The sequence below is a fragment of the Salvia splendens genome, chromosome 3 (assembly GCF_004379255.2).
Source record: "Salvia splendens isolate huo1 chromosome 3, SspV2, whole genome shotgun sequence".
Classification (NCBI taxonomy): domain Eukaryota; kingdom Viridiplantae; phylum Streptophyta; class Magnoliopsida; order Lamiales; family Lamiaceae; genus Salvia; species Salvia splendens.
The window spans coordinates 37432324-37504412 of record NC_056034.1 but is presented as its reverse complement, the minus strand read 5'-3'; the positions used below and the strand labels follow the sequence as shown (position 1 = coordinate 37504412).

The 72089-nt window shown below is 41.3% G+C and overlaps 6 protein-coding genes across 8 annotated transcripts; 4 read left to right on the top strand and 2 right to left on the bottom strand.

Moving 5' to 3' along the window:
- Positions 1 to 31685: 31685 nt before the first annotated feature.
- On the top strand, positions 31686 to 33218 carry LOC121793903 (probable aspartic proteinase GIP2). Its single transcript, XM_042191925.1, has one exon. The coding sequence runs from the start codon at positions 31896 to 31898 to the stop codon at positions 33105 to 33107; it is 1212 nt and encodes a 403-aa protein (XP_042047859.1). The 5' UTR covers positions 31686 to 31895; the 3' UTR covers positions 33108 to 33218.
- An 8033-nt stretch (positions 33219 to 41251) lies between these two features.
- On the bottom strand, positions 41252 to 42660 carry LOC121793961 (probable aspartic proteinase GIP2). Its single transcript, XM_042191982.1, has one exon. The coding sequence runs from the start codon at positions 42644 to 42646 to the stop codon at positions 41411 to 41413; it is 1236 nt and encodes a 411-aa protein (XP_042047916.1). The 5' UTR covers positions 42647 to 42660; the 3' UTR covers positions 41252 to 41410.
- A 5580-nt stretch (positions 42661 to 48240) lies between these two features.
- On the top strand, positions 48241 to 48906 carry LOC121796963 (zinc finger MYM-type protein 1-like). The gene has a single exon (XM_042195716.1). The coding sequence runs from the start codon at positions 48241 to 48243 to the stop codon at positions 48904 to 48906; it is 666 nt and encodes a 221-aa protein (XP_042051650.1).
- A 4700-nt stretch (positions 48907 to 53606) lies between these two features.
- On the top strand, positions 53607 to 55122 carry LOC121797419 (probable aspartic proteinase GIP2). Its single transcript, XM_042196176.1, has one exon. It carries the CDS (start codon positions 53723 to 53725, stop codon positions 54926 to 54928), a length of 1206 nt encoding a protein of 401 aa, XP_042052110.1. The 5' UTR covers positions 53607 to 53722; the 3' UTR covers positions 54929 to 55122.
- Positions 55123 to 55565: 443 nt separating this feature from the next.
- On the top strand, positions 55566 to 57591 carry LOC121795882 (chitinase CLP-like). Its single transcript, XM_042194538.1, has one exon. The coding sequence runs from the start codon at positions 56439 to 56441 to the stop codon at positions 57561 to 57563; it is 1125 nt and encodes a 374-aa protein (XP_042050472.1). The 5' UTR covers positions 55566 to 56438; the 3' UTR covers positions 57564 to 57591.
- Positions 57592 to 57658: 67 nt separating this feature from the next.
- LOC121795883 (ATP-dependent (S)-NAD(P)H-hydrate dehydratase-like) lies at positions 57659 to 62864 on the bottom strand. Of its 3 annotated transcripts, none has more exons than XM_042194541.1 (11): positions 62725 to 62864; positions 62334 to 62563; positions 60590 to 60666; positions 60341 to 60450; positions 60124 to 60238; positions 59658 to 59720; positions 59416 to 59579; positions 59068 to 59129; positions 58417 to 58483; positions 57978 to 58151; positions 57659 to 57885 (listed from the first exon to the last, which is right to left on the bottom strand). In XM_042194541.1, exons 2-11 carry the CDS (start codon positions 62545 to 62547, stop codon positions 57849 to 57851), a joined length of 1083 nt encoding a protein of 360 aa, XP_042050475.1. In that variant the 5' UTR covers positions 62548 to 62563; positions 62725 to 62864; the 3' UTR covers positions 57659 to 57848. The 3 variants fall into 3 exon arrangements, with proteins under 3 accessions (XP_042050475.1, XP_042050473.1, XP_042050474.1); XM_042194539.1 differs by having other exon boundaries at positions 62334 to 62525; positions 62725 to 62863; XM_042194540.1 differs by lacking the exon at positions 62725 to 62864 and having other exon boundaries at positions 62334 to 62717.
- Positions 62865 to 72089: the final 9225 nt, after the last annotated feature.

Genomic DNA, 72089 nt, shown 5'->3' with positions numbered 1-72089 from the left:
ATACAAACTATGTCACCGGAGTGTACAAATTCTGTCACCGGAGTGTACAAATTATGTCAACGGACTGTACAAATTCTGTCACCGGGGGTCGATGTCAACGGAATGTACAAATTATGTCACCGGGGGGATGTACGGAGTGTACAAATTTTGTCGACGGGGGTGTCCAAAATCTGATTTTTCAATGTCAAAATGTTGACATTAGAAAAATCTCTTATATTAACCGTTGATTAATTGTATTAAGTGAGTATGATTAAAGTTTATATAGTTTGTATTTTAGAGAGTTTGTATTTTATCACACCCCTATATATATATATATAAACATGATTTTATCAGCCAAATAGCCAGAAAGAAGGTCGAAGCCGAGTCTAGGTGAATACAATGTCAATATAGTTAAGTAAGTGAGGAGGCAAAATAGGAAATTGGGAAGATGGGGGACGTAACGGCAAGAATTGTTGTTCTTAAAACATTTAATTTGGATTAATTGGTGATTTTTAGTTAAATTTTATAATTTTATAAATAAGGATAATAACATTTAAATCATAAAGTTTGAACAAATTTTGCCAAGGCTCATAACGTATTAAATTATGAAGTTTCAATTGTCTCATTCGTATACAAAATGATATATTTGATAGTGTTCAAAACGGCAATGGGTAATTGAATAGGAAAACACCGGAAAAAATACATGTTTTTATAAAACAACGTCGTTCCGAGCATTATCAAAAGTCAACGTTATATATGTACAAGTGAAGCAATTGAAAAAAAATGTGATGTAATCTTCCGGTTTTCGAACGTTATGGACTAATCAGAATATAGCCAAATTTTTTATTTAATGGACGATTATCCTTTATAAATATAGTGTAGATCTGTCTTAATTGTTCAAGTAATAGTTCAAATCAACTTTTGATTTGTTCTCTCTAATAAATATTGTTGGAAAAGATAATTTGTTACACAAATTGACAGTGTTAATAATTTTTTATTTGTGTTAATTGACCAAAATTATAATTTATGCTACGAAAGGAATAATATGTTTAAGCTATATTTATAATCATTATAAATTAGGACTTAAAAATTAACCCTAAGAGCCTAATATTTAAAATTGTGAGACTATTAAAATATATCGTGGCTTAATATATCAAATAAAGAAAAGAAAAACCGGAAACTCATTAATTAATTATTTTTTTCCTCGACAAAGAGGCACTGATAAATCCGCCTTCTAACTTCCAAGTTAGGTCTCTCTCACTCTCTAAACAAACAAATAAACATACACTACCTTTTCAATTGGTCCGAATTGTGACTCGTAAATTTGGGCCCAAAAATCTTTTAGAGCAGTAAATGAGATCTCCTTTTCCTATGTTGTGTAATTTTGGTGGAGCACAATCACACATTCTTTCTCAAATTTGCTGTGTCATATTTTAAATAGTTTAAGTGTGAAATTAATGCGCACAAATAAATGCATCTACTGACTCTGTAAATATCCTGTAATTATAAAATAATACTCCTTCCGTAAATAAAAAATAGTCTCATTTGTGAACAACACGAGTTTTAATAACAAATTTGTAAAATAAGAAAGAAAATGAGAAAAAGTTGGTAAAGTAAGAAAGATGTGAAGAAAAAGTGTGTAAAGTATGAGAGAGGAGAAATATAGGAAAAGTAAGAGAGAAACTTTACATTTTTAGAAATAATATTATTTTTTATGGACATCCCGAAATAGCAAAATGAGACTATTTTTACGGAGGGAGTATTAAATTTGATAGGAACTTATTTTCTTAAGTATGATTACATTTAAAAAAAACTCTAGTAATGAAATAAATGAGCACTGGAAATGAAAGATAAAGTTTACCAAGTATAAATTTTTCATGGCACTTCACTGCTTATAAAATTATGAATATTAAGCAGAGTGAAGAATAGATAGTAACAGAGATTTTCCTATGTCAGTTGCTAGTTATTCTTTTTTCTTTATAGCGAAAATGGGTAATAAGATTAGGCTTTGACAAAGACATTCACCAAATTAATCATTCACATACGTACCATAACTTAGATGGATGCGTGCTTGACAAAATAATAAAGCCATATGCCGTGTCTAAATCCATTTATTGTGTCAATTAATTATAACGACATTATATGCTCGTCATTTTCTGCCAATATCATTCTCCTGTAAACACATTAATAAGTTGTCCAGCTTGTATTCAAGCACAAATTGATAGTATAATGAATGATATATAGCATCTAGTATTATTAGTTACTTTGTCGATTCTTTCCCGAATCGTACGTCGAATCAACCCTAGCACTAGGACTAACCAAAAACACCCCATGCCACGTCACTAGGACTAACCACATCCTGCCACATCACTAGGACTAACCACAACACAATAATAGGACTAGCCGATGCCCTAGCCAATACAATAAATTGAAAAATACGATTAATTCATTTTTTATTTTGATGTTTATCATACATTAAAAAAAATGAAGTGCAATGAGTTGTAAATATTGAGTATAAATAGAAAAATAAAAAAAATCGGTTAATCCTTCCTTTGTCCGCGCAATAGCGGACTAAAGGTAGGACTAACGGTTGGGGCGTGGATGAGCGCTCGTCCTACTTCGGGACGTCCGTCGCGTTAGTCCACTATTGTGGACGGACATCCCCACACCCTAACCGCTAGTCCTACCTTTAGTTCGCTATTGTGGACGCTCTTGAGAAACTTATATGAGTCATGGTCTATGGTTATAACACTTAAAAGGAGAAACATTAATTCAGATTTTGATCGACTGTGGAAATAAGTGAAAATTATTGTATACTGCTCCATAAAAATTGTTTTGTCCGAGTTGTTTAGATACGCAATTTTCTCAAATTATAAATTCAAACAGCATGTTACGTACATCACTTAAGCTCATTGCCTCTTATTTCGAATTATTTTCGAAGAAAATGTTTCGCGAGTGCATATGTTTTTTAAACAAGGGCATATCACATGCACTGTATTATTAAACTATGATCACAATTTTTTTTTATTATATTAGTACTCAATATATCTATTAAATAATTATTTTTTGTTTGATGAAGTATTTGAGAAATAGTAACGGAGGTCATTCACGCCTTATCCATACCTAGACACAATTATTTCACTCATAAAAATATGAGCAAAAATCAATTTTAATATGTTTGAAAATTATTAAGGGGGTTTTTAATTGTTTCATCACTTTGCCAGTTACTGTGAAATATCGTGTATATATATATATATATATATATATATATATATATGTGTGTGTGTGTGTGTGTGTGTGTGTGTGTATTTGCTGTCTTTTTTAGACTTAAGTTCATTGCTTGAATTGGGAAATCAAACAGCTTCTTTCTTTTTTTCTATTCAGATCTATTTTATTAGTTCTTCTTTTTTCAAATAATAGATTTATCAAAATTAAGAGAAAGAGAGAAAAAGATAAGTTGTCAATTTTATATACTGCAGTCCAATTGTTTAAATTTAATCCCAACGATTGTTTATAAATCTGAATTTATAAGAAATGTCAGACTGCCTCAAAAAGGCCTGTCTTTACTTCTCTAGATCAAGACCACAAATTCTTTTTCTCTTAAAAAAGAATCTTGACTTAACGGGCCGTGAAAAAGGCCAATTAAGACATAGTATTGGTTTTGAGGCCCAAATTCAAACAATTAGAATAAAATAATTAAATCGAGTTATAGTTAAGTCCTGCTATTTTAGAATGATAGCTTAGGTCTTATTGTGCCTGAAGTTATATTTTCAAACTAGGCTTTATCCTAGTAAGACAATGTTTATCAGTAACCATTCAACCCAACTCAACCATCCACTTTTTCAATATTTAATTCATTTCTATCTTCTCCACATCATCTTCCACATCATTAATATTCATTCAACCCAACCACACTCATTTTCATGGTTTATCAATGACCACCCAACCACACTATTATATATTTTGTTTTCTATTATTTTTTTAATAATAATATTATTAAATAAATAGTATTTATTATTGCATAATAAAATTTATTAAAAAACACAATAAATGACAAACTCAAAATTATAAAGACAAACTTAAAAAACATAAATTACAATAATTGAAATACGAAATTGAAAATACATATGGTTCTCATACATAAGATGAAAACTAGACATTCAATTGCAATTGCCGAATTTTGCTCATATATGCTCAATCAAATCGTTTAGCAGAGCTTTGTGAGCTTCTCTGTTTAGAAGTTGAGCTTTATTTTTCATGTAAGAAGCTAGACTCGCAATCCTATTCGTAGAATATATGAAATCATTATTCTCATCTCCATCTTCATTCTCACAACTACTTTGTCCAAGTCGATCTTGAATAAATTCTGTTGGATCACAATAGTTCGAATACGTGCTTCTTTCGTCCTCCACTATCATATTGTGCAAGATTATGCAAGCAATCATTATTTTTCCCATAATATCACGATCCCAAATAAGGCACGGACATTTGATAAAAGCAAAACGAGCTTGCAAAACACCAAAAGCCGGCTCAACATCTTTTCGCGCGGACTCTTGATGTTGAGCAAACAACTTGTGCTTCATCGTTTATGGACCTGGAATAGATTTGACAAATGCCGCCCATTGAGGATATATGCTATTAGTAAGATAATACCTCATATTTTTTTCGTGGCCATTTACTATGTAATTGACCTTCGGTGCTCGATCTTCCAAAATATCATCAAAAACAGGAGATTGATCAAGCACATTAATATCATTTCTCGAACCTGGAGTTCCAAAAAAAGCATGCCAGATCCACAGATCTTGAGATGCTACTGCTTCCAAGATGATTGTCGGACTCCCACTTCTTCCGCCATATTGTCCAGCCCATGAAGTGGGACAATTTTTCCATTCCCAATGCATGCAATCAATACTACCCAACATGCCTGGAAACCCACGTTGTTCTCCAATATGCATAAGTCTTGCCAAGTCTTCTTCGGTGGGCTTTCGCAAGTACTCATCGCCAAAGTTAGAAATTACATCTTCAACGAACTTGATGAGAGATTTGCTAATGAGTTGTGCGCTCATTCTCAAATATTCATCGTGCAAGTCGGCCGTCGTCCCGTAGGCCAACATCCTCATCGCTGTTGTACATTTCTAAATTGCAGACATACCAAGCCGACCAGTAGCATCACGCTTTTGCACAAAAAAGTTGGCGGTCTCGACGAGCTTGTTCATTATTTTTTTGAACAAAGGTTTTCGCATACGATACCTTGTTCGGAAAAAAATGTGGAGGATAGATTGGATCTTCAGCAAAGTACTGCTCGAAAATAGTATCATGACCCTCCTCGCGTTTCCTTTCAATGTATCTATCTCCTTCTAGCTCTAACCGTCTGGGTTGTAGGTTGTGAAGACAGGGTTGTTGGCCAAATATCTATATCCTCGATTAGTTGATCGAGTTGCTGATTTTGTTCAACATTTTTTTCTTCCCATTTATTGTCTTCAAGAAGATTGGAAGCTTCAAAATTAGAACTTGATGACATTTTTTAGGGAGAGTTGGCTCAATAATTGTGAGAGGATCTGTGTGTAATTTCCGTGAGGCATATAGGTAAATATATAGAAGTTATTTGTTGAGCTTATGATTCCACCACTATCACATGAGATGTCATTGGATTACACCACCACTTGTGATAGAGAGTGATTTGTAATCTACTCAAACTTTGGTTTTTGTGATCACATGGGATGTCAATGGAATCCACCACCACTTGTGATAGAGAGTGACTTGTAATCTAGTCAAACTTTAGTTTTTGTGATCACATGGGATGTCATTGGATTCCACCACATCTTGTGATAGAGGGTGTGGAAGGACCACGAGAGGGGCCCGAATTCGGACCAAGTTATATTAAAGATAACCAAACCGATTGGATCAGTTAGCAAATGTCGTTACCACTTGATCGATGCAAACTCGCTCTCGCTCGTTTCCTACCAAAGTAATTTGTAAACTCCCAATTTTGTACTACTTTAACAGTAAAGCAGCAAGTTCGGGGTCGATCTCACAGAGAAGTTGGTGCGTTGAGTGTGTGAGTAGTGAACAGGGGGTTGGCTGCTGTCACGCTTTAACTTGGAAGTTTTTAACTACTGATTTTACTCTAGGCAGAATTAAACTTGCTGACTTGATCAAGGTAAATTTAACTACTGGGTCAAGTGAATTGCAGGCGAAAACGTAACAGTAAATGCGAGGATGAAAACGAAATAACTTTGATTAAACTAAAACTGAGAACAGTACAACGAGAAGTTTAACTAAGCTAACACTTTGGGAAACTACGAAAGCAAGTAAAACCGAGAAGAATCTCGGTGGGAAACTTCAGAATATGCTGACAGATAACAAGTATTCTGTAGCGCTTCTTCAATCGCCCTTTCTAACTAAGCAACACTTTATCTAAGCTAGGCTAAGCTATCTAGAGAACTGAACTAAGCTAAACTAGACGAAAAGTAAAGGATCGGATTCCCTTTTCTTGTGATGGCACATCCTCTATTTATAAGCTCTACTCGCCCTCCAGCTGGATAACGATCTTGACAGGGAATATTCACTCACGCTGAGGATGAGCGACTCATTGATTGCTACGTGCTTTTCCTTCTAGAATGTCGACGCTTTTGAATAACAGATTCATGACTCAGCTCCGTCCTTGCGTCTCATATGCCAGCATGTGTCCCCTTCTAGAACGTTGTCCTTGATAACAGAATGGTGCGCCACATCCAACTCATTTCCTCACATGCCCTTCTTCTGGAAGCCAGTGGTCCCTACCTAACTGCTTGATTACTCCCCTAGATCAACTCCCCTGATTTATTGGCCTTTTCCGTCGATTGTACTTGCTTGATCAGTTTGGATTCGTTGCCTTGGTCAAGCGGCATTTCTGCACAATTAACACTTGTTTTGGGCGATAAACCGATCAAGTAGTACACATTTTACCCATAAACCGATGCATGAAATAGGCCTTATCAAACTGCTCACACTTAAAACATACTTGTCCTCAAGTATAAAGAAAAAGAAAAGAAAAGATAAGGCAAATTTCAGGCATGGTTTGCTCATTTCAAAAAAAGAAAGAAGACGAAAAAGAAAAACAAGACTCAAAACCAAAAACATATATTTACATGTATGCATTAGACCGAATAAATTTCCAAAAATCACACCCGAGGTCGAGGTCAATCCATTTGCCAGTAGCTTATGTTTCTTCTCTTTCGCATTTGCTTGATCAAGGTGTCAGCTTGTCAAGATTGCTCAATTTAAACCACTGTTGGATTCACTTAGTCGCTCATTTCCCACCAGAGATGTTAGGACTGTTCACTCGGTATTGCCACAAATTTTATACCTTCAATCGGACTGCACAAGATAGTTCCTTAAGGTCTTTGTTTTGGGTCGTAACGGGGTTCAAGGGTAGTAACGTATTAGGGTAGGGTTCTAGGGGTTCTAAGTTTAAGATAAAAATTTAAACTGTAAAAAAGAAAACCACATGAGTTATAAGACCAAAGATTTGACTAAACTTGCTGGATCAGAGTGGGATATTAATTCTTTTCTACTGGATACTTGGTCAAATTTCGACCTTCAGCCTTTAACTTTCGGCTTATTTCATAACTTTTGTTTTTCTGGGTCAGGTTACAACTTTTTCCTGCCCTTTCTTTTTCTCAACATTTTTTTTAACTTGATCAACCCGATTGTCTAACTTGATCAACCCGGCTACCTTTTATTCCGACTACTCTAGTGTTATCCCTTTTTGTCCTTTTTGAAAAATTTCATCTCTTTGACGCCTTTCCTCATGTGATATGAAACTTGAATTTTGGTTTAAAGGTTTCAAAGAACGGGTAAGAGTGTATAGGCTCAAAGTGGTTAACTAAGGGGTGCCTTGATTAACGAGGCGGGTTCGTGGAACGAAGGAAGAGAAACGGCTCAAATGGCTAAGACCTAGTGCCTTTAGTCCTTACTACTTGTGCAATTTTTATCTCAATATTAAAAGTCGGCCTCTCGTAAAATTTTCTTCTGTAAAAATAGTAGAAAGTGTTCTACTTTTGGTTTATAACTCACATATAGAGAGGCTTCACAGTTGGTTTAAAATTGAGCGTTTCCAACATACTTGCGTCGTTCAAACTGATCAAGTTTTTGCAACCAAGTTTTTACATGTAAGCATACTGAATCCTTTTTCTAACACTTTCAAAAAGTAGTCAAGTCTTCCACTTATCCAATTTCATGTATATTGCCTAATTATTACTACTAACTGTATTCTTTTGAAATTTTTTGAAATTTTTTGTGCATGAATGATCCTACTGTAACTAACCCGTCCCCCCTCCCCACTGCATATGAACTCGTCCTTGAGGGACTGGATGCAGTGGAAAAAAGGGTTAGGCACAGGCAACGACACAATAATAAACAAGGGAAACTTCTCACACTTAGACCAGACACTGGGCTAAGTGTGAGACAGTGCCAACAATCAAAACATGCTGATTAAAACCAGAGAAAAAAAAAACAAACAGATATAGGCAAGCAAACAAAAATAGCAAAACAGCATGCATACTTCTCACACTTAGACCCAACACAGGTCTAAGTGTAAGAGAACAAAAGAAACATCAGTATATACAGACCAACATGAAAATTAAATTGTTTGAAACGAAATGAGCTGAGAATTGGGGGAGGGGGGGTTTACTAGGGTTTCCTGGGGGGTTGACTGGGAGATGCTGAGGGTGGCCAAAAGGATGACGGGCGCCGAGACGGAGGAGAGCCTGTAGAGGGAAGTGGTAGTCGTCTGGCAGGGGTCTGGTCTTGGGTGGTACCCAACAACCTAGCCAGCAGGACCATTTGAGCATTTGAATTCTCCACCAGCTGCATCAATGTCTGCTTCACTCGGAGCTTCCATGAGTTGTTAGTGCTTGCAGCCTTCTCTTGTCCCATCCTCGGAGTGGGCGCCTGGTGTGTATCATCCTCTCCTCCCTCGGCAAGGGTTTCTGAGGTCTCCTCTAGCCTTCTTTTCCTCTGGGGCTGACTTATTTGTTTCTCCCACCGTCCTGCTACGTAAAACTGGAAATTCCCTCCATGCGTCTTCTCTAAAACCTGAATTCTAACAGAGAAGTCAAGGTCAAACAATTCAGGACTAGGGCAAAGGATGGGGCGTCCGACACTCGTCACTGTCCAGTTTCTCCTCAGATAGGCCCCGAGGAGGTGGCAGACGTTTAAATGGCGGGCAGCATGGGTAGCCATTTGGTTTATGGAATAAGCCAGCCAGAACCCAAGGTAGACTTTCTTCTATTCTCTCATGCTCCACATAAAGTAAAGCTCGGCCAGAGTGAGGATCGCCAGTGTATTGCCTTGCCCGATGAGGTTACAGGCAAGGTAGACCTGGGCTAGTCGGAGGGCAGGATCGGCAATAAGACGTCCTCTAGATTCAGAGGCTCTGAAGGTAGGGGAGCGTCCAGCGCATATGGCTTTCCAGACGGCCTGCTGATCGAATTCGGGTTTTCTCTGAGGGAGACCGATATCGTGCCCAACCCAAACCCCATTGGTTACCTGGCTTTCTGTATAGAGGCCCATCCGGATGGAGAAATCATTTAGGCTCATCAGATGGTCCTGGCCAAAAACCCTAAAGGAGACACTTCTGTCGTTCAGGTCTGAGCTTCCGGAGAATTGGAAGGATGCGAAAAACTCCTTGGCCAGGTCCTCCGGCACAGGGGTCTCATCGACCTCTAGCAACCATTCAAAACCGATGCCGGCAATGTAGGCGAAAAACCTCTCCTTCATCTCTATCTTCTCCAGGGACGGCTGGTGCATCATCTTCCCCACCTTTAACATCTTCTGGGAGGTCACCCTTTGGTGCACCTCCTTCTGCATTTTAGGATCATCGAATTCCAACATCTGTTGGCAAAGAGCTGGGGTCAAAACCACATGCTGAGGAGAGTAGGTGGTGGAATGAGAGGTTGTAGGCCATCCTTGTTGCCTCTTGGACGTTCGGGTCCAGCACAACTCCTGTCCCGTCGAATCACTGCCCTCATCTCTTGACCGTGGGGAAACGGGTGCGGAAGCATCTGTAATGACGACCCCTGTGTTGGCGGAGCGGCTTCTCTTGGGAGTAGGAAGTACACTTCCCTTTCCCTTCCTCTTTCTCTCTCTCTCTCTTCTCTTACCAGGCTGCCCTTGACAGACTCTCTCTCCTCCCCAGCTTCTTGGATCTGAGGCTCCTCCGGTTCCTTTTCATCCACCAGCCTCCGTACCGTGCGTGGCCTCTGCACCATCGTTTCCTCCTCTCCTTGAGTTTTTAGGGTCTCAGCTTCCTCCAGGAGCCAGTTCGTTGTCATACGCCGCGTCTGACGGCGTAGCGGCTCCTCTTCCTCCTTTTCCATCTCCCCATAGTTGAACAGTGGGAGAAATTCCTCCACCTCTTCATCATTGATGTCGCCATCCTCAGTTAAATGTGGCTCATAGATTGAAGTGGAGTTGCCACCGCTTGTTGGCGACGGAATAGCGAATGGTTGCCCATAATCCTCCCTCAATCCTTCTCTGTCAGAGGTATATTCGCTGCATTGCATCGGCTGGACGGGGGACGCAGGTGGAGGTGATGTAGGAGGGCTAGGAAGAGAGATTGTAGGTAGAGGTGATATAGGAGAGCTAGGTGGGATCTTTGTTTTAGAGGACGAAGCATGATCTTTAGACCCGGAAATCCCAAGTCTAGCCTTGAGTGCGGCATATGCTGCTGCATCGTCCAACTCGCGGGGTATACTCCGGAGAATTTCATCGAGGCGCTATAGGGTCTCCTTATCCACTTCGGAATGTGGAGAGGCGGTAATGGTTTGTGGTGGAGCGTTGGTTGGCTTAGGAGGGTTAGGATTTTCTTGACGAACTTGGGATAAAGTTTCCTGGTCACCACCGTCGGCGTCGGCACTAGAGGGTGATGAAGGAGTGTGAATTTGCTCGATCAACATCCTTGGTGGCAATTGTGATGAGTGCTGGTGGAGAAGATGTTTTAGGCAGGGGTTTGGAACTTGGATTGGTATGCACTGTAGTCGCTTTTGGTTGAAAGTGAAATACAGCTCTGAGGTCTGCCTATTATACTGATACCACGACTGTTGAGATTTCTGACGGTTGAGATCCCTGCGACTGTTCACGTACTCTGCGACTCCTTACGTACGAGCGTGCCTTTTCAGAGTGCCAGCTGGCTTAGCTTATCTGATACGCTTCCTCCTTCTCCCAGGAACGTCCTTTCATTGCGACAGTTGGCTCCATCTGACACATCTCCAATGATTGTATGCGTCATATTATCACTTGCCTCTGATCAATTAAATCACTGTGGCCATTGGTTAACTCACATTGCACTGATCAAGTGGATAATTAAATCCAGATGAAAGCTCACATAATTCCACTTGATCAGTTTCTTTCCTCCACTTCCGACTTTTAATTTTCTAAGAAATAAACAACACATAAAATATTTACACTACACTATCAAGAGAAATGACCGATGTCCTTAGGATGTCACTTGATCAGACCGACGATTTAGATTTATGTTGCTTGATCAAGCAGACTACCCAAGAATACGCAGTCGCTCCCTATACCTTCTTACTGGATAAGATTGGGCAGGGTTAGTGGAATCTCTTCCACTATTCCCGCTTTGGTCTTGTCTCTATAGGGATCAACCTTATTACCCTTCACCGTGAAAGAGAACGAATTGGAGGGGTCTCCTTTGTGCATGTTTGCCTCCAGTGTGTGTGTTGCCACGGTGGTATGAGGGTCTGCCCATTCCGAATTCTGCTTCCTGGATATCAGTTTGATTTGACACTAGGATGGTGGCTCATTTTGTTCTCCGAAGGGCTCTTCCTTTCTCGAGGAGGGAACAGTCACTCCTTTTTCCTCCGAGGATGGATACCTTGTAGGTGCCAACTTGGTCAGGTAGTTTTTCGACTCCTTGAGTGATCTCTTCTGTCTTGGCAGGTCGTGTTGGCTTACAGAAGTCCATAATTGCTCTTTCAATGGCCTGATCATCCAAGTTACCAGTTATTATTGCTTCGAACCAGTCAGCTGCTTCCTTTTTAAGTTTTTCGTCATCGGTGAAATCGGAGGACTTAATGAAGAGTTCCTTTTCCAGACACTTTCACTCCAGAGGTCTGACAGTATCCACCGATTGTATGCTTTCGCCGTCCTACGGCTTCCTTGCAGTTTCATTAATGTCGACTGTAAGTCGTTTTCCATTACACTCCAGATTTATCGTCCCATGGCGGACATCGATGATTGTGCTGGCGGTGGATAGGAAAGGTCTTCCCAAGAGGATTCCAATGGACTCCTCCAATCCTGGCTTCATCATTTTTATGACAAAGAAGTCGGCTAGGTACCTAAATTTGTTCACCTTGACGGTTTCATTTTCCAGAATTCCTTCGGGGTAAATGCAGGACCCATTTGCCAGTTGTATCACCATATCGGTTTCGACAAGCTTTGTTTTCCCAGCTTTTCATACATAGAATAGGGCATAACATTGATGGAAGCCCCTAGGTCACACATTGCTTGCTCCATTAGAATGTCTCTGATGGAAATTGGGAGCGTAAATACCCCTGGGTCTGTCTTTTTGGGCGGAAGGTCACTAGGTTGGACCAAACCGATCACACTTTCTGCTTCGACCATACTCCCCTTCTTAGTGTCTTGTTCACGGATGCTAGACTCAAAGCTTCCGTTATGACTGAGTCTCAGTGATGGAAAACTCGCAGATGAGCTTTGATAAGCTGTTTCTGATTTCAGAGAGACTGTATTGACATTCTCTCGCCCCGCAGGTGGCTGCACTGTGGCCGGAAGTTTTCCTTCATTCCCTCTCAGCTCGCTCAGTGACATGGCGACCTGAGATATTTGTTTCGTAAGCATATCTAGTGCAGCTCTTTGTTCCTTCTGAGCTTCTTGTATTTCTCGCATTGCATCTTGGGGCTGATGCGGGATCATCACATCTCCTGGACTTTCATTTTGTTGCTTGTTATATCTTTGATTAAAACGACCTCCTCCATGGCCTTGCTGGTAGTAACCGGAATGGCCATACTGCTCTGGTTGGAAGTGATTCTGCTGGTTTCCTCTTTGGTACTGCGGGACATAGTTCATCGTTTGATTATTTGGCTGTCTTCTCGGGTTGCTAGACTGAGGGACTTGGTGCTGGTACCCCCCTCCCCTTCCTGTTGTCGGCTTGACCAGTTAGGTTGTCCTCCACTTGACCAGTTCCCCTGAGGTCCACTTGACCATCCTGCCTGACCTCCCTGCATTTTGTTCCCTCCAGTGTTTTGCCCTCTCCTGGATCCGAGCAGGCCAGTTGGGCTGCCCTTCGGTGAGTTGTAAGGACTGCGTCGGGGGTGGTTGGCTTTGATTCTGATCAGTCCACCTAAAGTTTGGGTGGTCCCTCCATGGAGCATCTCTCTGCTTAACCTGGATCTAGTTGCCATTTGCGTTCCAATGACCTACGGCATTCACTTGGGCTTGCGGCTCTACCTCAGGGGGGAATTCACAGTAATAATAATGATGTTCTTCTGGTGGGGACGGTTGCGGCACATACTGTGTCTCCTTTGGTGCAGGTAGTGGTGGTTGTCTTGCTTTCTCTATTGCCTCCAGCAGCTTCTTCTCCATTTGCTCAAATCGAGCCTCCAACTTTTCATCATTGCGTGTCTCTGCTGCGTGCACTACCCCTCTTCTATACTAGCCTCGAGATGTCTCATACGACCGCTTAGCCTCAATCAGCCTCTCCAGTATATTTTTGGCTTGGCTAAACGGGGTTTTCGAGAAATCCCCTTGAGCTGCGAAGTTGAGGTTGTTCTTGTTGTCCACCATAAGTCCGCCATAGAAGATCGAGTAGATCTCCCGCTCCCCCAGCTTGTGGTTGGGGCATGCTTGAAGCAGCCCTTGGAATCTGTCCCAGTATTGACCTAGGGGCTCATCGTACCCCTGTCTGGCTTCGGTAATCTCCCGTTTAAGGGCACTCGTCTTTGAGGTTGGAAAGAAGCGGTCTAGGAATATCATGCGGAACTCGGCCCATGTTCTGATGGATCCTTCTGGCAGTCTTGACAGCTAGACACCCGCATCGCCCTTCAAAACGAAGGGAATAGCTTTGCGCCTGTAATCTTCGGATGTGGATCCAGCCGGCACGGGCTGAATGTCACAGTATCGGCAGAACTCCTCCAGGAAGGCGTACGGACATTCCTTTAAAGACCGTAGAAGTGGGACAAAACGGCCAGTACTCCTGATTTGATCGCGATGGTCCACATCCCAGGAGTAGAGGTAATGGCATGTGTGGGCTTCTTCTCATCATGAGCGTGCAGAGAGCCGATTCTAGAGTCGTCAGCGACAAGGGCCATCTCTGCTTCTGTTCGTTCTGGTGGTGGTGGTAGTGTGTTCTGTTCAGCGGCCGCTGCTGCTTCTAATGCTGCTCTGAAACGGGTGGTGACAACGCCGGCTTCCTGGACTCTCCAATGAGCGTTAGCACCTCTGTATATAAGAGGGTGATTCCAGTGGCCGCTGCAGTGGTACCTTCTCATCAACAGCAGGAAAAACAAATGAGAAACGAAAAAAAAGAAAACTATTTACTCCTACGAACTACGCACAAACATGAAGTAACACCATGCTTCCCCGACAACGGCGCCATTTTGGAAAGACCACGAGAGGGGCGCGAATTCGGACCAAGTTATATTGAAGATAACTGAACCGATTGGATCAGTTAGCCAATGTCGTTGCCACTTGATCGATGCAAACTCGCTCTCGCTCGTTTCCTACCAAAGTAATTTGTAAACTCCCAATTTTGCACTACTTTAACAGTAAAGCGGCAAGTTTGGGGTCGATCCCACAGAGAAGTTGGTGTGTCGAGTGTGTGAGTAGTGAACAGGGGGTTGGCTGCTACCACGCTTTAACTTGGGAGTTTTTAACTACTGATTTTACTCTAGGCACAATTAAACTTGTTGACTTGATCAAGGTAAATTTAACTACTAGGTCAAGTGAATTGCAGGCGAAAACGTAACAGTAAATGCGATGATGAAAACGAAATAACTTTGATTAAACTAAAACTGCGAAGAATACAGCGAGCAGTTTAAACTAAGCTAACACTTTGGGAAACTACGAAAGCAAGTAAAACCGAGGAGAATCTCGGCGAGAAACTTCAGACTACGCTGACAGATAACAAGTATTTTGTAGCGCTTCTTCAATCGCCCTTTCTAACTAAGCAACACTTTATCTAAGCTAGGCTAAGCTATCTAGAGAACTAAACTAAGCTAGAGAACTGAACTAAGCTAGACGGAAAGTAAAGGATCGGATTCCCTTTTCTTGTGATGGCACATCCTCTATTTATAAGCTCTACTCGCCCTCCAGCTGGATAACGATCTTGACAGGGAATATTCACTCACGCTGAGGATGAGCGACTCATTGATTGCTACGTGTTTTTCCTTCTAGAATGTCGACGCTTTTGAGTAACAGATTCATGACTCAGCTCCGTCCTTGCGTCTCATATGCCAGCACGTGTCCCCTTCTAGAACGTTGTCCTTGATAACAGAATGGTGCGCCACATCCAGCTCATTTCCTCACGTGCCCTTCTTCTGGAAGCCAGTGGTCCCTGCCTAACTGCTTGATTACTCCCCTTGATCAACTCCACTGATTTATTGGCCTTTTCTGCCGATTGTACTTGCTTGATCAGTTTGGCTTAGTTGCCTTGGTCAAGCAGCATTTCTGCACAATTAACACTTGGTTTGCGTGATAAACCGATCAAGTAGTACACATTTCACCCATAAACCGATGCATGAAATAGGCCTTATCAGGGTGAGTTGTCATCTAGTCAAACTTTGATTTTCGTCATCACATGGGATGTCATTGGATTCTACCACCACTTGTGATAGAGTGTGAGTTGTCATCTAGTCAAACTTTGATTTTCGTGTTCACATGGGATGTCATTGGATTTCTCCATGACTTGTGAGCACATTTCATCTATTCATGCTTTGATTGAAGGGCTTGTCACATAAACTGGAAGTTACATAAGCAACAGAAATTAAAGGTTACATACTAAGCAACGAAAATTGAAAATTACATACTAAGCAACGGAAGTTGAAAGTTACATACTAAGAAACATACATTGAAAACAGATAAAGTATGATCACTTCCCAAACAATTATGCTATTAGATCGTGTTTCAGATCTTCTTTTTCTGGAGTTAAGTCCCTCCTAGCCATCAGCAGAGTAAGGATAGATGCCTTGATGTTTTGTTCCTAAATATCACTAGCTGCCTTGATCTTCCGTTCCTGAATATCACATCCCCTTTCACGTGTGACTCTCATTTCACGTAGTGCTGCAGTGAAATCATTAGGAACTTTATATGATGGTGTTGCAACTTCCTTGCCTTTTCTTTTAGCCTTAGCCTTAGCTTTATCTCTTCCAATAGGACGTTGTAATGTTGAAGAAACACTCACAGGTGTGGAGTTGATTTGAGGTCCTCCCTCCTTACTAGTCCTCGACCTTTTTGAGCTTCCACGACTTTCTTCAAGGCTGTCATCATTTGGCTGGAATCGCGATGAACCGGTGATATTCAACTTCAATTCCCACTTGGGATTGTGTCGCATCACGCTCTCAAACACCTTATGGTGAGTAAACTTACTCTTACCATAGATTTGTTGAGCGGATTTCTCAATGTCCTCATTAGATTGGCCACTCGTAGCTCGATCGTGCGCATGCTTGTATGCACCAATCCACTAGGAGACATTTGTGTTGAGTCGTCTGTAGCGCTGTCTCAATTTCACTAGGAGACATTTGTGTTGAGTCGTCTGTAGCGCTGTCTCAATGACTCCAAACTCCTTTGTTCGCCCATTGTTGGATTTTCTTTTCTTATTTTTTCATATTGATCAAGAATATTTTCCCATAGATTCACATTAGTTCGGTTGGTGCCAACAACTGCATTTGTGCTGATGAAACACCAAGCAGACATTAGTACGATGTCTTCTTGCTCACTCCAACCATGTTGAGCGTTGGAAGCATTCATGTTAGTTTGAAATTGGCTAGAATTTGGAAAATCATCAAAGCTAGGGAAATAATCTTGGGAATGATTGAAAGTTTGGGAATGATTGAAAGTTTGTTGGAATAGAAATTTTGAGAATCAGAGAATATGTTATTCTCATCACCATCCATGATGAACAACAAAGAGGACTAAAAAATAAGAAATTATACCAAATAAAGGATTATAGGAGGAGAAAAGATAAGATTTTTTTGTGTGCAAAACTATAGCAAATGTGGTCTCTATTTATAGAGGATGAAAAATTATAAATTTTGGTATAATTTTTTTAATTTTTTAATATAATATATAAAAGATATATCAATTTTTTTATAAAAAAATTTCAACCAATGAAATTGTGTCATGTGGCACAATATCATTGGCTGATTCATGAATTCATTTGGGAGACCATTCAATCGCAGGTTGCCAACCAGCCGACCATGGTTGAGGAGAGAGACACACCATTATTTTAATTCTTTTTTTTAAAAAATTGTAAATGTGATATGGAGGTCGACCAAACTGACCGATAAACGTGGTCTAATGTTAGGCTCTTCAATAAAAACTCTTTCTGCATACTCTATGACACGATTGTGCTCTCCTTTTGTCCTCCCGTTTCAAACTTCAAGCAGGAAAGATCTATCTCATTACAGGACATTTGTCACGACCGCTCTTTTTAGGGTTAATAAATGCAGGAGGTCGCGACTAATGGGACTTTAAGAAAGGAGATTTTGTTTAGGTTTCAATAAAAAGTTTGACTAACATATTTAATATTCAAATAACGGAGGAAAAAATCAGAGAAATGTCTTAAATCCAACGACAAACAGTCTATTTCATAATTAATAATCCAAGAGTAAAAGGGGTTCAAAATATAATTTTGAAAAAAATAGTATCATCTCAGCGGAAGCATTCAAGAGTAAGAGTGACGCCATGTATGAAGACACGACGACCATTGAAGTTCAAAAATAAAATCCAACAACAATTCAGGTTCGACTCAGCACCACCCCAAGCTCGTCGCCGCTCAACCTGCACATAAGGAAAACACATGCAGGGGTTGAGTACTATAAAATACTCAGTGGACTTATGCCGAAAACGCAGTTATAAAATTTTTTTTATATTTATCTTATCATTGTCAGGTAACCAGCGGGGTTTTGCTTTAGAAAGGCTCGATGCACCAAAATATTTCATCGTTAAAAAAATCGAGGTCGGCCAACCAATTTCCCATAGACGTCAACCATATCTGCACATACATGACATGGACTGTGGCCACAATCCAAGTCACTAGACCGGCCAACCCGTACGCTGGCACATCTACCATAGGTGTACACTAATCCAAGTAGGGTTTGGGGCCCTACAAGGACCCGAATTCGATTTATATAATAAATGACAAAGCCATTTCATATAGGCACGTTAAAACCAAAATACGGCATGAAAAACATATTTGTGTTTCATTCCCATCGATAAAAATAGTTAGGACATTGTCCTTATTTAAATGAAAGCCCATCTCGATTGCTTAATTCTCAATTAAATTCTTTCTCTTACGATATCAGCTCGCGAAGATTCACATTTAGAAATTAAAAATAATATATAGATCGACACAAGGAATCCTGTAAATAAATAAGACGCATACATCCTATGACTTGAGTTATTTTTATTGATACGAATTTTCCCCATTTAGAAGCTTAGAGCATCTCCAATGCACGGATGTCCCATTCGGACATCCACTAGGACTTCCCAAAAACACCTGCTGCCACGTCACTAGGACTTCCCATCCCACTGCCACGTCACTAGGACATCCCCTTCACAATCCGCCCTTTCCACTAGGACTTCCCGCAAAAAAAAATCACAATTATTTATAAACGTAACGGAATTATAATTTTGACACGGAATACGGGAAAATTGTGAATGCTTCATTAAAAAAAATTACATAATAAAAAAGAAAAAAAAATTACATAATAAAAATAACATAATACGGGAAAATTTAGACTTGGCTCACTCCGCGTTGTCCTCGTCGCCCGTGCCGCCCTCGCCGTCGCCCGTGCCGCTCTCGCCCTCGCCCGTGCCGCCCCTGTCGTCCCCGCCGCTAATCTCGGCGCCATCATCTCCAATGGGTGGCATCCCCAAATCGCGCCGACATCCATCGATGACATCCTTCAACATCCTTTTGTACACAGGATCTGACGTGCTATGCCACCTATGCCTGGTCTGAACCAAACTAGTCGTTATATGCGCGCGGGCGAGACGATCGTACTCTTCTGGGGGAGCAGGGGCCTCCGATTGGACCTCGAACGACCCGCTACCGCTGCTGCTTCCCCTAGCCTTCCGCTGCGCAGCCTTTTGCCCAATCGGGTGACGACGCCGGCGGGAGTCTGATTGAGGTAGCGGGGACACTTCCTCGGCTTCTGGGAGCTCATGCGAACCAGCACTGCTGCTGTATTCACCGGAAGCGTTGATCTTCGTCCGCTTCTGCCAGCCCGATTCGACACTCCCACAAAACTTTTGGGAATCCTTCACCACGAGATAGGCCTCCCACTGGACGAAATCTTTGAACTTCAAGGATCTGTCGGGGTACTGCGCCAAGGCACGGTTCTTCACATCCTCCTCGGACATACCGCTGGTTGCCTGGCGAAGATTATTTTGGTAGAGGCCGGCAAATCGACTAAGCTTAGGCCTCAACCGCTCCCACTGTTTCTGGCATTGTTCGGGAATGCGACACTTCGCCCCAGCCGGTTTGTGTGTGAGGTAGGCTTCAACGACGCGATGTCACAGTCTATCAATATGCTGGTTAGCACCGACATAGGGATCCTCGACTATTGAAACCCAAGCCTTCGAAAGCGCGACGTTTTCCCACACGCTCCAGACCGTCCTCTTTCCCGTCTCCTCATCATCCTCCTCCTCAGCCACCGTTCGCGAGGAAGAGCCCGTGGCTTTCCCCTTGCCCTTGCCCCTGCCACGGCTCTTGCCCCTGCCCCTTGCCGCTGTCCCCACATCATCGGGAGTCTCCCTGACTGGAGATAGCCCCAACTCCTCAAAAGAGAAAGTTTCCACGCCGGTGAACTGAGTCTCCGGAACAAAACTGGAGGGGGTATCAGTAGACTACATATCGATAACCGGCCGATAGACATCGTCCGCTAGTGGTTCAGGGCCCCTGCCACCCCCTCCCCAGGCATGGTCTGCATCATCCCCGGCATCATCCCACCCATCCCCATCATATTTGGGGTCATGCCCCCCATCCCCATCCCCATCATATTTAGGGTCATGCCCCCCATCCCCGTTGCCCTGGGCATCATACCACCCATACCACCCATCCAATTGTACATATTGCAGTAAGGGGACATCATACCACTCATCCCACCCATCCCACCCATCCTACCCATTCCACCCATCCCCGATATTACCGGAACCGTTGTCGCATTTCCGCTAGAGTTTCCCTCCAGTTCGGCGGGAAACGTCGGAGTCTGCGACTCGCTCGTGGCGGGGGAGTTCCTGTCGTTCTCCATTAAGTATAAATGAAATTTGTAGTAAAAGAAGAGAGAAACTTGTTAACACAAGTGGTGCGAATGAAATGAAGTTCAACGAGCCGTATATATAGAGTTTTAAAAAAATTAAATACCGGACGTCCGACCCACGCCACAATGGCGGACGTTCGCCCGCCCGTCGCCCGCACGTCCGAGGACATCCGACGTCCTTACGGGACGTCCGTATCCGACTTGCCACGCCACAATGGCGGACGTCTCGGTCGCTCGTCGCGGATGTCCGACCGGATGTCCGCCATTGGAGATGCTCTTAGGTATTTTGATTAGTTCCAACCGCTCACCTCCCAAACAATTTTTGCGAAAGGGATAGTTTGACCAATGATACTTTAATTAATTCCATAATCCAAAAGTAATTAATTTCAAACAATTCAAGTCAAGAAAAGAACCCAAGGAAAGAATACCTAACTAATTCACCACAACAAGACAAAACAAAACTCCCAAGCCCAAAACAAATAAAAAGGTTGGCCCAACAAGAAACAAAGACATGTGTACTCCCATTTCACCGCCCACCTACACGTACCCACTGCCATCCCATGTTTTTCTTTTTTTAAAACAAAGACTAAAATATTAAAGGAGTTCGACAATTAAAATAATCCCTTTTCAACATACACAAATATATAAATTTCCTATTGAAAAAGTAAACAAAACATAAACTCCCCTCCTCCAAAACAAACGCCGACTACCTTTCTTCCCCAAATTCTCTTTTCTCTCGTTTTCTTCCCCAATTTTAGCTCAAGCACATACACAAATCCCGTCGGCTAAAACACCAAAAGTTACAGAAATTAAAGCTCCGTCGCCCTGCACCAAATCGACCGGTCACCGCCGCTGTGGTGTTCGCACCGTCCAGATCGGCAGATCCGTTTTTCATCCCCCGAAGCAGCCCCGATTAACCCCGCAGATAAGTTCTTAGTTTGATTTCGTGAATTAAAGTTCGATTCTTTGATTCATTCGATTAGTAGATTGATTACAGATAGTGGTATACGGTGGTGTATGCAGTATGAAATCGGATTGGGTAGAAGAATTGTACACCTTCACCAACAAATAGTACACGGATTGGCTTATCAAACGAATCGTGGCTCCTGTTTTTCTCCTCCCTCGGTTTCTGCCTGAAAATGTCTTGTGTGTCAATGTGTGAATTTATCTTGTGAGAAAGAACATGGAAGGATAAATACCGTGGTGAAATTATGATTGGTGGGTTGAAAGATGAACTTGTTTCTCTGCTTCCTCCCGTGAGGGAGTTGTGATTTTGCAGAGGGTGAGGCGGAAGGGTTAGGGTATAGGAATTATATATGGAGAGATTTCGGAATAAGTGATTAAATACGCTGACCTTTCGAAATTTAGGATTCAATTCGCTAACCTTTCGAAATATAGGACGAGACATGCGAATTTTTCAAAACAAGGGATTTTTGAATTTTTTTTATTGTTTCTCTTCTTTTTTATTATTATTTTCATCTCAACATTTATGAATTGTTTAAACTGCCCTATAATATTTTCAGAGATAGTTTCTCTCATTTGTGTCTAGTTTCTCTCATTTGTGTCTATTTCTTCAAATCGTAGACAATCTTCTTTGCCTTCACTTCTTTCCTCTTTCCCGACCTCATTCAGATTACCTTCCAAAACTTAGATGAATCTCATCAGATTTCATCATCAAATTAATGACAAAACAATTTTTGAATTTTTTTAAAAAGGGGAAGATGTCTGCTCCACCTCACTACAATTCAATAGCCCTATGTCTGATTCGAGCTATGGTAACCAGAAATTGGCGACTCTGTCGTCGCTCAGCTGCTATGAATTGCAGAAGTGGCAAGACTGGAACACGTTCGGGCAGTATCTGAAGAACCACAGCAGTCGCTGCAGCGGCGCTCTCATCCTCGAATTCCTGCGCTCCTCGATCAATTTGGGAAGACAAAGTTCCACGGCGGCGGCGGCATCTGCGGAACACTGAAGATCTATGTCTTTCGCGAGTAGAGCTTGGCGAGGTGGTTGATTTGGATGCATCTTTATTTTTGGGTGAAAAGGAGAGTTATCGGAATCAAGAGGCATCAGAATTGGGGTGAAAATTATTAGAATTGGGGTGAAAATTATTAGAATTGGAGTGAAAATATTATAAGGCGATTTGGTCAATAATAAATGTTGAGATGGAAATAATAAGAGAAACAATAAAAAAATTTGAAAATCCCTTGTTCTAAAAAATTTGAATGCCTCGATTTCATTCTTCGAAAGATCAGCGAATTTAATCATAGATTTCGAAAGGTCAGCGAATTTAATTCCTTATTCCAAAATTTCTATCTAGGGGTTATTGAATAAGCAACTTTTGGTGATTGATTTCAATTGATTGTGGTCTAAAATTCGGAAAGATTCGTTGAAGGAGCGTGAGACGGTGGAAGGATCCCCTGCTGTGCACAGCAGGGGGCTGTGCTTAAAACACAGCAGTTAGTGAATAAAACGCTGCCTTACTTGTCTTTATTCTTTTCCTTTTTTCTTTTTTCTTTTTTCTTTTTTCTTTTTTCTTTTTTCTTTTATCTACTTGTTTGTGTAGAAAATGGCACAGCACCGGCTGTGCACAGCAGGTGATCCATTTCCGCGTGAGATGTGGGAGGGAGTAAATTTGGTATACTTGATTTGACTAAATTAATTTTGGAAGGAGATTTGAAGATTATGGACTAACGCGTGAAGGAAGATTGATTCTGGCGTAAAATAAGCTGGGAGGGGTCTTTGGGCTCAAGAAAGATAATTTAGGTAGTGTACCATTTAATTAAATTAGTTTGGGCTAAAGACCCTTTGTATTGTATTTAAATTATGTAGCCCATAATTTATATTTTCAAAGGTTGGACTTGTATCAATTATTTAATTTATTGGATCTAATACGAAATTGAGTCCACTAAATATTCCTCAAGGAAATGAATTTTAAATTGTCATTTCGTCATCGCAATTTCCAACTCATAAAACAAATTATCAAACATTCGAGTAACAAATAAATTCACCCCGCATCAACTAATTAAACAGTCACGTCACGTAATCAATGAAATTGATTCAGTCAACGCACAGTCAATAATCCAACTCAAAACTAGGTCACAACAATATCAAATAACAATTTCACTCGTCATTTAATTCACGGATTTCACGGCATTAAAAGCATTAAATGCAAAAAATTTAAGGTTCGAAAATTAGAGTTCAAAAAGTGAGGCCTTACAACATTTGATAAGGTTTCTTGTGAGGGAATCCTTCCATGTGCCCAAGAAATACCTAAAATAGTGTTTGATTTCAATTTTTAGTTTTTAAAGATAAAGATAAAGAGCCTAGCCTAAAAAACTAGACTCAGAATGGATTTGGATGGAGAGAAAAGGGATGAGAAGAAAGTGTAATGAAGGAGGAATCCTCTTTGGGGGCAACCCTAGGCTACTTTCACCCAAAGCAAATACTCCATTGGCTCCACATTCATGACTACACCACCATAAATGCATACCTATACTTGATCTAGTCTAATGAACATAAACCAAGCAAGAATTTGGATAAAAATCTCACAAGGGAGATTCTCTCAAAGGAGTCTTCAAAATATCATTCATCCAAGTCTGCAAATAAATGTCTCACAAATGGTATTATAGCTAGGGTTGGAAACCCAAGAAAAGGGCCCAAAATAAGTGAAAATCGTCTAAAACAGTAACATCACCCGGTCGGGTGTTTTCGCGAAGTTAATTCACCCGGTCGGGTGAACTCCTGGACTCCAATTGTGCTCAGCATGAAAACACCCGGTCGGATGTTTGCACCTCAAAATCACCCGGTCGGGTGTTTTCTCTGGACTCGCTATCTCTTCTGCGCGGCTTTTGTAAATCGGCCATAACTCTCTCCACCGGACTCCGATCGAGGCGTGCAATATACTCACGCGACCCTCTTTCGAAGATGAACACATTGGTGGCCTTTGAAGATCGTTTAGACGTCATTTCAATAGGTCGAGTACCCTTGGAATCCCGCTGCGGCTGAAATGTTTGATGCACGGCTCCCCTGATCGTATCATCCTCTCCCTCTTGTGAAGGATTTGTCCTCAAATCTGGGCCATCCCCTACAAAATCAAACGGGCTCAAGTCAGCCACATTAAAGGTGCAACTCACGTTATACTCACCGGAAAGATCAATGATGTAGACATTGTCGTTCACACGCTCTAGGACCATAAATGGGCCATCCCCTCGCGGGGCAAGCTTGGATCTTGCTTTGTCGGGAAAACGTATTGTCCGAAGGTGTACCCACACCCAATCTCCGGGGTTGAACAACATTTTCTTTCGCCCTTTGTTCACCCTTTGAGCTACTTGTTCTCCCATCTTGCGGATTCGTTCTTGCACTCGAGTGTACAAGTCTTGTAAAAACTTGACCTTCTCCATCCCACCTACATCAACCATATAAGACAAAGGCATATCGACCGTGGACAAGTCCAACGGGGTGAGTGGATTGAAACCATAGACAACCTCAAAAGGGGATTGTTGGGTGGTGGAATGTATGGTCCTATTATAAGTAAACTCGGCTATAGGCAAACATTCTTCCCAAGAAGTTTTATTTTCAAAAACCAAGGCACGGAGAAGAGCACCCAATGAACGGTTTACAACTTCCGTTTGACCATCCGTTTGGGGATGTGCGGTGGTAGAGAAAAGAAGTTTGGTACCCATCCTACCCCAAAGTGTTTTCCAAAAGAAACTCAAAAATTTAACGTCTCTATCACTTACAATAGTTCTTGGGACCCCATGGATTCTTACAACCTCCTTGAAAAATAAACTAGCAACGAATTTGGCATCACTTGTCTTCCGACATGGAATGAAGGGAGCCATTTTGGAAAACCTATCCACCACTACAAAAATGCTATCATTTTTTCGAAGAGACATTGGGAGACCTAGAACAAAGTCCATGGACAAGTCTACCCAAGGATGTGTAGGAGTAGGCAAAGGGGTGTAAAGACCATAATTGTTAGATTTAGACTTGGCTTGCCTACACTCTAAGCAACTACTACAAAACTTTTCAACATGCTTCTTCATGCAAGGCCAAAAGAAATGCTCACTTAGTATGTCAAAAGTTTTAAGCAACCCAAAATGACCCATTAGGCCCCCTAGGTGAGCCTCCTTAATCAACAAATTTCTCAATGAACATGAAGGTATGCACACCCTATTCTCTCTAAAAAGATAGCCATCCAACCTATAGTATTTATCAAAAACACCTTTTTTACAAGCTCCGTAAATAGAAGAAAAGTCATGATCATACTCATAAAGGTCTTTAATAAACTCAAATCCAACATAATTGGAGGCACACATAGCAAGCGCATGCTTTCTCAAACACACGGTATCACTCACAAGTAAAGCACCATGATGCAAGGTCTCAAAAGGTTTCCTAGAAAGAGCATCGGCAACCACATTGTCCTTTCCCTTCTTATACCTAATGACATAGGGAAAAGTCTCTAGGAAAACACTCCATTTAGCATGCCTTTTATCAAGTTTATGTTGCCCTCCTAAGAACTTAATAGACTCATGATCCGTGTGTATCACAAACTCCTTGTGCATCAAGTAGTGTTGCCAATTCTCAAGGCAACGGACTATAGCATACAACTCCTTGTCGTACGTGGGGTAGTTCAATTGGGCTTGATTTAGCTATGGCTTACCCTCTTGCATGAGAACTCCTCCAATCCCCACACCACTTGCATCACATTCAAGTTCAAAAGTTTTATCAAAATTAGGGAGTGCTAGTAAGGGAGCATGTGTGAGGTCATTTTTCAAAGCACTAAACGCTCTCTCTTGTTCCTCCCCCCACTTAAACTCAACATTTTTTTTGACAAGGTGATTAAAGGGTGAAGCTTTTATGGAAAAATCCCTAACAAACCTCCTATAGAAGCTAGCAAGGCCATGAAAAGACCTAACCTCACTCACATTCCTAGGTGTTGGCCATTCCCTAATGGCTTTCACCTTTTCTTCATCTACCCGCACTCCTTCCTTTCCTACAACAAAACTAAGAAACACAACTTCCTCAACACAAAAAGTGCATTTAGGCAACTTGGGATATAAAGCATGCATTCTCAACACTTCAAGCACATTCCTAAGATGACTAGCATGCTCTTCAACACTACGACTATAAATCAAGATATCATTAAAATATACCACCACAATTTTCCCAATAAAAGGACGAAGCACATGATTCATCAAACGCATGAATGTAGAAGGGGCATTAGTTAAACCAAAAGGCATAACAAGCCATTCATACAAGCCAAATTTGGTTTTAAGAGCGGTTTTCCATTCATCTCCTTCTTTCATGCGAATTTGGTGGTATCCACTAGCCAAATCAATTTTAGAGAAACATATAGAGCCACAAAGTTCCTCTAACATGTCGTCTAACCTAGGTATAGGGTGTCTATATTTGATGGTGATTTTGTTAATTGCCCTACAATCTACACACATCCTCCAACTACCGTCTTTCTTAGGTACAAGAATGACGGGTACGGCACAAGGAGATAGAGATTCACGAATTAGACCTTTGGCAAGAAGTTCCTCGACTTGCCTTTGTAGCTCTTGTGTCTCATTGGGATTCGCCTTGTATGCGGCCCGGTTTGAGAGTGACGATCCCGGCAAAAAATCAATTTGATGCTCGATCCCCCTCATGGGAGGAAGTTCACTCGGGAGTTCCTCCGGGAATACATCTTCAAATTCCCGCAACACACTTTGGACAATCAAAGGACACGGGTCAAGGTTAGTAGCTAAGCACAAATCCTTACGGACCATGAGGAGAAAGGAGAGGTGATTGTTTAGTGCCCACCTAAGGTCGGTTTTACTAGCTATCAAACATTCATTTCCTTCTCTTGTTTGTGGGTGCTCTCCTTTGGACGCTTTTATTTTTCTCTCACCACCCCCACTCTCACTTGGCTTTTTTAGCTCACATTCTTTTACTAGCCTTTTTTCCCTATCTCTCTCTCTCTTTTCTTTTGTAGATGTTGGCTAGCCTCAAACACGGCACTAGGTAGCAATGGCTTCAAACAAACCTTCACCCCGTTGAGCATGTAGAAATACTCATTTGTGAAGCCATTTTTGTAGGCCCTTCTATCAAACTCCCATGGCCACCCTAGCAAAACATGACATGCCATCATAGGAATGATATCACATAGGATTTCTTCTTCAACTTCCCCAATCTTCAATGGAACTTTGCATTGAGCCTTCACCTTCAACTCCCCGGAATCCCCTGACCATTGCAATTTGTAGGGGTTTGGGTGTTTAAGAACCTTCAATCCCAATTTGGCCACCAACCGGTCACATACCACATTTGTACAACTCCCTCCATCTATGATGACCAAGCACGTCTTGGATTTCACCTTGCACTTCATATGAAAGATGTTGCACCTTTGCTCCTTATGCTCCTCAAGGTTGGGTTGTACATTGAGCATTCGGAGTACAACCATAGCCCTTAAGGGTGTATCTTCATCCTAGCCACTAGACAAAGCTATGTCGGTGTCCGGGCTCACTTCTTTTGTGCCCACATCTTCTCCTTCTTCTTTATCTTCCTCACTATACACGCTACCATCTTGCCCGATAACCATTACCCGTTGGTTTGGGCACTCACGTGCATAATGGCCATACCCCTTGCACTTGAAACATTGAACCTTCTTGTCTTCCATAGGGGCTATAGCTTTAATAGGTTGAGTACCCGGTAAAGCCTTCACGGTCGGTCTCCCTTGGGTATTTGGATTAGCCGTGTTTTCCACCTTCTTGCCGGGAGCGCTCCACTTTCTAGGCCCCGTCCCTCCCCCGGTTTGGCTAGACGCCCATTTAGTCCGGCTAGAAACCAACTTCTTACTTTGCCTCTCAAAAGTGTCGGCAAACCCAATCACCTCATCCAAGGAAATTCCCCTCAATGCTTCCACTTGCATCTTGTGCTTCAAGTTGATGTTAAGGCCATGGATAAATCGATCTTGAGTCGCCTTTTCTCGCTCCTCCACTCCTACCTTGCTCATCAATGATAGGAGTTTATAGTAGTACTCCATTACGCTCTTCGTCCCTTGCTTCAAATCTTGAAGCTCCCCTCGAAGTCGGAGGAAATAGGACTTTGGTACAAAGGTAGTCCTCATGAGTTCACACAACTCCGCCCACGAACCCACTTCTCCTCCCCTAACCATCCTTCTCCTCCTCATCGTATCATTCCACCATGTATCCGCATTGCCACGAAACTTGGCTATGGTCACCTTCACCTTATCACCTTCCGAAAAGTTATGGAGTGAGAAAATTTTGCTCATTTGGGACTCCCATTCCAAGTAGGCTTCGGGATCAAACTTGCCGTGGAACTCGGGAAATGTGTGCTTGATAGATTTGGTGGGATCATCATACCTCGGCTCCATCTCCTCCTCCTCATAGTTTCTACTTCTTCTATGCCTGCCATCCCACCTATGGTGCCCCATGTTTCCATTCCCTCTTCCACCCATCATGTTCCCAAACCTACCATTCCTATTCTCATTCCGTCCTCCTCCATGTCCTCCACGCCCCCCATGATCGTACCAACCATAGGGCTCTTCCTCTCCATTACTCCTCTCGGAGGCATCGTGATGTGTGGGATTGCTCCTAGGGGTGTTTGACCTTGATAGTCGCAAGGCCTTCAAAGCGTTGAGCTCGTCGTGGAGAAAAGCTTTGTTTTCATGGATGGATACTTGGTTCTCCTTGAGTTCCTTCAAATCCCCGAACATAGCATCTTGAGTGACATGCATTGTTGTTTGGCCTTCTTTTAGATCCCTCAAATCTGTCATAATTTTTGTCATCAAGCTTTTCAACTCATCCCCCGCCAAATTATGACTCGTGCTCGCACCCGGTTCAACTCTCTCCGGTTGCGAATCCCCCATCGTGGTGGATCTAGTACGAGGTGGCATTCAAAATGGTACCTACAATAAGAAATATAAATAAACTAGGATCTAGTCCTAGGGATTAGTAAAATCCACACTCACACACACAAGAAAGGGAGATTTTAGTAAGAACTCACTTCTCAATTGGTAATCCCACCCCCAATTCACTCACCAATGTCACTCGGAACAAGGCTTAGAATATAGTGAGGGCTAGGTTCACTCACTCTCAATATCCAACTTTCTAAATGCAAGTGCTAAGACAAATCAATCAAGGTATGCACATAGGCAATATAACCAAGTAAGTAAAGCCAATCAAGCATGTGAAAGTAAGGTTCGATGCCTAAGGAAGCTAACAAACAAACTTAGTTGAACTGAAAATTTATGTAACTCTTGGCTGATCTTTAGGATTTTTTTTGATATGGCTACCCAACCCCAAAATTGATGAAACTTGGTAGATAACAAGATTAAAGGGTTTAGAATGAGGGGAAAATATCCCCAATATAGCAGGTTTTCGAGAAGACCCTCGATTTTACGTTTTCCCCAAATCTGTCAAACTAGAGCACAAAACACGGCAACAACTTCACACATTAATTTGACCTATCAAATGATGGAATTTTTGGCTGAGATTTTTCAGGAAAATAGTTCATATATCAAGGTTCATGCACACCAAAAATCAGCTCAATCCTACAACAATTGACCAATAAACAAGCAAAGGCTAAAACAAAAGAAATAAGGAAAAACAAGGAAAATGAAATTTCATAGAGGTTTAAAATCAAACACTTGGTAGGCACCTAGGCTCTAGATACCAAATGATAAGGTTTCTTGTGAGGGAATCCTTCCATGTGCCCAAGAAATACCTAAAATAGTATTTGATTTCAATTTTTAGTTTTTAAAGATAAAGATAAAGAGCCTAGCCTCAAAAACTAGACTCAAAATGGATTTGGATGGAGAGAAAAAGGGGATGAGAAGAAAGTGTAATGAAGGAGGAATCCTCTTTGGGGACCTATGACCTCCCACAAGAAGATGTGTGCAACCCTAGGCTACTTTCACCCAAAGCAAATACTTCATTGGCTCCACATTCATGACTACACCGCCATAAATGCATACATATACTTGATCTAGTCTAATGAACATAAACCAAGCAACCTACAGGTAGGAATTTGGATAAAAATCTCACAAGGGAGATGCTCTCAAAGGAGTCTTCAAAATATCATTCATCCAAGTCTGCAAATAAATGTCTCACAAATGGTATTTATAGCTAGGGTTGGAAACCCAAGAAAAGGGCCCAAAATAAGTGAAAATCGCCTAAAACAGTAACATCACCCGGTCGGGTGAACCTCCTGGACTCCAATTGTGCTCAGCATGAAAACACCTGGTCGGGTGTTTTGCACCTCAAAATCACCCGGTCGGGTGTTTTCTCTGGACTTGCTATCTCTTCTGCGCGGCTTTTGTAAATCGATCATAACTCTCTCCACCGGACTCTGATCGAGGCGTGCAATATACTCACGCGACCCTCTTTCGAAGATGAACACATTGGTGGCCTTTGAAGATCGTTTAGACGTCATTTCAATAGGTCGAGTACCCTTGGAATCCCGCTGCGGCTGAAATATTTGATGCACGACTCCCATGATCGTATCAACATTGTTCCAAAGAAACAGATGACGTGGAAAATATTTGCATAGCTACATCTAGAGTTCATCTTGTATAGGAAATATCTCTAACACAAATGCCTTTAATCAATAATAACATTCCAAATTCACAACGAGGTAGCCTAGATAAGGCCAAGTCATATGGACTTATTTGACTGTTTGGTAGATAAGATGAGGCACTTAAAATCTAACTTTATCTTAAACTCATCTTACTCTTAAGTATCTTATTTAACTTAATATGCCTATCAAAAACTCATCTTACTCTTAAGTATCTTATTTAACTTAATATGCCTATCAAAAACCCATCTTACTCTAAGTATCTTATTTAACTTAATATGCCTATCAAACAAGCACTCAGTAACAAAGGACTATCAAACAAGCACTGAGTAACAAAGGATCAATACGTAAGTGAATGTATAATCTAGGGATGTGGATTGTGGGTACTTATATTCGTATTACCACCATTTATGAGTATATTTAAAATTATAAAGATCTGGGTAGCCTTGAGTTGTTAGAAACGCTGAATTCAGATATTAATATATTCAACTTACTAAAATGAATTGCCGCCCAAAATTATGAGCATTAGTTCACACGATGAACGAAAATAAAATATCATGGACCAATGTTTTTCAACATTATTTTATTTGATATATAGATCAAAAGTTAATAATTCCTTCCATTCCATTTACCTTTTTTCATAAAGAAATCTACAAAATAAAACTCTAACAGCCCATTGGAACTAAACTGATATACTTTAACATATTAAAATCTCGAGGAGCCATCTTTGATCACCATAGTTTATTCAATGCGTCTTCTTCACGATCTAATGTCCCTTTCTTCAACCTCTATATATACTTCAAAATCGATTACTCATTTCATCACTTCCAAACCATGGCCTCTTTCCATTGTTATACTCTCTTTCTCTCACTCATCATCTCCACCGTGGCCGCCCAAAACAGCCTCATCCTCCCCATCCGCAAAGACCTCAAAACCTCCCAACACATCACCACATTCCGAATGGGGAGCAACAGCGCCGCCATCAACGCCGTCGTCGACCTCGGCGGCCCCTTCCTCTGGTTCTCCTGCAACGATTATGCCTCCGCCACCTACGCCCCCATCTCCTGCGGCTCCGCCAAATGCGAAGCCACCAAGGGCATCGGCTGCGTCGACTGCAACCTCCCCCCGCGCCCCGGCTGCACCAACGACACCTGCGGCGCTTCCCCTTACAACCCTTTCCTAGACGTTCTCGTCTCAGAGGGCTACGCCGTGGACACTTTCTACCCCAAATCCGGCGCCGCGTTGCCGGATTTTTCCTTCTCCTGTATGGATAAGGAATACCTCGCCGGCCTCGCCGCCGGCGCCACCGGCATGCTAGGCCTAGCTAAAACTCAAATCTCTCTCCATAGACAAGCTTCGGCGAAGCTTAAACTGGCGGACACTTTCTCTCTCTGCCTCCCTTCCTCCGGCGACGGGATATTGGCAATCGGAATTAAACCTAAATCGGTTAAATCGACGCCGTTGATTGTCAATCCGGTGAGCACTTATCCGATCTACACGACCGGGGACGCATCGGATGAGTATTTCATAGAGGTGAAAGCGATCGCCGTCGCCGGAGCTCGTCTCAATTTGAAGGATTCCTACTTCTCCATTGATAAAAACGGAGTCGGCGGCACCAAAATCAGCACATTGCAGAATTTCACGGCGGTGCATAACTCGATTTACAAGCCGCTGGCAAGGGCGTTTGCGAAGGCGGCATCGGATATGAGGATTAAGAGCGCGGCGGCGGTGGCGCCGTTCAGGGCGTGCTTCAGATCGGACTCGATCGCGAGGACGGCGGCGGGGCCGGCGGTGCCGGAGATTGATCTGGTTTTGGGAGGGAAGGATGCGACGATGTGGAGGATTAGGGGGGCAAATGTGATGGTGGAGATTGATAGGAAGACGACGTGCCTTGGATTCGTGGACGGGGGATCAAGTCCGAGGACGTCGGTGGTGATCGGAGCGCATCAGTTGGAGGAGAATTTGCTGGAGTTTGATCTGGTTTCGTCACGCCTTCGTTTCAGTGAAAATCTTTTGCTGATGAACACCACCTGTTCTAAGATATGATTGATCAATTTCGTTGTGGTGAATTTGAAATAAATGCTTGTACTGGGTAAGTGTTCAAATTAATCTGCTTTGGGGAAAGCTGTTAAGCGAATGTGTTATGGATTATGAAAATTTTATTCGCTCCTTTTAACTGAATGAATATAATTTCCTCACAAAAATTGATGGGCCTGGTGGGACGGAGGGAATAGTTACAACTTATATTATTCTCTTCATCCCACTTAATATGACACATTTTCCTTTTTAATTTATCCCAATAAAAATGATACATTTTCTTTTTTGAAAACTTTCTTTCTCCAATTAATGAGAAAAAATTCCCTAGTCAAGGAATACCAAAGTGGCAAATCTTATTTAATATGTCACACTCATAAACTTTTGACAAATGGAAATATATATAATCCAAATTCCAACTAGATATATTAAATATGAAAACACTCTAAATATAAATATACACCATTTATTATATGGAAAATTTGTACACATTCTGTGTATAATAAATACACTACACATATAGGTCCATCATTTCATATATTAAAATTATTACATTATTTTTTCACTAAGTCGTCTTATCTGTAAATGAATATAACAAATTTTAGGAGATTACTTTTTTTCTTCTTTAAAAATACAAAAAATGTAGACAAATAAAAAGTGTAATTATAACATCAAATTTGTTGGCATTAAATACTACTCCATATAAATTAAATTAATAATACAAACGATTATGGGTGATTATAATGTGTAGACATTAATTGTATGGATATTATACATTTTGTTAAATTATAGACATAGTTAATAATAATAAGATAATCTAAAAAACTACTTTTATTAATTATAATAATAATAATAATAAGATCTAAAAAATTAATTTTATTACATTAATCATTTTCAATATAGCATGAAAAAACTTCATAAGAAAAATAAGACAAATGATTGTTGCATGATAAAGCAATTAAATTTAAAATTTTATTAACTAAAACTATATACTATTAAAAAAAAGTGATCGTCATCCTAATTACTCACTATATATTATGTGGCTATATATATTATTTAGTGTTTATATATAGTGTGTCTATTATATATAGAATATGCATAATCTTTCCATATAATAAATAGTGTACATTTATAAATAGAGTGTTTCCATATTTAATATATCTAGCTGGAATTGGGATTATATATATTCTATTTGTCAAAAGTTTATGGATATGACATACCAAATAGGATTGCCACATTGGTATTCCTTGACTAGGGAATTTTTTTCTCCCAATTAATACACCTACCTACTTTTTCTCACTCCTATTAAAATACACATCTTTCTGTCTCTCTCTATTTTAATACTTACATCCACATTTTCTCTCTCCAATTAAGCACATTAACCAATAACTCCTAAAATCCCGTGCTGCCAAGAAATGTGTCATCTTAGCCGGGACGAAGAGAGTATTAATTTTCGGGATATTGGCCTTTAATAATACTCCCTCCGTCCCAAGGAAGATGACCCCTTCCTTGGGCGGCACAGGAATTTATGCAATTTTATTTTGTGTGTGAAGAAGAGAGTGTAAAGTAAGACAGAGAATAAAGTAGAGAGAAAAGATGTTTCCATTTTTAGTAATGAGTCATCTTGAATGGGACGAACTAAAAAGGAAAGTGAATCATCTTCAATGGGACAAAGGGAGTATGAAATTTTTAAAAAGTTGAGTTTTTCGTACGAACTTTTAAATTGACAAATAATATCACGAACTTTTCCTAAGTTTGTTATTTTCCACCGTTATACTCCCTGTAATAAATTTTTTATTACCATTTGAATTTAATTGGAATATCTTTGGATAACATCTGATAAAACAAAGATAAAATCAAATAAATCAAATTTTGATATCGACAATTTTCACCCTCTTTTCTCATCTCAGTCATACGGTTGAAACTGCCATTTAGGGCTCGTTTGATAGCTATGTCATGTTTCGACTAGACATGATACCATTATGATAGTTATCATAGTTTCGATTAGTTAATTTACATATATTGAGTGTTTAGTAGATTAAGATAATTGTGAGTTATATTATTGTAGTGTTTGGTACAATAAATCACAAGCAAGGATTAAAATTATGATTATCAAAATTATCCTCATTTAACTTAAGTTAATTAATAAACTATCCTCGTCTATCTAAGTTTATTATTTTGGAAATGAAGTTAATTGTATTTTTCTTTGTCGAATATGCACGTGTTGTCCATTCGTCTTCAAAGAAACAAAGAGGCAGATCATGTTGGCAATTGAAACTAAAAATATAACATATAACTGTCTCACATCGGTGTCAAGAGAAAACTGAAACTAGTATATAAGTCTCATGGGCCCCTCCTCCTATCACCAATTGGTTTTAGGATGGAACCCACGGATTTCTATCATGGTATCAGAGCGGGTCGCCGACTGTGGGTCAAATTTAACTGACCCAGCAGTATATCTGGGCCGAAACCGAAAAAATGACTGACCCAGCAGTATATCTGGAATTAAAAATTTGGGCCAAGTGGTCCAACCGATCGAAAAAAAATTGGGCCGATTGTCCAATCGATTAGAAAAAAAGTCCAACCCCTCCAAGGTTCACCTTGAAGGGTTTGAGGGAGGGTGTTGGCAATTGAAACTAAAAATATAACATATAACTGTCCCACATCGGTGTCAAGAGAAAACTGAAACTAGTATATAAGTCTCATGGGCCCCTCCTCCTACACCAATTGGTTTTAGGATGGAACCCATAGATTTATGTCATAGATGGTATCAGAGCAGGTTATTCTTGCTTGGGACTCAGAAAAGTATCATCATTGTCCCGGAAAATACCCTTCCCGACCTTTATAAACCTGCAAAAAAAACCAACAATGTCAAAAACTGACCAAACCGACACCACCATGACCACCGTCAACAATAGCCCCATAAATCTGTCTGCCGCGGAATTCGCAGAACTGATGCGAATGATGACGGTTAATCCCAAAACACCAAACCATCCGACCCCACATTTGGAGTCACTAGGCGATATCAGCCTAAAAACCAAACTAGACGGGGATAACTACCCCCTCTGGGTGAATCTGATGGAACGAGCCATCGGCGGGAAGGGTTTAACGTCTCACATTACTGGAGTTTCAGACCCCCCGCCGATCACCGATCCAGCTTATCCAATGTGGCAGCAACGAGATCATTGCTGTTTTAATTGGATCAAAAACAACATCGAGGCGAGTCTCGTGAATGAAGTTTCACAGTACAAGACGGCCAGAGATCTATGGGACGGTCTGGCCAGTACATATGGAAGCGGCGCAGATCCGTTCCAAGTATCGAACCTGCACAGACAAGCGTATGGAATGAAACAGAGAGGAATGACATTGGAGGCATTATGGCAGAAATTCCAGGATCTATGGCTGTCCATAGACAGCCGCGACCCAAACCCATTCGACACCCCCTCAAGCATAGAAAGACACAATCAAATCGTCCAGAGGCATAGAGTTTACCAATTTTTATGGGCTCTAGACGATCGGTATGGCACCGTCAAGAGGGAGATCTTGAACAAAGAACCCCTCCCGTCAGTGAGAACCGCATATGGAATGGTCAGGCGAGAAGCAGTCAACGCCGGCATCCGGTCATCCAAGACCGAGGCCAAGGATTCCGAAATTGGAATAGGCCTTAGCGCACCTTCATTGGACAGAAACAGGAGCCACAACACACCACCTCCCAAATTTCAAGCCAACCGGAGGGGTGACGACAAGAGTAAACTCGTATGCACACATTGCGGGGGAAAGAAGCACACCAAGGATACCTGTTTTCTGATACACGGGTATCCGGAGTGGTGGGAGGAGATGAAGAAATCGAGGGCCAGTCGAAGTTCAAACCGAGGAGGAAGCTCAGGTCGTGCATCTGTGGCTGTCGGCGAGCGAGCTACCTACACCGAAGGATCTCCGGTGGGCAGCATCACACCATCCACCGCAATCGGAGAGGACAGAATAAAGGGAAGCAACGACGACAACAACGGGGCAGTGGCGTCGGTTTCGGTGGCCAGAATCTGGTCTGAAGGTATGAAACCAGGTTCCACCGCCGGCGGCGGACGAACGACGACAGCCGATGGGCCTATCGGAGCAAAGGTCGGCGATGTGGAGGTCTCCCTGGCGGCTAGGGTTTCGACCCAAATGAGAGGATATGAGTTAAATCCTCCATTTTCTCCGAAATCCAAATTTGACCCACCCGAGATTCCTATAGTTCAAAATCCACCCCAACCGACCCAGAAATTCCAAAATCCACCCCATGCGTCCCAGAAATACCAAAAACCACCCCAGGACTTCCATAAATTTCAAAACCGACCCAGAACTTTTCCTAAACCTCAAAATAACCCCAATACAGCCAAAACTTTGCAAATTGCACCCCAGTTACCGAAACAACCAAAAAGTCAGCCATCTATTCCGTGCAGAAACTCATTTGAAGCGTTGGCATATTCCTCCACCTCACAGTCACATACCAAAGACACCCAATGGATATTTGATTGCGGAGCCACCGACACAATGTCATTTGATGCCTCTGATTTCCTAACCATTTCAAAATCCCAAAAAACCTATGTACAGACCGCCAGTGGAGACCTAGCGCAAGTCCGGGGAGCGGGAACAATTAATATTTCCCCTACTTTACGCCTGTCTAACTGTCTCTATGTTCAGTCATTATCACATAAGCTTTTGTCCATTAGTCATGTGACTAAGGAACTGAACTGCAAATTACTGATGCAACCAAAATTTTGTATGTTACAGGATATCAAGACGAGGACGATAGTTGGGCGTGGCACTGAACGATGTGGACTGTACTATGTGGATGAAATAGCCCAACAGAGTACTGCGATGCTGACTCACGGACTGACAGACCGGCAGGCTTGGCTTTGGCATCGTCGGTTAGGACATCCATCTATAGGATATCTTCGTCTTCTTTATCCTAAGCTAGTTACTTCTATGCAATCTTTTCATTGTGAAACTTGTTTGTTGGCCAAAAGCCATAGACACTCTTTTAAGCTGAACAATACTAGAATGAAAAAACCTTTTGCTTTAATTCACTCGGATGTATGGGGGCCTGCACCCGTTACTGGGGGACAAGGTTTTCGTTATTTTGTGCTGTTTGTGGATGATTTCTCTCGTATGACTTGGGTTTATTTCTTAAAAAATAAGTTTGAAGTTTACGAAAAATTCACAGAATTCTATACACTTGTCCAAACCCAGTACAACCAAAACATCCAAATCCTTAGGTCAGATAATGGGGGAGAATTTGTGAATAGAAAAATGCAAGACTTTTTTCGAGAACATGGGATAGTCCACCAAACGTCGTGTGCCTATACTCCAGAACAAAATGGGGTAGCAGAAAGGAAAAACAGATATATCCTTGAGGTCACCAGAGCCCTGTTAATCGAGTCTAAAATACCCAAATCTTTTTGGCCCGAAGCCATAGCCACCGCAGTCTACCTAATGAACCGCCTACCGACTGGAATTCTCCAATTCAAAACTCACTTAGACAGTTTTTCCAAACATTTTGAGATACCATCATCCCTTTCTCTTGAACCCAGAGTTTTTGGTTGCTCAGTCTTCGTCCATATCCCTAAACATGAACGTACTAAGTTTTCACCTTGTGCCCTCAAATGTGTTTTCTTAGGATATGGGAAAAATCAGAAAGGCTATAGGTGCTATGATCCAGCCACAAACCGCATGCACACAACTATGAATTGTGACTTTGTAGAGGGAGAATACTTTTACAGCCAATCTAGTAGTCAGGGGGAGATTCAGCAGGATAATATTCCTACTAGTGACCTACTAAATTGGCTACCTACACCTATGCCTAGCCAGGGGAGAAACCAGTCAGGGGGAGAAGATCAACCTAAGCCAAGTCCTGTCACCGACGTCGGTCCAACAGAGAAAAGTAGTGGTACCGCCGGGCAGTTAAGTGCCATAGAGCAGGATGTGGAGTTAGGTGACATTGCTCAGTCATCAACCCCTTCTTCGATTCCTGAGGTAAATGATTCAGTTATGGATAATGTATGGCTAGAAAACACTAATGGTGACAGGAACAGTAGAGATGGCGACACATGGCAACCATATGAATTGCCCCCCCCCGAAGTACAAGAGGAGTTCCTCCACGGAGATACTCTCCAGACTGGAAAGGAAGGAAGACCAGATATGCAGTGGCAAACATTGCTCAAGGACAACTTACGAAAATGGCCCGTGCATTCGAAGCTGCCCTATATGAAGAAGAAGAGATACCGCAGTAATTCGAGGAAGCCTCAAAACACAAACATTGGAGAGAAGCTATGAAGAAGGAAATAGATGCTCTCATAAAAAATGAGACATGGGAGAAGTGTACACTACCGACAGGAAAGAAGCCGGTCGGATGCCGATGGATATTCACTATAAAATGACGTGCTGATGGTTCAATCGAGAGATACAAGGCAAGGCTCGTGGCCAAGGGATACACACAGGTGTATGGAGTAGATTATGAGGAGACCTTCTCTCCAGTTGCTAAATTGGACACTGTTCGAGCCCTACTTTCCGTGGCGGCATGCAAAGATTGGCCTCTACACCAATTTGACGTAACAAATGCATTCCTGCATGGCGAATTGGAGAAAGATAAAGAAGTATATATGGAAGTCCCCCCGGGATGCTCAGAGGAGTTTGGAACAGGACAAGTGTGTCGCCTCATAAAGACGTTGTATGGGTTAAAACAGTCCCCAAGAATCTGGTTTGGGAGGTTCTGTCAAGCAATGTTTAAACACGGGTTCAAACAAAGCCATTCGGATCATACGCTCTTCACCAAGAGAAGTGATGGAAAGATGACATGTCTGATCATATATGTGGATGACATGATCATTACTGGAGACGATACTGAAGAAATCCAAAACTTGCGGGAAAATCTGTCCAAAGAGTTTGAGATGAAAGATCTAGGACCCCTGAAGTACTTCCTTGGAATTGAAGTGTTGAGATCCAGACACGGAATATTTCTAAGGCAGAAAAAGTATGTTCTAGACCTTCTGGCAGAAACTGGGTTGTTGGATTGCAAGCCTGCAGAAACTCCAATGATCCCCAATCATGGATTGAAGATGGAAGAGGGAGCTGATCTTGCAGACCGGGAGAGATACCAACGGTTAGTAGGGAAACTCATCTACCTCTCACATACTAGGCCCGACATAACATATGCAGTTGGCATTATCAGCCAGTTCATGCACAGACCTCAAGTCAACCATATGGATGTTGCGTTGAGAATTGTGAGATACCTAAAGGGAACCATTGGCTATGGAGTGTTCCTAGCTAAAAGAGAAGATCTGGAAATCGATGGATATATGGATGCTGACTGGGCACGCAATCCGATTGACAGAAAGTCCACTGGGGATACTTCACCTTCATAGGAGAGAACTTAGTCACTTGGAGAAGTAAGAAGCAGAAGGTGGTGGTCCTATCAAGTGCAGAAGCAGAATTTCGAGGAATCAAAATTGGACTAATGGAAATCATGTGGCTAAGGAGGTTGTTGACAGAAATTGGCTTTCCACCTACACGGAAGAGTAAATTGTTCTGTGATAACAAAGCAGCTATCAGTATTGCAGAAAATCCAGTACAGCACGACTGAACCAAACAAGTTGAAGTTGATCGCCACTTCTTCAAGGAGAAACTCGAAGGGGGAATCATAGAGTTCTCATTCGTTCGGTCAGAGGAGCAACTTGCAGACATCCTTACCAAAGCAGTTCACCCGAAAATCCTCAAGGAAATTCTGGACAAGTTGAGTATCGGAGATACCGTTGCTCAACTTGAGGGGGAGTGTCAAAGTAGCAAATCAAGGGAGAAATTAGCTCGATCAAAGGAAGGAGAAGATTGAGGCAATAATTGAAATTATGTAAAGAATAATAATGAATATTATTGCCTAGAATAGATTGATACTTTTTCCATTGATAGTTATTAATCCTCCCTATATATTTGGGGCTGTAAATCATTGTACAATCAAGCAATATACACGAAACCTTCTACTCTCAATTCTCTGTGTTCCCAATGTCGATCAATGCGTGTTCCGCCTTTCTCGATTACCATCGTTAAGAGTTCATGTATCAGAGCTCAATTTTAATGAAAATTATGTAAAAATTAAGCTCTACTTAAATCTGAAAGTGAAATTAAACCAAATTCATCGGCTAAACGTTTATTCCCATATCCGACATCTATATATATATATAGAAATACTCGTTAAATTTGACACCATAGACACTGTGTAATACACATATACAACAAACTTAGAAACATAAATAAAAATGAAAATGCAGCAGGTAGTCTACTTAAATGCGGGAGCAGGTCTTGTTATGAACCAAAAGCGAAGAAGTAAACCTAAGCTGCGAAGCCGCCACATCAAATTCCAAGTAATTCTCCTTCAACTGATGCGCTCCGATCACCACCGACGTCGTTGGCCTCGACCCCGCATCCACGAACGCCAGGCACATCGTCTTCCGATCAATCTCCACCATCGCATTCGCCCCCGAAATCCTCCAGTACACATCCTTCCCCGGCAAAACCAGGTCAATCGCCGGAACCTCCGGCCCCGCACCAGTCCTCTTCACCGTCTCCGCGCTGTAGCACGCTCTGAACGGCCCCACCGCCGCCACGCTCCTCATCTTCATATCCGACGCCGCCTTGTCGAAGGCCCGCGCCACCGGCTTATAGATCGACGTGTGCATTGCGGTGTAGTTTTGCAAGCTGCTGATCTTCGTCCCGCCTACTCGATCCCCGTTGATATCGAAATACGACTCCTTCACCTCCACCGCCTCTCCGGCGACCCTGATCGACCTCACGTCGATGAAGTACTCCTGTGAGAGATCGTTGTCAGAGAAAAACGGCTGATTACTCACCGGTTTATTCACGATCAACGGCGTCGTTTTGATCAAACTGGAGATGTCGGATTTCGTCGGCGCTCCGGCTCCGACGGTCAATTTCCCGATCCCCGACGACGGCGGGCAGATCGAGAAACGGTCGGGGAGTTTCATCTTCTCGGCGACCACTTTATGGAAGGCGATGTCGAAGCGGCCGAGGCCAACCATGCCGGAGACGGGGGCGGCGAGGCCTTGGACGAAGTCGTTGGGGACGCAGGAGAAGATGAAGTCGGGGAGCTGGACGTGGTCCTTGGAGGAGAGGGTGTCCTCGTACAAGCCGTAGGAGGTGATGTAGAAGAGGAAGGGGTTGGAGGAGGCCGTGCCGCAGGTGTTGTTGCTGCAGCCGGGCCGGGCGGGGCCGTTGCAGCCACTGCAGCCGAACCCCTTTGCGGCCTCGCATTTGGCCGAGTCGCAGAGGATGGGGGCGTAGGTGGTGGAGGTGTAGTTGTCGCAGGCCAACCAGAGGTGTTGGCCGCTGAGGTGGATGACTGCGTTGATGGTGGTGGGGTTGCTGCCCATTTGGAACGTAGTGTAGAATTGGGACGTCTTGGCGTCCCTCCGGAGGGGGAGGACTAGGCCGGTCTGGGCATGGCTAGTCCCGATCAGAACGAGCACGAGCAAAACAGAGTAGCTGAAAGAAGAAGCCATAGAGATGAGATAGTTGTTTTTTGTGGTGATGGTAAAATAGGATTGTATGGTAAGTATTTATAGGTTTTTAAGAACGGCAATATAGGAACAGTCTGTGTTCAAAGTCGGTGTCTTGATTGATGGCTGCATTGATTAAAATTAGGATATGGTTTTGCGTTGCTGGATTAGTGTGATCCAAGCAGATTCGTATAGTGGTATTATGGTAAAATTGGCTGGTGGTGTCATATCATATTTTTGGATATACATGACCCACTTACACGTTTATGGAATAAAGTCAATAATGATTATGTGGTTTTAAGCTTAACTTAACTCAGTTCTATTTGAGTAAATAAAATTTTTTAAAGTTGACCACCTAATTGCAGTTCAATTTTTTCAAACAAACTTAACTCATTATGTAATTTATGTTATACGGAATACTAAATCTAACTCTATTCATTTTAGAAAAATCATGTCATTTCATTTCCCCTCCAGTCTAGATTACTTACAGCATTCAGAAATTATTTTTTACATGCATTCTTTCTCTGTATTCTTTCTAGCTCCACATCACATTTAATTTTACTTTATTCCATACTTAAAAGAAACAGTACTCACAATTCACTCTTTCTTTCCTTGATCATGAATCCCAATTATTTTGTCTTTTTTATTTCTTTTATTTGTAATTTATTTATTCTAATTTATTTAAAACATGAAATTCATTAAAATCTCAAAATTACATATTATTAAAAGTCAAAAAATAAATAATTAAAATCATAAAATTACATTTTATTAAGAAAATAAAATGTGGAAGCGATTCTTGTAAACGCATGTCACGAGGAAACTACTTCTACTTCTTTGGTTCCATTTTTTGAAGTAGTGAACTCTTTTCAAGCTCCTATTAAACAACCAGTGTGATTCCAATTGTGGCACGATCATGTGGCTCATATCAATGTTTAGGATTTTCTGCAGTAAGTAGCCAAATAAAACGCATCTACTACTTTCAACAATTTTCTAAGATACTGGATTGAATGGGGAGAAATCTGAGGGTAAGAGAGATTTTTTTTACTGTTAAAAAGATAATTGGATGAATGAAATATTTAAAAATAAGTATAGATGGTATTAAAGGAGAAAAATGAAATAATAAGAAAAGGTGGAAATTCATTGTAAAATAAGTATACTTGGAATAATGAAAAATTAAAATAATATTTCTTTAAAAGAACCATATAGATATAAAACAGTCGAAAATGAAACTCACTCGCATGCCGACTAGTGAGCTTCTCACCGCAAAAACTGATTGGCCGAGGAAGGGCCAGCTCGTGGAGGGACAATCCCCTCTCCATCACTTGACCGAGTAACCAACCGGGGTAGGATGCTTCCAACGCATCCCGTTTCTATCTCGTCCCCCGGAATGTAACGAGCCTTGCGCATGCTCTTAAATGTGAGATTTATTACTTTCTGAGACACGTTATCTTGTTTCTAAATATTAATTAATGTTTTGATTATAGTTAAGTGAGGTTAGTTCAGACAAATATTACATTCATTTCAGGTAAGGTACGTGTAGTTAAAAAATTAAAATGAAAAACAGGAAATTATCATATAGAGGTGTGATAATGACGTGATGGTGTTTGGTATTCACACGTGGCATCCGGCAATGTATCGACTTTGACCGATATTTCTAGAATTGTAGGAGTAATTATTGTAAGTTTATCAGAGCATCCGCAGTGGCGGACGTCCACACGGAATTCCCATCAGCGTGTGGGAATTTCGTGGCGGAAAAGAGCATCCTCAGTGGCGGACGTCCACGCGGAATTTCCACCGGCGTGCGAGAATTCTGTGGCGGACGTCCACGCGGAACTCCCACCAGCGTGGGGGAATTCCGTGGCAGACGTCCGCCATTGCCGCGAAGGAATTCGCAGTTCTGCGGCCATCAGCGGAATTCCGCGGGGAATTCCGCGCTGACGTCCGCCATTGCGTTGACGCCCGCGGAATTCCCGTTTAATGCATTAAATATTTTTTTTCGGTTCTTATATATACATCTCGTTGAACTTCATTTCATTCGCACCACTTGTATTAACACGTGGGGGTGAAGCATTATTGAAATGTATTTTTAAAATTTGGTGAAATGTACTTTTCTTTTTTTATTAATGGAATATTTTTCCCTATTTGTGGCGACTATTTAATTCCGGAAATTGTTTAATTTGTGAATTTGTGAATTTTTTTAATTGAGGGAATTCCTTCGGGAATTCCGCAGGGAATTCCGCCACTGTGCAGTGGGAATTCCTTATGATGTGGCAGGAGGTGTTTTTGGGAATTTTGCGGGGAATTCCGCCGGGAATTCCGCACCATTGTGGATGCTCTTACTTGGATGCCTATGTCAATTGTCAATGTCTAAGTACCCCATTATTTTGAATCAACCCCATAATATATATTCCTATTACGTTAAGGTCGTGTGTACCGTTTCACAAATTTGTCACACTTTGATCTGACATGAATTTTAAGAAATGTAATGAAAAGTGGGTTGAAAAAATTAGTGGATGATGAATTCTACTTTTATATATTAGTTTTATAATAAAATGTGATTGAGAATGAGTTAGTGGAATATGAGGTCCACTACCAAAAATAGTTGAAAGTGAAATGTAACAAATTTTATGGAACGGACATAAATAGAAATATGTGATAAAATTTATGGGACAAAGAGAGTATTTCTATATTTTATGTTCCGTTTAGCATATCCATGCACGTGCTTATGCCTTACATGTAATCAAATAAATCTACATACTACTTTAAAATTCATTTCTCAATGAGACTAGCACGTGCACGATTTTTGGTATTGAATGCTAGCTTATTTGGAAGAAACGGTGTGGTTTCGTTTTGCAAGGGAACGCATGAATATAGATGATGTTAGGCTGGAAGCTGCGGTGGAAACTAAGGAAAGATAACTCTCAATCTTGTGGAGACCGCCCTTACCACCACATTTAAAGCTGAATACAAATACTTCATTGGAATGAGGACGGATTGTGCTTGTGGGGCATTCATGTTCTAGATATCTCTCCGTCGGGCATTAATATTTGGCTCTTTGATAGGTCCTGGTGGACCTATCGGTTGTGAAGAGCACTCGACGGCGTGAAATGAACATGGCGGACCCTAGTTGAGAATTAGGGTTTGATATTTAGGGTTTGATATTTGAGGAAGAGAGCAAAATGAGAAAAATTGATTTTATTCTATATTTCCCCAATGACTCGATCTAATGGGAATTCTACAATTTATATAATTCCCCCTACTTGATTCGGACTTACGACTTGGGAAAGAATCAAGAATCAAGAAGAAAACCCAAGAAGATTTGATTCTATCTAATTCTGAATTAAAAAGTTCTAAAAGGAAAATAAAATATTACATCAAATCTCCTTTTAATAAGTAATGAAATCTCCATATCTTTCTAGTGGACTCCTCTTCCTCTTCGGTCGATCGTCTTCCTGCTGCACTTCTTGATCATGTTCGTTGCTCGGCGTCTCTTCTTCTCCTTTGGGCTCATGTAGGTTCTCGGGGTTCCTATCAACTCCACTCCCGACGGAAATCACCTTGTCCTCAAGGTGCAAGTGAGGGAAGTCTTGCGCCATCTTTGCAGCTGGTTCCCAGGAATGAGCAACGTCAACATGTGACGCCCAATGTACAAGCCATTGCACTTGTGGAACGTCGTCGACCAGGACTGTGCGCTCAGCCGAAGCTCTCACCGATGTGTCTAACGGTCGTCCCTGTAACATGTTCGACGGCAGGGCCAGCGGTGTCGGGAACAATGAAGAGCTGACAAAAGGCTTCAAGAGCGAAACATGGAAGACATCGTGAATACGACTCTCCACTGGTAACTGAAGAAGATAAGCCACCTTCCCTATCCTCTCGGTGATCTCGAACGGACCATAGTATCGATGACCCAGCTTGGGTGATATAGGCTTGCCAACAGAGTGTTGACTGTAAAGCTGAAGGCGGAGCCACAACCGATCACCCACTGCAAATTCTACATCTTTCTGGTGGCGGTTTGCTTGTGCAGCCATGAGTCCTGGGCTTGTTTGATGCGTGTTTTCAGCTTACGGAGCAACATCTCACATTAACCGAACAATTCAAAGGTTGGGCAATCAAAGGTATACGCTCCTCCAACAATTCAACCACCTCAACATTATGGGAAGGCCGTGAGTATGTGTCAAAAAGGTTGGGCAGTTCACGGCCGTAAAGTGCCTCATACGGCGACATGACAATGCTCACAATAACTGAAACATTCAAAGCCAATTCCGTCCACGGCAACATCTGAGACCAACGACTTGGGCAGTCAAAGGTATACGCGAGGAAATATTGCTCAAGCGCGTAGTTTGTGACTTCCGATTGGCCGTCTGTCTGCGGGTGATAGGCCGTGGTAAACTACAACTTTGTAACCACTAAGGGAGATCAACTCGTCCCAGAAATCGCTCATAAAAATGGAGTCTCTGTCGAAAAGAAGCTTCTTCGGAAAGCCATGAAGCTTGACGACCGTGTCTACAAATAGGCGCGCCACCCGTGCCGTATCGAAACTAGATTTTAGAGCTCCAAAATAAGCATATTTCGATTGTCTGTCGACCACCACCATAATAGCGGTGTACCCTTGAGACTTCGGCAGGCCGACAATGAAGTCCATCGAAGCCGCAGCCCAAACCAAGTTGGGGATGGGCAATGGCTGGATTAAGCCGTTAGGTTTCTCTCGCACATACTTGATCGCTTGACAGATCTCACAGGCAGCCACATAATCAGCGATGTCGGAGCACATACCTGTCTAATAAAAAGATCCCGTGACGCTGGCCAAAGTCCGACGGGTACCGAGATGCCCCGTCGTTGGAGTCACGTGGCATTAGGCCAGAATGGCTGGTATTGTGGAGGAGTCCCTCGCGATGAGGAGGCGTCGCTTAAAATAGAGCAGACCGTCCTGCCCGGAAACGTGCGATGGGGCTCGGCCCTCCGAAACCTCCTTGTGCAATCGCTGCAGCTCCTCCATTGAAGAGTTCTCCCGATGGATGGTGTCCATGATCGATGCTGCTGGACTAGAAAACATGGCCAGAATGCTCAGATCACCCGGAGATAGATCCTCGGATTGGTGGGATAGGGCGTCAGCCACCCTATTGGACGCACCGGACTTGTATTCGATGCGAAGTTTAAAACCCATCAGTTTGCGCAAATAGAATTGTTGATCGGGGTATTTGCACCACCTGCGAAAAAGGTCCTTTAAACTGCGTTGGACAATGGCGTAGATTTCCTTATGATAAGTGGAAGCTAGACAGCGGCGGGGTCCCAACTTTTTAATGAAATACGCGATGGGGTGGTTCTCCTGAAGTAGCACATCACCGATGAACCCGTCGGATGCATCAGTTTCAAGGACGAAGGGGGCCTCAAAGTTGGGGAGACGCTGCACTGGGGCAGAGCATGTCGCCTCCTTCAAGGCGCCCTGCTCCGACCAAGAGAAGGCTAGTTGAACTTGAATGATATTGTTGGTGATCCGGGAAAACACAAGCCAATTGAAGAGTTCGATGTTTCAATTCATGATAGAGTACGAAAAGAGTACTTGAATAAGGGCCCTTGTCAACCAATTGGACATAAGTATGAAAAAAAAGAAATATGGCATTCAAGAAAGAAGTTTTCAAGAAATTTGGTTTAAAAGGTATACATGGTTAGAGTATAGTGTATCAAATGATGCAACTTTACGCTTTTGGTACTACCTTTTCAAGAAATATGATAAAGGAGGTCGACAATCAGATGATACTTTTACAAAGAGAGGTTGTAGCAACTGGAAAAATGCATTAGAAAGATTCAATTATCTTGTTAGAGGTGTGAATAGTTGTCATAATAATACTAGAATTCAGTTCAAAGCTTTTCAAGATCAAAGGAACAGTGTGGCAAGTATATTACGGTCAAATACCCGTGAGATGGAAGTTGCATATCGTATTCGGTTGACAGTCTCATTGAATATGACTCGGTTTCTCTTAAAGCAGGGATTATCTTTTCGTGGACATGATGAGTCAAGTAGTTCTTCAAATCGAGGTAATTTTCTAGAGTTGCTTCAATGGTTTAGTGAACTTAACGATGATGTATCCAAAACTTTGTTTACAAACGCCCCTGCTAACAATCAAATGAATTCACCACAAATTCAAAAGGAATTAGCAAATGCTTGTGCTTCAGAGGTCACACATGCCATAGTTAATGATATTGGAGATAAAGTTTTCACTCTTTTGGTTGATGAGGCTCGAGATGTTTCATTGAAGAAGTAGATGGGAGTCGTTTTAAGATATGTGAATAACGAATGATATGTGATTGAGCGATTTATTGGGATCGTGCATGTAACTGACACTTCCTCTCGTACTTTGAAATGCACCATTGATGATTTATTGGTGAAACATAATTTATCTCTATCTAAAGTGAGAGGGCAAGGATACGATGGAGCTTCTAATATGTGGGGTGAGTTTAATGGATTGAAATCCTGATTATTGCAAGAAAATCCATATGCCATGTATATTCATTGTTTCTCTCATCAACTCCAATTAATTATTGTTGCATTTGCCAAGGGTATTAGAGTTGTGAAGATGTTTTTAGCTGTCTCCATGATTGTCAATATGGTCGGGGCATCTTGTAAGAGAAAAGACCAACTTAGGCACAGTTGCAATATGACAGATTAGTTGAATAACTTAATGATGGAGAAGTGATAAGTGGAAGAGGTAAAAATCAAGAAACTAGTTTGGTAAGGCCTGGAGACACTTGTTGGGGTTCACATTACTTTACATTGCTTCGTCTATGCTCTATGTGGTCTTCGGTTGAGAAAGTGTTGGAAATTGTACGTGACAATGCTACTCTTCGTGATAACAGAAGTACCACTGAAGGATTGATTGAAAGGATGGATAGTTATGAGTTTTTTTTCACTTTGCATTTGATGAAACATTTATTGGGAATAACCAATGAATTATCCATTGTCTTACAAAAGAAAGATCAAAATATTATTCAAGCCATATCATTGATCCAAGTGTGAAACATCAGTAGCAAAGTTTTAGAGAGAATGGATGGGAAGACATACATGATCAAGCAACAAAGTTTTGTGAATTGCATAATATTTCACAAGTTGATATGGATGAAATTATACCACGCCGTGGTTATAAGAAGTATGGAGCAGAGTTGATCACAAATTTGCATCATTATCGTGTAGAGATTTTTTATCATGTACTATAATATTCCTATTCATGTCTTCTATACATATATTTTTTTCATCATAATTTATGTTATTGTGGTCGCAATGTCAAGATTGTTGATTTACTTCTAGTACCGACTTGCTAGGATGCATATCATGTCTTGATCCAAGAAATTCTTTCTCTCTATTCATTCGAGGTGAATAAGGGGTAAATGCCCTCAATATATTTTTATTATACTCTTTATTTATTCAATTTTAATTGGGTAACGTAAGTTTTAATTCGACCGAAATTCTTAAACTTTGAGAAATGACCGAAATAAGTTTTCACCTATTTTATTTGTTAATGTGAGATAACATAATTCAACCAAAATTTGTGATTATCGTCAAAGAGAATATTGCATTATCTTCTTAAATAAGATGTTATCTGGTACTATGATTTTCTTTTTTTGATTTCAAGGAAATGAAACTAAATGGATGCAATATAAAAATATATGGGCAGTTGTTTTATTGATACAGTGTGCTGATATGTGAGTATGTTGGTCAAAACTGATGGCCCAAATAAAGAAAGTGGATATTTGGATAGGGTTGTGTTAGCGTTAGTTACAAACTAATTTACAGTAATAATTAATTATTTTCAATTTGTGTATTAAAATTATAACACAAATACCTAATTATATCAATGCAACATCTAAATTTAAATATTAACATAAAGACATAAGTTTATCAACACAAGAATATTGATAAGTTTATGTCTTTGTATTAATATTTTTAACATACAAATTACTAACCGAGAAACTTTTAGCTACAGCTCCTCCTAAAATTATGTCACTCAAGAACGTGGACATCTTGAGTAGAATGAAGAAAATAGTAAAAGATGAATTGTAAAATTTATAGAATGTGGTACCTATTTTTATAGTGTTAATAATTTTATAATAAAATGTGAGTACGAATGAGTTAGTGAAATATGAGGTCTATTACCGAAAATGAAAAATGAAAGATAACAAATTTTTAGGGACGAACCAAAATGAAAATATAACAAATTTTTGGGGACGAACCAAAATGAAAATACTTGATAAATTTTTAAGGGCGGGGAATATTTATCTTTCTTACTTCTATTCTATATAGTTAAATACATTCTCGTCAAAATTGACAATTCGTGTGTTTAGCTTAAGATATACTCCATTCATTTCATCGAAATATTAGGTCATCTGGGGATAACACAAATTTTAATATGTAATTGATAAAATATAAAATAAAGAAAATATGTACTAGCAGATTATGTGATCCAAATATAACAAAGTACACCATGAAGGAGAGTGAGAAAAAGTTTTCACAAAATAATATTCCCTATGTCCCATAGAAATATGTCATGTTTCATTTTTCGTTCGTCTAATATAAATAGTCACGTATCCATTTATAACAATCTTTTTCTTCTTCTTTTTTTACTTTTTCATATATGAGCCCACCATCCATTACACAATTTTAACTATTTTTACTCATTTTCTCTTACTTTACCAATTACACATTAAAATTCGTGTCAACTCCAAATGACCTATTTCTATGGGACGGAGGGGGTGTATTAGGAAAGGGAATGATATGAGGAAGGTTAAAATAGACAGTTGGATGAATTGGCACGAAGTGGCCTAATTGAAATTAGTATCACCAACAAGATAGCGACATCATATCCATAAGAGCAACCACAACGGCAGTCGTCCCGGTGGACGTCCGATCGACGTGTCGGACGTCCGCCATTACGCAGCGTGGAGGTGGACGCGGACGTGCGATGCAGGCACCGGAGTTCCGCGGCATTCCGGGGGACGTCCGTCGTGACGTCCGCCATTGCGCTGACACGACGGACGTCCCGACGGACTTCCCGATTTTCATTTTTTTATAAAAAACTCTATATATACGGCTCGTTAAACTTTATTTCATTCACACCACTTGTTTTAACGAGTTTCTCTCGCTACTTTCATTTATTCAGAAGATAAATGGAGCACTTTGATAGTGATTCCCCAGCCACAAGCGAGTCTCAAACGCAGACTTTTCCGGTTAGAGTTGGAGGAAATGCCGGCGGAAGTGCACCGATGACCGGGGTGATGCCCGGAATGGCGCCGATGATGTCCCAACCCCAAATGGCGGGGATGATGCCCGGGTACTACCATATGTACCCCCTTGGTGTGGGATGATGCCCCAAATGCCCGGGATGAGTGCCGCGATGCCCGGGATGATTCCCCAGATGCCCGGGATGATGCAGGGCATGCCTGCCGTTGCGGAGGGAGCAGGCATGGGGTCCCCCAATCACCTGGGGACAATGTCTATCGCCCCCACATGGATCTATTGTCGGGTGATTCCCCCAGAATACTCCTTTGGAGACTCAGTTCACCGGCATCGAGACTTTCTCTTTTGAGGAGTTGGGGCTATCTCCGGTCAGGAATTCTCCCACTGAGATGCCATCGGTGGGAGGGAGTACGCGAAGGCAAGGGAGAGGGAAGGGCAAGGCCACTACCTCGTCTACGCGTGCGGGGGCCGAGGGGAAGGGGAAGGGGGAGAAAGCCGGCAGGAGAAAGAGGACCATCTGGAGCATAGAGGAGTACGTCGCGCTGGCGAAGTCCTGGATCAGTGTAGTCGAGGATCCCTACGTCGGGGCTAACCAGCATATCGACAGAATGTGGTGGCGCATTAGCCGAAGCTACCTCCAATTCAAACCGCCCGGTGGGAAGCCTCACGATGGAGAGCAATGCCGAAAACAGTGGGAGCGGCTGAGGAGACAGCTCAACCGATTTGCCGGCATCTACCAAAACAACCTCCGCACGGCAACCAGCGGCATGTCCACCGATGATGTGAAGCTTCTGTCTCACTAGCAATACCCCGACAGTGAATTGGGTTTCGGGGATTTCAAATATTGTTAGGTCTATCTTGTGGTGCAGACTTCCGCCAAGTTTAGTTCGGGTGTTGAAGCTGGCTGGCCGAAGCGGACGAAGATCAACCCCTCCGAGGAGTACAGCAGCAGTGCCGGTTCCCACAAACTCCCTAAAGCTGAGGCAGAGTTCCCGACCCCTTAATCCCTCTACCGTCGCCTGGTTGGGCAAAAGTCCGCGATGCGGATGGCTAGGGGAAGCGCCAGCAAGTCCGGACCCGAGATCCAATCGACAGCTCCTTCCGCAGCTCCTTCCCAGATCGATTCCGAGCTCCCCGCACTCGCTCGCATACAACAACATGATTTACCTTTAATTACCATGGAGAAGTGGCTTTCAGCGACTGACCCCTTTATACAAGATTATGCTGAAAGATGTCATCGACAGTATATGGCGCGATTTGAGGATGCCACCCCTGCTCGAGAATTACGACGGGACTGGCGGCGGGGACGACGAGGAGTGAGATGGGGGGCCGCATTTGTCGAAACTGTAGGTTTTTTTTTTTAATAATTATGTATGTTTTTTGTTTTAAATAAAGTGGTTGCATTTTCTCCGTATTTGTGTCAAAATTTTAATTCCGTAAATTGTTTAATTTGGTGAATTTTTATTATTGTGGGAAGTCCATGTCCTTGGGGATGTCCGTCATTGTGCAGTGTGATGTCCTTATGACGTGGTAGTGCAGTGAGATGTCCTTATGATGTGTCAGAAGGTGTTTTTGGGAAGTCCGTCGGGATGTACGCCGGGACATCCGTCCTACTATGGATGCTCTAAATCTGGTCACATTTTACTTGAAATCCGTGATAATGGAAAACGTAGGAGTCTAGTCACCAAATTCAATGATAATACCAATAAGGCTCTAGTTCTTATCCATACCACAATCAAAATATAATTTTAATAATAATATTCCTTCCATCTTAAATCTCACGAACTGCGTCCCTTCGCCACAATCACAGATCTCAGAAATCTATCTCTCTCACACACAAACTCACAAACATGGCTTGCTCTGCTCAATCCTTGCTATTGCTTCCTCTCATTCTCCTAATTTCAGAAGCCGCCTCGCTTTCCCACACTCCTATGTTGCCAAAAGCTGCGATCTTTCCCGTTTCCAAAGATTCCTCAACACTTCAGTATGTTGCTCGCGTTTTCATGGGCGAAAGTCTTGATTCAGTCAATCTCGTGGTGGATCTGAACGGCCCTCTTGTTTGGATGGCGAAATCGGCTTCTCAGTCTCCGCAGCCCATCAAAAGCTGCTCGCTCAAGTGCTCCATGGCGAACTCGATTAGGGGCGGCGGAGCAGAGTACAACCCCAACTCCATGACTTGTACCTTGCTGGCAGAGAATACTATTTCAAGAATGTCTAAATCTGGATATCTGAGTGAGGATATGATGGCTATGGAGTTCTGGGATGGGATTCGGTCTTCTTCCTTTGCCAAGAGTGAGAAATTCTTGTTCTTATCTTCTCCAAAATTGTTGCTTAAGGGCTTAGCTCATGATGCTAGAGGCATGCTAGGATTAGGAGATTCAAGAATCTCACTCCCATCACAATTCTCCACCACATTTGGATTCTTTGAGAGGAAATTCTCTGTGTGTTTATCCCCCAAAAAGGGTGCAGTTTTCCTAGGTGGGAACCCTTTTGAAAGCCAAATCTCAAGCTCAATGATGTTCACTCCTCTAATCTCCAAGAAAAGTGAAGGCTATTACATTGATGTTAGTTCAATTAAGGTTTCTGGCAAGAAACTGGCTTTGCATCAAAAGGGGAGTCTTGGTGCCAAAATTAGTACCACTGTTCCTTACACTACATTTGAGAGCAAGATTTATGCTGGATTCGTTGAGTCCTATGTTAGTGCTGCAGTCTCCATGAATTTGAGCCGAGTGCAATCTGTGGCTCCTTTTGAAGTGTGTTTTAGTTCAAAACATATGGAGAATGTTCCAAGTATTGATCTTGTTCTGCAAAGTGAGTTGGTGAAGTGGAGGATTGATGGTGAGAATTCAATGGTGGTGGTGAGTGATGAAGTGATGTGTTTGGGATTCTTGGATGGTGGTGTGAATCCTAGGGATTCAATTGTGGTTGGTGGGTATCAGATTGAGGATCATCTGCTTGAGTTCAACTTGGGAAACTCCATGCTTGGATTTGCTTCATTGTTGAAGGGAGAGAAGAAGTGCTCTGATTTTGAAGCAGCAGATAGGGAGAGCTGGTGATGCTTTTCTTGAGGAGAGGGAACTACTCATTTTTGGTTGAAATTCTCGATTTGATTTGTATAGTTGTGGGACTCTAGTTCTAATCTCATAAGCTTATATATAGGTTTTTCTTCTGTCAACTTCAGTGATGTAACAAGTTTTCTGGATGTATGTAGTATGAATATTAAGGCTATGGAGAAGAGGAAATTGTTTCAGTATGGCACATAGTGATAGTATTTTACATGAATTGGGATCACAAGGTAGGGGTTCGTTAACTAAACATCACTATATGAATTCATGTGCCAAAATGAAAACGTCTCATTTAGGCCAGGCCAGGACAGAGGGAGTATTTTATATAGAAAATATTGAAAATAATCTCCAACACATCATAATATTGTTCAGGACATTTGAAATCAATGAAATTCCAAATTTATAAGCCAACAATTAAACTCTCAACACAAATGCACAGCAGTTAAAATCATGTCACGAAACATGTAGCTGAATCACAATAGTATCTTCATTTCTCGCTAACCCCATTGACGATCATGACCCTACATTTGATAACATATTAGTAGTATTAAAGATGATGTTGTTCATGTACAACAAGCAAAACAGAACATACTTGAAATAGCTATAGATGTAAGGTTTTACTGTTTCATTGATTGTTTCAAAATGTAAACACATTACAAACTCGTAACTAATTCTTAATCCATGTACCAGATCATAATCTCTCGTTTACAGTTTTAATCTAACTAAATTTGCTAAATCATCTTCACCATTCATTTGATCACCACGTCTCTCCAAGTACACTTGTGGTCCTTTAGCTTAGTTGTTGGCTCGGTGACAGCCTTTTCTTTGAGCAGAGCTTGCATACATTCACCCTTGGACTTGTCTCGTGCACCACACACTTTCACGTGATCATCTATCACGTTTATTCCATGCAATTTAACATTGCACGCGATCTTTGCTCGATCACCACTTTTCTCTTCACAAAACACGCTCCTCAATCCGAGTGAGGCAAGTGATACAACACCATGTCTTTCCCTGAGCTACATGAAGAATTACTGACTCAAGAGCTTTGTGAAGATATATGCGATTTGATCCATGATAAGGATACATACCCCAATTCTATCTCCTTCGTATGATATCTGTAAATAGACAAATTAGGATTAAGTTTTGAAAACAAACTACACAATTGCAATAAATCACAAGGAAACAAATTAAAGGCTAATAAATAAATAACTAAATTTTCATTAAACTTTTCAATTCATTTAAGCAAGAGAACTCAAAATATGGTAAGATCTCATAGGAAAGCATATAATCCGAAAATGGTCTTCCCCTCCTTAGTCGGCAATTCATGGATGTCAATAAAGTCAAATGTTGACTCTTCAACGATTTCGGCTATGACTTTAGCAAAATAATTGAGCTCAAATTCCCACTCGTCCAAAGTCAATAAATATCATACTTACTAGAAGCACATTTTCATTCGGCTTCTACTTATCCATTGCACAACACCATAAACAATCAACTGATGATAAATCTTTTCCTTTTCTCCCTACTCTCAATCTCCTCTGCTCAACCCCTCCCAAGATTACTCACACCCCTCAACAAGGACCCCATCACCTCTCTCTACACCATACTCCTCAACTCCATCGACCCTTACGTCATCGACATCGCAGCTCCCTTCTCATGGCGCCGCTGCCCCTCCGCTCCCCACCCCACGGTGGCTTGCTTCACCGCGGAATGCACCCAAGCTCAATACCTACCCTCACCATGCCCCTTACCTCCAATCTCATCAACAACCCCATGCAAATGTATGGTATCCCCTAGAAACCCCATAACCCAATCTTGTGCATGTGCTCAGCTGACTTACACCAATATCACGGATCGTGGGGCCCATATTTTCTTGAAACATATATTCCTATCATGTGCTCCAAACCCTCTCTTTGAGTCTCTCCCCAAAGGAGCAGTAGGCCTAGCAAGCCTCTCTCTCGCTCCTCTCTCTCTCCAAAACCAATTCTCCGACCGGCTTCCTCAGCTTAGTCGAACATTCGCAATGTGTTTGCCGAGCGCGAGTTCAAGAAATGGGGCTGTTTATTTCGGCAATGCATCTGATCACAGTCTCTTATCGTACACCCCGCTTCTCACCAACCCTAAAACTGCGGATTACGCAGTTGGGATCAAGGGTTTATCGGTAGGTAAGCACTCAGTTATTGCGATGTCTCCATTCGAAGGGATTAGGCTAAGCACGGTTGTGCCTTACACTACTCTAGCGGCCGATGTTTATGCGAGATTTGTGGAGCGTTTTGAAGAGGGGATGATGGGTGTGCCTAAGATGAAGAGTGTGCCGCCATTTACGACGTGTTACAAAGATAGTGCGGTCGGTTTTAGCCGTGTGCCGCGGATTGATTTGGAATTTGATGGTGGCAAGAATTGGACGATTTTTGGGGCGAATTCGATGAGGCGAGTCGGTGGAGATACGACGTGTCTTGCGTTCTTGGACGGCGGAGAGAAGGCGGCGCTCAAGATCGTGATCGGAGCGTTTCAGATGGAGGATAATTTGTTGGTGTTTGATGTTGATCGATCGAGGTTTGGGTTTAGTTCCTCGTTGTTGTCTGAGGGGATGTCATGTAGCAACTTTAATTTTACAAAATAAAAATAATTTATATAGTAAGTTAATTAAATATTCATCTTTGTGTTTGGTTTAGTCTATGTTTGGTGTGCATGTTATCTTTCAAATTAATAAAAAGATTGAGGAAGTCTCGATAGATAAATAAAAACTAAGTTCATGATGTATTACACAATTAGTAGTATATCAATTTGAAATTTTCAAAATGCAAGCACTTATTCATATCCTCTGAAAGATGTTCAATGTAACATGAAATCAGACATCGCTATGTAGTCCAGTAATGTAAGGAAGGGCCGTTGGCAGCAAGTAGTTTTATTGACTCACGAGCACAGGGCACAACTCCTCTAAACTGCACAATATGAAGTTGAGGATACAAGAAAATGAGCATGTGTGTTCAAGAGTTCTGAAAAAATCCAGTTAATTGTAGTATAAAAACAGCACCTTGTTCCCAAGTGTTGGATTATGTCGGTGGTAAGCATCGATCTTCTGTTTCTCTCAAATGCCTGTGAAGCAGCCTTTCTCAGCAAAACAGACCCTGCAATGCACCCCATCACTGTAGCACTCATGCTTGGCTCGCCTGCAAGTTGGTGGGCCCATGACACGAACACAGCAACACTGTAAGGACAATAGAACACTACTGTCAAATAGCATGCCTGGTTTGCATGCATTAATTAGATCTTCAATCCCACACAAGTTTTTTACACAAACAAATTCACTTGTGCTAAAACGTGCAGCTCGTTTAGAAAAAGAAAATTTTAGGTATTTCCTGGTTAATGTTGGCCGTGCATGATAAGAAGTTGCATTCTACCAACATAAACAACGAACACAGTTTAAAAGAAAGTAAAGTATGAGTCGTTATCATATAGCTGACAAGTGTTACCTTCCGGAAAGTATATCACCCTGGCCACCACAACGCCTTGGTGAGCCGAAACTGCTCACTGCATGAACTGTAAAGTTCAATACAGATTAGCACATGAACTGAACCTTACACTTATACTCTCGAAAACACACACACACCAAGTAATTTGCAACAGGCTTGCCTATAGGATTTGTTAACAAAACAAAAAATATAGTACTCTTTGTTTCTTGCACCAAGATCCTCATAAATGTATCTCCTTTGACGGAAATTATGATATTCGAGTTATGTAAAGGGTGTTTTGTATTGTTGATGGCCTCATATGTAAATACATGACATAAGCAGTTTTGTTATGATATGTGGATTTTGCATAAAGCATGACCCGGGCTTCATGCATCTACAACATAACTTATGCCCGATTTCAGTAGATGGTTTCTATAGTTTCTATTATTTGACTAGCACTTGTATTTCCTTACTCTTGTAATTATTAAGCACTATTTTTGAGAAAATAAAAAGCATGTATACATGATAAAAGTTCAACTGTCTCACTTATTTTATTATTTTATTTTAAATTATCATCACATATTTTGGAATCTACCTTTGTTATGTCATAATAGACTAGGGATGATAAGCCGACTTTAGAAATCTAAGAGCATCTAAATATGCAGAAATTACCTGTTTCCCCATTGCTAATGAAATCAGATACTCCCTTCCTCAAAATAGTCGCACCTCCTATCCTGGTCGACGAAAGATTATTTCAGTGATTAGGGTTTTACAACACCATTAATCTCGGTGAAGCAAAAATCATTCTTTTGGAAAGCTACACCACAAATGATGCGAGCGCACACTTATGATTCTCTTAAATGGGTAACACGTAGAATATTTTCCCAAAGATTAGATAAGGACAAAGAAACCTTAATTCCCAAATATGAGGGAAACCGAATAGGTGTGAACTATAATGAATCATAAACACAATGACAGAACACACTTTACATAACTAATGAAAATATACAAAGAATATACCCTTTTGCAAGTGAGAGTAGTTGCTGTGTTCCATCTCGATCGTTTACTTCACATTGCAAAACCTTTTGCATAAGGCGCTTATACTCGTTAACATTGGGCGTTAGGACAGCCAGGGGATAACCGCTTATTAGATCAAGAGAATTTGTAACAAGAAAAAGCCCATCCTGCACAAAAAAATGAAGAAAATAAAAAATTTATACGGTGAGTATGCCCAAAAGAGAGTTTTTTGTTGTACACCTCACCCCATCTATAACCATTGGAACATTGGATTGCCTTGCGTGCTTCATTATATTGCTTACACAGTCCTGGAGACAAAACAGTATTTACAAATGATTTAATATTTTTCTGGTAAGTCAGGGAGAAAATATTTGTTAGCAAACAATGCCAAAAGAGAGGAGAAGAGGAATATATATGACACACAGATACCTCGTTATCCCATAAAGAAACTTATACAAATTCAAGCGAGCTTGTAACCTTACAATCATACATGCGTGCCATAACTAACGAAACTTATCCCTAATTATATAGGCTTATAGAATTTTCACCAAGAAGATTGTTGCATTAGTTTTAGCTTGGATTATATATGGGTATGTGATGGTTTTAACTACCCTATATCAATGCTTTGGTCATTAATTTCAAAACATTTAAAACTATGTTTAAGCCAAAAATAACCATACAGACAAACTTGCGAATAGCATTCTTCTCTACCAGGAGAAATGGGTCCCTTCCAAGGCCTGGACCAATAACTAGACAATCGAATCTCTCCATCCACTTATCAACTTCTTCAATAACTTTGGCTAATATCGATTTCTTATCTTCATCCCTGAAAATCAGTTTACAATCCTACAAGCAATCAGAGCGATATGAATTAAAGATATAGGTTTGTTAATAACGACGAAGCAAAAATGTTACAAGTAATCTTCACCTAACACTGTATGACTCTTCCAGTATAGGGTGCACAATTAACTCGGGACTGTAGCCTTTAATAACCGGGGCAGCCTCTTTGGTGCAGAACACGTGCGACAAATCAGCACCCTGTGAAAATATACATTTTTGTGATTCAGACTAAAGAAATAGACCTTTGATTAAGAGAAAGTTTATTCCAAAGGAATTTATGAAAGCGGCAGCAAAGAAATTGAAGAAAAAAAGGGAGACTAAAGCAAGGAAAACTAACAATTTTTAAAGCTGAAATAGCAGAAAAGTACGGTGCACCAGTGTATTCGCGGCAACCTCCTACTACTGCGATCTTCCCTGGTACAGAATAGCATTCAGAAAACATATTTAGAGATTAGATAGCGATGTAGGCGAGTTTTCTGAAAACAGAGTAGACTAGTAGTTATATTCACTGCAATCCTCCTTAATAGTTGTACAAAGTGCCTTTTTCATGATATGCAAAATAAACATGCAGGTCTCTTCATTTTCATATGTATATCTGAATAGACATTTTCATCTGTCTCAGGTTCCAATCAATCAGAACAACCAAAAAGGTATGCCTGCTACAGAGCCAGATAATAAACTAACCATTCTAACATTCCTTTAACCATTAACAGGATCGAGCAAAGTACAATAACTTTCACATTGCCAAACAATGTCCATTATATCAAGAAGAGCATAGAAAATCTAAATCTCAATCAAGAAATTACAAAAAAAAAGTCTTATAAACTAGGATAGTCCTTATACCCAAAGTTACATCCAGTGGCAATAATGAACTATTTCTCCCTCATAATCTAAACTTTTTCTGCTGAAATCCTATGTGCCGAAGTCTGTAAATGTCAAACTCTTTCTTTTAAACAGCAAACCGATATGAATCTATCTACCAACAGATATAGACAAAAAGGCAAAAACTAGTGTACACCCAGCCTAATTAGGATCCACCAATCCCTAATTAGGGTTTATTAATTCCTAGTTACGGTTTAGTAAACTCAACTAAAAGCTCAGGGCTTCCCAAAATTTTAGAAAATTACAAACCAAATCAAATAATTAATCTCAAATAGAGAAAAGAGAAATTTCGGAATATGGGTTTAAATTCGCTGACCTTTCGAGAAAAGGGATTCAATTCGCTTACCTTTCGAAATATGGGTCCGAGACATGCGAATTTTTCGGAATAAGGGTTTTACACCTTTTTATATTTATTCTCTTCATTTTTCTTATTATTTCTCTTTCAATAATAACAGATTTACTAAACTATCCTTTAAACCCATCTCTCAAAAATTTCATTCTACCTCCCTCCAAACTATTTGAGCTCCACTCTTAAAAGTCAATCTCCTCTCTCAAATTCTCACGAGAGAGTGATGATTCACTACACATAATTAAGAAGCATGAATTCCTATAAATATCCAGTAAATGATCATGTAAAATATACTAACGTTAAGCTGCATTAACATTAACAGCATTAGAGTCATATGGTATTTCATTGTCAATACTATGTAACATTGTAAACTGATTTTTAAGTTGATTGAGAAAAGAAAGGGTTGTGATGGAATATAAAATACAACTTGTTCACATTAAGCAGTGCCATTTGGAATTTGAACAATCTATTCCTTTCTTCATTTAGACCAGTGAACTTGATTAATCCGGGCTAGTTTCCAGAAAATCTAGTAACACAGAGAGGTAAAATGAAAATTTTGAGAGACGGGTTAAAGGATAGTTTAGTAAATCTATAATTATTGGAAGGGAAATAATAAGAAAAATGAAGAGAATAAATATAAAAAGGTGTAAAACCCTTATTCCGAAAAATTCGCATGTCTTGGACCCATATTTCGAAAGGTAAGCGAATTGAATCCCTTATCTCGAAAGGTCAGCGAATTTAAACCCATATTCCGAAATTTCTCAATAGAAAAAGGGAATGAGTATATCTAACTAGAAATTTTATATGAACTATCTACCAAATTCAAGTAACTCAGGAAGAAAATTATTACCAGCTTGGCCTTTATGCTTGGAAGCTTCCAGAGATGGAGTGATTGATTTCAAGATGCTGACAGCATCAACCTCCATGGAAGGGCTGCCAACACTCAGTAAAGATTGCATTTTTATGGAAGCAGAGTTGCAGATATTGTTGCTACCACTGTAATCTCCTAAGCACCTAATCAAAAACTGCTGCCTCCTAATTACTGCACCCGATAATCCCACCATAAAATTCTCTCAGAAACTGTAAAAAAATAGTTGAAAGATTCAATCTTTCAACAGCATACTTGACAAAAGGGTATATCGAGCTTAAATTTGCGCTACATGTGGAATAGAAACAGAAACCAAAGAACTGAGTTTTCTTGACAAAGTAAAGATTATAAAGGTAAGAAATTGCATCCTTACGCCGAGTGAAATGATCAGCTATCATTCAATTGCAAATGCGGTGAAGCTGCCAATTTGTTGCGGTGAAAAGATTTATTGTGAGGGCTAAATCGTGTTTTGACGATGTATTTTGTTTGGTCTGTCTGTTTGATGCTGGGCTATTTTTAGTCTCATCTACTAAACTCAAACCCATTTTAAGTATAAATATCACATATAATAGCAATTTCACTAATTATTAATATTAAATTCAAATTTAAAAAATACTACCAATTTCACTAATTATTAATATTAAATTCAAATTTAAAAAATACTACTAATTCGTTATCATTGGTAGGTTAGAATTTCAATGATGAATTTATAAACTTGGATTGAGAAATTACCTAAGCTCTAGTATTTTAAGTGTATTGATAGCTTGTTATTTGTATACCTAGAGTATCTCCATCCATGCTCTTGCCAAAGAGCATGGATATAGGTCCGAACCCATATTTATTCATTTTTAATTCCATGTTCTTCTGCAAAAGTACAACATCAACATTCATACTCTTTCGCAATAGCATACTCTTACACTATTCAAGGATCTCACTATTCTATTATTTAATTTAAATACTTTCATTACTAAAAATATTTTTACAATATTAAAATGCATTTTAAATACTTAAAATAATATTATAAATTACTAAAAAATTAAAAATTACATAATTGATGAATCTTGTTGCTTCCTAATTGAAGACACAAGAACGTCCTTATATATATATAGGCTACAAAATTGGGAATTGCAACCATATATATAAATCTATCTATCTTAAGTGAAAATTGGCATTTGATGAGAAAGAAATTTTTTTTTAAAGTTCCAAAAACAACTATATTTTTTGGAATTTGAAAATATTTTTTGAATTATTTTCATTTTTTTAATGATTTAAAAAAAATAAATTTAACGGAATAAAAACACACCAATCGCGCATGGGGCGATTGGGCATCACCGCCCAATGGAACGCTGACACGTCGCTCTGCTCTTCGGCATGGCGGTGCTCTTAGACAAGAGCACGTTCGTGCCAACAGCAAGAGCGCAGCGGCGAGCACGGCTCTTGCCGTGCCGAAGCAACGGCGCCTGCTCTTGCAGAAGAGCACCGTCGGGGATGCTCTTATAAACTTGGATTGAGAAATTACCTAAGCTCCAGTATTGTAGAAGGTGTATTGCTAACTTGTTATTTGTATACTACTCCTTTCATTCTATAGTAGTGGAGTTATTTTGTCATTTTGTTATGTTTAGTAGAGTCATTTCCATAAAAGTTAGTAATATATTTCTTCTCACTTACTTTACTCTCAGTACCTTTTTTATTTTTCGCTTTATTCTTCCTTTATCTAACTCACTTAACATAATTTCTTTAAATCGCGTGCTGAAAAGAAATGCATCCACCACCGTGGAACAGAGTAATAGGCTATAGCTTCACTTTATTTTCTTTACTGACACAAACTAATCACCTAATATCTATTTATAGGGACACATAGTCGATTAACACTCGTCATGCTATAGAACATCCACAATAGCGGACTAACCAGTGCCCTAGCCACCGGCGTGCGGCTAGGGCGCTCGACTAGTCCACTATTGCGGTAAGCTAGCCGATCGCTAGTCCACTATTGCACGGCGAGCGATCTGCTAGCCGATTTTTTTTTATATATAAAATACCCTATTCTTATTTTTTTCCTCTAATTCATTTCGTTGTTGTTGATTTTGGTGTTTTTTTTTTCGGGAGGGCTAGGATATTGGTTGGGCTGTTGCTAGATTGTTGATGGTATAGAGCATCAACTAGGTTATAAAAAAGACATGATGATGTGGCAAGAGGAGTTTTTGGCCGTCCTATTGCTAGGACAATCCTATTATGGATGATCTTAATAACTAATTCATTAACAACTAGTTATAGCTTATTCTAAACAAATTAATATTACAAGTTCCATTTTAGCTCTTCTCGAAACCTCCAACATAATTTACCATATTTAAATGCTAATTAATATAATCTCAATTCTTCTAGATTATTCTTTAAAGTCGGTGGAGTCTTTTTCTCGACATCCTTCCCTCTTCTTCATCAAAATTTTGGCCACCTCAATAATTTGTCAACAAAATATTTAATCTAATTGTAATATTCTCCAACAAACATAGAGAATGGAATGTAGTAGGAACGGGTTGGACTTCAAATTCATTGGCAGAATTGGCTTGAACAGAGGCTGTTGCACTTTGGCTTTTTTCACTTTTTTCTATCTTTCTCTATTATTTATTAACAAATACATCAAAATACCAAAATGTATATTATATGTAATTTAAGAACATACTCCCTCCGTCCCATAATAATTGTCATACTTCATTTTTACCATAAATGGTAAGTAGGTATCACATTCCACTAACTCACTTCACTCACGTTTTATTATAAAATCAATATAAAAAAGTGGGTTCCACATTCCACTAACTTTTCCAATAAACTTTTATTTACATTCCTTAAAACCCGTGCCAACACCAAGAGTGACAATTATTATGGGACGGAGGGAGTAGTTTGCATTATTGACATTTAACACGAGCCAAATCTAGGCCTTAAAAACATACAAACCCCATGTTTATTAGCCATTTGTCCTTATCTGGAGTCCTTACTGCCTCTCTATAGGTAGAAGGCTCGTGATAGTCAATACTTTTATGCAACAATTAATGCATAATACATCATATCATAATCAACAAACTTTGTTGGAAGCTTAGACCGTCTCTTAGGTGTGGTGTTGGAGCTGTTACTGGTTGTTGATGGGGTTCTTCAACTTCTTGTTGAGCCTGACTTTCATCACCAGAAAACTCAGATTGATCTCCTCCAAGATCAGATAGCTCTACCTCAAACTGAGCATTGTCTGTCTTTTTGTTTAGAAAAGGCATTCATCTTCTTTGAAAACTACATCTCTGCTGATGACTGTAGAAATCATGGTAATAAATATGTCCGGTCAATGGATTTTGACCACATAATAAATGTGACGAGACATTTAATTTTGTGAAATTAAATGACATAGCGTCGATCTACATTTTACGTAGATAAATGTAGTATATTCACTTTCTCAAATCCGATTTCCGGTGAGTGAGAAATAGTGGATTAAAGTTGGGCATAATTAGCTTTTAATTAAAGCTTGGAGTTGGAGCTTAGGGAATAATTAACTAGTGTTAATTATCCCACATTGGAGGATTAACACATCTTTTAATGTGTATAAATTAAGTGACTTTATGTTACTTAATAATTATAGTGGACCAAGATGGGTGAAAGAGCCCACACGCGCGCCGCCGCCGCCGCCCGCCCGAGCCCGTGCCCGTGCTCGCGCTCGCGGTCGCGGGCCGCGGGCCCGGGCCCGATCCCGATCTTGGACTTGGACTTGGACTTGGACTTGGACTTGGACTTGGATCTTGGTCTTTGGGTGGTCTTTGGGCTTGGTGCTTAGCCCAAACTATTCTTTTTAGACCACCGCCGAGTCAGCAATCCAAGTGGCTTGACACGTCGTCAAGCGAGGCACAGTCACGGCTGCCACGTGAGAAATCCACACGCTCCACACACGGGTGGCACACTCCAGCCACACGCCTGTAACCGACGTCGGTTACGAATTGCCATGATGAGCCTTCAATGGCTGGTTGACCCTGCATGGTGGCCTGGCCTATAAATAGGCTAGCCATACCACTGCATTAGGAGACACATATACAAGCATTCTGCATCATAAGCTCTCTCCCTCTCTCTGCATTGTCTTTCTGTCGAAGCTCTGCTCTCTCCTCCATCCCGTTCGCCGGAGCTCTACTGATTGTGGTGCTGCATCAATAGAGACGTAGTCGTTTTACCTTTGGGGACGACACGCCAAACCGAAGAGTACTACCGGGTCGTATCTCGTCTTGCGGGAAGAGGCCTCCTTGACTCGGCTAAACTTAGTTCACGGTTATCGTTTTGAATTCTGTAATTTTCTTTGTAGTTCAGTTTCATCTTCTGTATTTCTTCTTTTGGGTTGTATTACGCCCGGTTTTGTTATCTCTTGTAATCCCCCGAAACCAACAATCGCAAGACGAGATAACTTGCCTTTGAAGGGATTTGGACCTTTTAAACTGAACTTAACAATTTCGAAACTTAAAACACCTTTGCTGGAGATGTCGACGGAATCTAACACCACTGCTGCCGCCACCACCGCCGCCATTCCTTCCACCATGGCGACCACTGGACCGGTCAATACGTCGTCAATTCCGACGATGATGCCCACTCCCGGGCGCTATCCCTCTTTATCAACAATCCCTTGGGTGTTCGTTAACCCCCTTGGGCTCACTGGTGGTTGGTTCCACTTTTAGTGGTTCCTTCGGATTCTTTAATGGATCGAGTGTTGGGGCCTTCGGGCCTCACACGAATGCTGGGGCCTTCGGGTCTCATGCGAGTGCTAGTCCCTTCGGGGATAGTACGTTCATGGCGGGCTCTATGCCTAACATGAATGGTGGGGGCCCTATGCCCAACCATGTTGTTGGCTCCTTCGGGGGCAACGGAATTGGTTCCTTCCAAGGACCAACTGCGGCAACTTTGGCACCAAGAATGATGCCACCTGCCGAGAAACCACCCAAGTTTGGAGGATCAGACTTCAAGAGGTGGTATCAAAAGATGTTGTTCTACTTGACAACATTGGGCGTCGCCAACTTCCTCACGGAGAACGAGCCGCCCGTGCCAAGCGACCAAGAGACTAGGCTCGAAGTCATGGCAGACTATGAAGCTTGGAGGAAAGGAGATTATCTTTGTAAAAATTTCATTCTAAGTGCATTAGATGATAGTTTGTACAATGTATACTCCAATGTAACCACATCTAAACAAATGTGGGAAAGCCTAGGAAAGAAATATAGCATAGATAATGCTGCAGGGACTGAACAGGTCGTAGCGTCCAAGTTTATGGACTACAAAATGGTCGACTCTCGACCCATCATGGAGCAAGTCCAAGAGCTCCAAATGATCATCCACTCATTAGTGGCTGAAGGGATGACCTTGCCCGATAAGTTCCTAAGGTGCACGATCATTGACAAACTCCCTCCAAGTTGGAAGGACTTCAAGAGTTATCTCAAGCACAAGCGAAAGCAGATGACCTTTGAAGACTTGATCGTGAAGTTGCGCATTGAGGCAGATGTGCGCAAAAGCGACCAAAAGGCTAAGGGATTCACCCCAAATGAAGCCAAAGCCAACCTGTTGGAGCGGGGCGGTCCCTCCAACAAACGCCCTCGCCCAAACCGTCCTAACGACAAAGGGAAGGGAAAGCAGCCTTCAAAGAAGTTTGAAGGCGACTGCTACAAGTGTGGCAAACCAGGCCACTTTGCTAAAGACTACCGCAGCAAGAAGAAGAAGCCGGCTGCCCACGTCGTTGAGAAGGAGTTCAAGGACTGGGATGAGAACGACCTCATTGCTGTGGTCACTGAAGAGGTCAACCTTGTTAACAACAACAAGGGTGGCTGGTATATTGATACCGACGCTACTGCACACGTCTGCGCAGATAGAAGTATGTTCTCCACCTACAACAACGTTGAAGGGAGAAAGATAAACATGGGGAATCAAGCCTCGTCTGAAATCCTCAGAGTTGGTGATGTAATCCTCAAGATGACGTCTGGCGTCTCAATCACCTTGAAGGATACGCTGCACGTTCCGGACATCCGGAAGAACCTAGTTTCAGGATCAATACTAGTGAATAAGGGTTTTAAACTTGTATTTGAATCCGATAGGTTTGCATTGTATAAGTTTGGGAAGTCCCTCGGAAAAGGTTATGTAACCGACGGACTTTTCAAGCTTAGTGTAGCAACACTGCGTGTTCCAAAGCCATTGGCTAATAAGAATAAAGCATCTACTTCCTCTTATTTGACCGAGTCTTCAAATTTGTGGCATTGTAGATTGGGACATGTAAATTCAAAAGCCATTAAAAGATTAGTAAATTTAGATTTACTAAAGGCTAATGAAGTGGATAATCAAGATAAATGTGAAATTTGTCTTGAAGCAAAAATGACTAAGTTGCCGTTTCATTCGGTTGAACGAAGCACAAAACCCCTTGAATTAATTCACACGGATGTATGTGATTTAAAGATGGTGCAAACAAGAGGTGGTAAAAAGTACTTTATCACTTTCATAGATGATTGCACAAGATATTGCTACATTTATCTTTTAAAAAGTAAAGATGAAGCAATAGAGGCGTTCAAAAATTATAAGAACGAAGTTGAGAATCAACTTGGTTGTAAAATCAAAATGATTCGAAGCGATAGAGGAGGAGAATATGTAGCCTCGTTTGAGGAGTTATGCAACGCAAGTGGTATAATTCATCAAACAACTGCTCCATATTCACCACAATCTAATGGTGTTGCAGAACACAAAAATTGAACTCTAAAAGAGATGATGAATGCACTGCTTCTAACTTCAGGATTACCACATAACATGTGGGGGGAAGCTGTTTTGACAGCCAACTATATCTTGAATAAGATCCCTCTCAAAGGAAAAGATGTCACTCCTTATGAGTTGTGGAAGGGAAGGAAGTCATCCTACAAATACCTCAAAGTGTGGGGGTGTTTGGCAAAGGTGATGGTTCCTCCGCCCAAAGAAGTTACAATCGGACCTAAGACGGTTGATTGCATCTTCATTGGATATGCACTTAACAGTAGTGCATATCGATTTGTTGTTCACAAGTCTGAAATATCGACTATCACAGTAGGAACAACAATTGAGTCGAGGAATGCTGTATTTCTCGAAAATACATTTCCTTGCAAAGACAAGGAAAAAGTCTCAACCAATTCTGAGACAAGAATTGAAGAAGCCACTAGTTCTAAATCAGCGGATGCGGAACCTGAATCGCGCAAGCGTGCAAGGCCCGATCCAAAAGATACAGTACTAAGACGTGGTAATAGAGTCAGAACACCAAAAACTTTTGGTCCTGACTACATTGCTTTCATGTTGGATGAAGAACCAACATCGATAAAAGTAGCCTTTGCTGGCCCAGACGGGCTGCATTGGAGAGAAGCTGTTCAAAGCGAAATTGATTCAATTTTGCTAAACCACACTTGGGTGTTGGTAGATCTACCTGAAGGTGCGAAACCTCTAGGTTGCAAATGGGTACTTAAAAGGAAATTTAAGGCCGATGGAACAGTGAATAAGTATAAAGCCCGATTAGTAGTAAAGGGTTTTAAATAAAAGGAAGGACATGACTTCTTCGATACCTATTCACCTGTAACAAGGATTACATCTATCAGAGTGCTTCTCGCTATTGCTGCATTGCACAATCTTGAGATTCATCAAATGGATGTAAAGACCGCGTTTCTAAATGGTGAACTAGAAGATGAAATCTATATGGAACATCCCGAAGGGTTTGTAGTACCTGGACAAGAGAAAAAAGGTATGCAAGATAGTAAAATCTCTATATGGATTGAAACAAGCGCCATTGCAGTGGCACTTGAAGTTTGATAATGTGATGTTATCAAATGGGTTTAAAATCAACGAGTGCGACAAATGTGTCTACATCAAGAGCACTAATAACGGTCATGTTATAGTGTGTCTCTACGTTGATGATATGTTAATCTTGGGTAGCAACACTCAAGTAATTAACGATACAAAGGTCATGTTAAAGAGAAACTTTGACATGAAAGACATGGGTCTAGCCGATGTAATTCTTGGAATAAAGATTCTAAGAACGAATGATGGAATCATCTTAACACAATCACATTATGTTGAGAAGATATTGAATAAATTCAAAGCCTATGATGGCGCGCCGGTTAAAACTCCAATTGAACTCGACGTTCACTTGAGCAAGAACAAAGGCGAGCCCGTTGCACAAGAAGAGTATGCACGGGTCATCGGGTGCATTATGTACTTGACTAATTGCACTCGACCTGACATTGCTTGTGCCGTGAACAAGTTCAGTCGTTACACGAGCAATCCAAGCAAAGAGCATTGGAGAGCTCTTGTGAGGGTTTTGAGATATTTAAAACATACTCAAAATCTTGGGCTACACTTCTCGAGATACCCCCCGGTACTTGAAGGGTACTGTGATGCCAATTGGATATCCGATAATAGAGACTCACTTTCAACAAGTGGATACGTCTTTACTATTGGGGGTGGTGCTGTATCGTGGAAATCCACAAAACAGACATGTATAGCCCGATCAACAATGGAATCAGAGTTCATTGCCTTAGATAAGGCGGGTGAGGAAGCCGAGTGGCTTAAGAACTTCCTTGAAGATATTCCATGTTGGTCTAAGCCAGTGCCACCAGTGCTAATCCACTGCGATAGCCAAGCGGCTATTGGAAGGGCAAACAATGGTTTCTATAACGGTAAGTCTCGACATATACGTCGACGACATAACACCGTGAGACATTTGATCACAACTGGCGTGATTACAATTGACTATGTGAAGTCAATAGATAATCTAGCGGATCCGCTAACCAAAGGGTTAAACCGTGATCAAATGAATAAGTTGCTAGAGGGAATGGGTTTGAAATCCACAAACTAAAGAATTATCATAGTGGTAACCCAACCATGATGACTGGAGATCCCAAGAACTTGGTTCATAGGGACAACTAAGCTATGAGAGTTCATGAGAAACACTCAACTATATCTATTCCCTAGAGAGCAATAGAGTGTTGGAGAACTTGCCTAGAGGTAAATTAAGTGACTTTATGTTACTTAATAATTATAGTAGACCAAGATGGGTGAAAGAGCCCACACGCGCGCACACGCGCGCCGCCGCGGCCACCCGCCCGCCCGAGCCCGTGCCCGTGCACGTGCTCGCACTCGCGGTCACGGGCCGCGGGCCCGGGCCCGGGCCCGATCTCGATCTCGATCTTGGACTTGGACTTGGATCTTGGTCTTTGGGTGGTCTTTGGGCTTGGTGCTTAGCCCAAACTATTCTTTTTAGACCACCGCCGAGTCAGCAATCCAAGTGGCTTGACACGTCGTCAAGCGAGGCACAGTCACGGCTGCCACGTGAGAAATCCACACGCTCCACACACGGGTGGCACACTCCAGCCACACGCCTGTAACCGACGTCGGTTACGAATTGCCATGATGAGCCTTCAATGGCTGGTTGACCCTGCATGGTGGCCTGGCCTATAAATAGGCTAGCCATACCACTGCATTAGGAGACACATATACAAGCATTCTGCATCATAAGCTCTCTCCCTCTCTCTGCATTGTCTTTCTGTCGAAGCTCTGCTCTCTCCTCCATCCCGTTCGCCGGAGCTCTACTGATTGCGGTGCTGCATCAATAGAGACGTAGTCGTTTTACCTTTGGGGATGACACGCCAAACCGAAGAGCACTATCGGGGCGTATCTCATCTTGCGGGAAGAGGCCTCCTCGACTCGGCTAAACTTAGTTCACGGTTACCG

Coding starts and splice junctions, on each gene's coding strand:
- LOC121793903 (XM_042191925.1), top strand. CDS start 31,896: ATGGCCTCTTTCCATTGTTATACTCTCTTTCTCTCACTCATCATCTCC.
- LOC121793961 (XM_042191982.1), bottom strand. CDS start 42,646: ATGGCTTCTTCTTTCAGCTACTCTGTTTTGCTCGTGCTCGTTCTGATC.
- LOC121796963 (XM_042195716.1), top strand. CDS start 48,241: ATGAAAAAAAAGAAATATGGCATTCAAGAAAGAAGTTTTCAAGAAATT.
- LOC121797419 (XM_042196176.1), top strand. CDS start 53,723: ATGGCTTGCTCTGCTCAATCCTTGCTATTGCTTCCTCTCATTCTCCTA.
- LOC121795882 (XM_042194538.1), top strand. CDS start 56,439: ATGATAAATCTTTTCCTTTTCTCCCTACTCTCAATCTCCTCTGCTCAA.
- LOC121795883 (XM_042194539.1), bottom strand. CDS start 62,749: ATGATAGCTGATCATTTCACTCGGC. Junction 62,526..62,724: donor AGCTGATCATTTCACTCGGC/GTAAGGATGCAA, acceptor TATCGGGTGCAG/TAATTAGGAGGCAGCAGTTT. Junction 58,484..59,067: donor CATTAGCAATGGGGAAACAG/GTAATTTCTGCA, acceptor TGAACTTTACAG/TTCATGCAGTGAGCAGTTTC.